General features: G+C 39.1%; 2 protein-coding genes across 2 annotated transcripts; one reads left to right on the top strand and one right to left on the bottom strand.

Annotated features, from left to right (window-relative positions):
• Nucleotides 1-27,879: 27,879 nt before the first annotated feature.
• On the bottom strand, nt 27,880-40,845 carry TRIML2 (tripartite motif family like 2). Its single transcript, XM_036086319.2, has 7 exons — nt 40,656-40,845; nt 40,304-40,399; nt 38,271-38,462; nt 37,016-37,156; nt 34,965-34,987; nt 34,684-34,784; nt 27,880-28,469 (listed from the first exon to the last, which is right to left on the bottom strand). Exons 1-7 carry the CDS (start codon nt 40,842-40,844, stop codon nt 27,880-27,882), a joined length of 1,332 nt encoding a protein of 443 aa, XP_035942212.2. The 5' UTR covers nt 40,845.
• Nucleotides 40,846-63,460: 22,615 nt separating this feature from the next.
• TRIML1 (tripartite motif family like 1) lies at nt 63,461-69,285 on the top strand. The gene is made up of 6 exons (XM_036086320.2): nt 63,461-63,886; nt 64,130-64,225; nt 65,220-65,450; nt 66,353-66,375; nt 66,558-66,655; nt 68,320-69,285. Exons 1-6 carry the CDS (start codon nt 63,461-63,463, stop codon nt 68,868-68,870), a joined length of 1,425 nt encoding a protein of 474 aa, XP_035942213.1. The 3' UTR covers nt 68,871-69,285.
• The last annotated feature ends 2,804 nt before the right edge of the window (nt 69,286-72,089 follow it).

Here is a 72,089-nt window from a genome sequence, read left to right as displayed (position 1 = left end):
AACTGAACAAGGAGAACAATCACATTAAATACAGTCCTAGTGTACAGTGTGTGGAGTATTATCTCAATAATTAAAAGCCTCTTGATACACCACAAAGCACAATCAAGTTAAGATACTTTAACTTAGCTAACTGATTGGCAAGAAATGTATGAAACAAACATTCCCTCGGTCATTTCTATTTTGACCTCATAATAATCTATATTTCTACTTTCCTTTCTTTCTGTCTTCCCTGGTAGCTTACTATTTAACTTCTAACATAATACTTTCTATTCTCAGAACACTTCCAGAATGTGCCTTTCTAAAGCACATGCCTCAGATGGCACAACTAGTGGCTGATTTTCCTTCATCTATCCCCTCCACCCTGCACAATGACCCCATTAATTATGTTATCCTTATAAAACTCACTTCCCGGCTTGCTTTATCCCTCAAGGCCTTGTTTTCTCTTTAATCCTTTTGTTGCCCCTCTATCTTCAATGGCTTCTCTTGTAGGTTTTACCCCAAAAGATGTATCTTCTTTCTGTGGGCCTGACCTTGGTCATCCCATAGTTACCTTGTGTGCAAGTGAAGTGCCAACCAAATCTCAAACCCCAACCTGTCTGCTTCCTCCCCGTCCTTTTTTCCCATTCTCAGCTATTTCTAGTAAGTCTTTTTTTTTTTTTTTTTTTTAAGATTTTGTTTATTTATTTGACAGAGCACAAGCAGGTGGAGCGGCAGGCAGAGGGAGAGAGAGAGGGAGCAGATGCGGGACTCGATCCCAGAACCCCGAGATCATGACCTGAGCCGAAGGCAGACGCTTAACCAAGTGAGCCACTCAGGCGCCCCTCTAATGATAAGTCTTGAAATCATCTAGAACTGAACATATCCCACACGGAGCCCTACGTTTTATTCTCCTTCTCATTCTGGTACATCCTACCAGAGTCAAGAGGACTCAAATCTTTAGGATCTCAATTGAGATCTTGCCCTTGAAACCTCTAAACCCTGTCTCTCTTAGCTCCTGCTTCACCTACACCATTTCCGTTCTTTATTCAGGTTCATAAAATCTGTTGAAAAATTCACTGTGATAATCCTTGAATTAATCCACCAAATTTGAGATTTTCATTCTCTAAATCTAGTATCCAAACTCTAGCCTCCTTTATCTGAGCCCTAACTTCTTGATTTAACTTTAAGGTTTGGCTTTCTAATTTTTTTAAATTTACAATAAAAATAATTTCAAATACACAGTTTTACTTGCATTTAAAATTGATATAAAAAACAAGTTTTTTTTAATGCTTGTGTTTAATTATAAAAACTAGAACAGTTTTAGATTTGAAAAAGAGCAAGGGCTGGGGTCCCCGGGTGGTGCAGTCAGTTAAGCCTCTAACTCTTAGTTTCAGCTCAGGTCACAGTCTCAGGGTGGTGAGATCAAGCCCCAGGTCAGGCTCTGTGCTCAGCGTGGAGTCTGCCTAAGTTTCTCTCTCCCTCTCCCTCTCCTGCCCTCCAGGCATGCACGTGCGTACTCTCACTCTCTCTCTCTAATAAATAAATAAATCTTTGAAAAAGAGCAAGGGCTAGAACAATTATTTTATGTATGTACATAGATGAAATAAAAAATGTTATTTATTTTAACCAAATTGATCGTATTTGTCCTATGAGCTTTAAATGTGTTTATAATACATACTTGTACAGTGTAAACTCCATGAGAGTATGTGCTTTATCTCCAGCAACTATCTAAGTGCCAAGCATTTAGTAGGTACTCGATAAATATTTGCTGACTCAATAATTACAAATGTCAACAGCTACAAGCAGGTATAAATTATAAGTAATTTTCCCTTCTATCTCCCCATATACTTAAGTTTCTATCCCCAGAGGCAATTGCCACTTTAGCATTTTCCCACTTTACTGGCTTTATATTTGCAATCCTCTTCCTGAAATGCTTTTTACCAGCATTTCCTTATATCTTAACTCCTTAATTCCATATGCACAGAATATCTCCAGGTGGCGGTGCAATGGAGAAACTGGTACCAGATCATTTCCAGGTAGACAAACTGGGTGAATGGAAACAGAGATTAGACTTCTCATTGCAATAATGTTCATACTTTTGGATTGTCTACAATGTTTATATGTAACCTGTGCAGGACCAGATGCACACCCTAACACACACTTGTTAATGATTGACATCCTTGTTTTTTAAGGTATAGCTTGAGTGTAATTTTGAACTGAAGGTTATTTATCTTTACTATAATTAACACTCATGAAAATTAACTATATATGCATAATATATCCTTTGAATTCTGCCAACATGCCTAGCACATTCCTTAATCAATGTAGGTACTCAAAAGCTGTTTAGTTCATTTAGCAAACATTTATTGAGCTGCTTTTCTGGGAAAGTATCTTAGTAATCACTGGCAATAGGATTTACAGTCACAATCCTTGCCCTTAGAGATCCCAGTTAATGACGAAGATAAACACAGAGATAAATAACTTTAACAGGTGCAATTGAGACATGCAAAGAAAGAAAATAATAAACACGAAGCGATTATCTATCTCAGCAGTTTCCAAAGATTGAGTCGAGTAGCCCCTTCTCATGATGATTTTAGTTGGTCACCAGAAACACTTTTTTATTAGATAATGATTTATTGCAAAAAATATATTACAAAAACCCATAATTTGTGGAGATTAATTTGGTATGAGGTTAGAGTAGACAGTTAATTTTAAGAAGTCAGTCACAGTAAAGAAAAATTAGGTAAATAAGAGTTTAGAGAGAACATAGCTCTTGTAACACTAGTGAAGCAGAGTTAAGGATGATGTTTGATGTTTGACAAATGTTGATCGATCACATGCCAACCAGAAACATGCTGCATTGATAATGATGATCATTATTAAATATCAGAATATCTTTCCTTTTTTGAGGATTTACTCTGTATCCAGAACTATGTACGTTATGGTATCCATCAATAGTCACAATATCCCAAAGACGTGTATTTTTCTTGAGGAAACAGAGACTAAGAGAAGTGAATTAAATGGCACACACAAGCAAAAGTGTATTCTTTAATTTCTGTACAATTGTACCTACTAGGTGCTGAGTATTGGAGGAAATAATAGTTAAGTTTACTGACCTAACCTCATAAATTTTGGATTTGAGTGGGGAAAACAAATACCAGGTTAATAAATGCCATTTATGAGAGATGCTATGAAAGGGGACTATGAGCACTTATGGCAGAACAGTTAGGGGCGGGAGGTAAGGACAGAGAAGACTTCCTTCAGCAGGTGATGTTAAATTTGGCTCTCACAAATGAAATAGGAGTTCCTGGGCACTACACAAAGAAAACTTCAGGGAAACTTCCTAAGGAAGGATATAAAGAACTCCAGAGTGGTTGGGTACAGAGAATTCCCCAGTCCCACAAATGGTGACAGAAGAGTGCCTATGTTTCCACAGCCCTGCCAAGAGTAATTGTCAAAGTTTCGGATTTTTGCCAGTCTCATGGGTAAGAAATGGTATGTCACATGGTATGTCAATAGAGTTAGGTTCCATTTCCCTTATTATGTACCTCTCTTCTTAAGTTTAAGAACGATTCACATTTCTTTTTCCATAAACATATTATTGGCATATTTTTCTATATATTAAGTAAATTCATCTTTTGTCTATGATGTGAGGTATGTATTTGTTTTCTAATTTGACACATACCTTTCATTTTTATTATTTTAATTTTTTGCTGATGAAGAAAGTTTCAATTATTTTTTAAGCCAAATCAATCTGTATTTTATGTTGTTTTTGAGCTTAGTGTCATATTGAGGAGTGTTATACAATCCAAGATTACAAACGTATTCTTCTGTGTCTTCTTTTGGTACTTCTATGACATCAGTTTTCAAGTGTAAATATGTGATCATTGGGATTTATTTTGACAGAAAGTGTGCAGTATGGACACAGTTAGATTTTTCTTGAATTATTTCCACTTGTTGCAACACCATTTGCTGAATAATCTTTTTTTTAAATTTTATTTTATTCCGTTATGTTAATCACCAGACATTACATCATTAGTTTTTGATGTAGTGTTCCATGATTCATTTTTTGTGCATAACACCCAGTGCTCCACGTAGTACATGCCCTCCTTAATACCCATCACCAGGCTAACCCATCCCCCCACCCCCCTCCCCTCTAAAACTCTCAGTTTGTTTCTCAGAGTTCAAATCAATTGGGAAAAGATAGGTTATTCACAGACTCTGAGAAACAACTGTGAATAATCTATCTTTTCCCAATTGATCTGAAGGTTGCCTTCATCCAATACTAGATTCGTGTATGTATTTGCGTCCTTTACTGGACTCTATTCTATTGCATTGATGAGTCTATATATTCATGCACTAGTAATGCCATGATTTAATTACTATTGTTTATATTGTTTTGTTATCTTGTAGGGCACTCACTTGCATAGAGTATTCATCTGTTTTAGAATTTTTCTAGTTTTTCTTATTTTAAAATTTTTTCATACACATTATAGAATTGGCTTTCTGCTTTAAAATTCTTTTAATTAAAATGTGTACTGAGAATTAGATGGAAGGAAATAAGGGAAGGAGCCATGGAACTATTTTAGGGAGAACATTCTAGGCCAAAGAGATACAATGTGTCAGGGCCTAGAGTGGAGTGTGTCTCATGTGTTTGAAGAAGGAGGAGACTGGTATTGCTGCAGCAGAGAGAATGAGGAGTTGAGTCAAGATCAGAGACAAGATCAGAGAGGTCATGGTGGTGGGGGTATGGAATGTGAGGGACAAAACCACACTGGTCCTTATAGATCATTATAAAGATTTTGGCTGCCGGTCTGAATAGGATGAAAAGTCCCCAGCAGATTTAGAACATATGAAGCAGAGAAGAGCAGAGAAGTAGCATACGCAAAATTTTTAAATTTTTGGTATCTGCTAAGTGTCCAGCTGTTCATGTCTAGGTATCTATCTGAAAGAGATTCAAACATACACAGGGAAAAAGAGAAAAAGAAAAGGCATTGTACAAAGATATTTATTGCGGCCCTGTTTGTTACAGTGAAAATCTGACAATTGAAATAGCACAATAGGGAAATGCTATTTATAAAAATTCCATGCTATAGACACACCATAGAACACTAAAAAGCCGTTACATGCACAAAGTAGGTTGGAAAGCACAGAAAAAAAAAAATGATAGAGCTATTATCTCAAGGGGAAAGTGTCATAATGAGGGGAGAGCAGGTTCGTCTTTTGGAGATGCTCATGGATGTGTTTGTGGATGAAGTGATGTGATATCTGGGATCTGGCTCAGAGTCCACCAGCAGGGCAGGAACAGGTATATAGGTGAAACAAGATTAGCAGTGAGCTGGCACTTACTGAGATTAAGTTGCTGGCATATGAGGATTAATTTCATTTTTCTCTCTACTTTGAATACGTTTGGAAAATTCCATAAAAGTAAAAAAAAAAAAGAATTTAAAAAGAATATCAACTCATTAAGGATTAAAACATCACTGAAGGGGCGCCTGGGTGGCTCAGTCAGTTAAGCGTCTGCCTTTGGCTCAGGTCATGATCCTGGAGACCAGAAGCCCCACATCGGGCTCCCTGCTCGGCGGGAAGTCTGCTTCTCCCCGTCCCTCTGCTGCTTCCCCTGCTTGTGCTCTCTCTCTCTCTCTCTCTCTCGCTCCCTCTCCCTCTCAAATAAATAAATAAAATCTTAAAAAAATAAATAAAATATCACTGAAGCATAAAAGTCAGGAAATTATTCCACAAAAGCCTTGGCTGTTTTTTGTACATTTAAGGCAGGTTCTTATTAGGAAGAGAGATTTGTAATAAATGTTTGGATATACTAGACAATCAGTGTTCTGTGGATTAAGTGAGATGATCCATGTAAATTGTTAGCCCAGGATTTGCAATACATATAAAGCTGGAAGGTTTTCTGGAAGTTGCTTTCATCACTCAAATATATTTCAGTAATCTTTTCCATCTATCTATTCATCTCCTGGTTAACAGTCACATAATGCTGACTTATTTGGCTCTTCCTCATTGACATTTTCCCCTCTAATAACTATGTTACAATGAATGTCTTCTAACATATTTGTGCACCTGTCCAATTATCTCCATGGGGTAAGTCCCAGAAGTGGATTTGCTGGATCTAAACCATGCATTTAAATAGATTTTTCCATGTTACCCTATAAAGAGATTGGACTCACATATATTATCTCCAAGTAATTATGAGAGTGTCTCTTCCCTATAACCTTGGCAAGAAGGTGCTATAAATATTTGTACATGTAAAAAAAAGATCATTGTCTTCTTAATGCCTGAATTTGTATTCCATGCATTATTAGTGAGGGGAGGGTAAATGCATATTTATTTGTCTACTTTTATTTCTGTCATTGTAAAATACCTTTTCATGTTTTTGTTTGTTTGTTTGTTTTACTTTTCTATTGGATTCTTTGTCTTTATTGATTTGTTGGAACTCTTTATATTAAGACTATTAATAATTTGTCATATGTGTTGCAAAACATTTTCCCTAGTTTGCCATTTGTCTTTATGTAGTTTTAAATATTTTAACCTTTATTTTATGAAATCCAGGATTTATGGCTTGCTTAGAAAAGCCTTTCCTATTCCTAAATTATAAAGCTATTTTTTTCTGTAGTCTCTCACACTCTTGGATTAATTTGTTTGCATTTGTATCTTTAATCCATCTGGAATTTGTTATTGAGTTTGAGGTAAGGATATGCACTTTATTCCTAAATACAGAGCCAAATGTTCTAAACTGTTTACTGAATAATTTATTGTTTATATCCAGCGGGGAGTTCCCATATCATTAGTATTATTTTCTGGATACTATTTATCAGCCCCTTTCACACATTTGTTATTCCACATATACTTTAGGACCATTTGTTGTGTTTCAAGAAGATCCTGAAAGGACTACATTTGAAATCACTTTAGGAATTCGGTGAGAATCGCCATTTGTGCGGCAGACTGTGTCTTCTCCATAAGTCTTTCATTTCTTGTTAATTCCTATATAATATATCATTTTGAGGGTTTCTTTTCTTTTTTTTAATATATATATTTTTAAGATTTTTATCTATTTGAGAGAGAGAGAGAGAGAGACAGAGAGCACAGGCAGGGTGGAGAGGGAAAAGGCTCCCTGCTCAGCAGGGAGCCCAATGCAGGGCTGGATCCTAGGAGCCTGGGATCATGACCCAAGCCAAAGGCAGATGTTCAACCGACTGAGACATCCAGGTGCCCCTTGAGGGTTTATTTTCTTTCAACGAGATTATTTTTGCCTTCCATTATTTTTGTTATTGCTAATATTGCATCTATAACATACTATGGATCTTTGCATGCAGACGTGTAGGCATACACGTACACACACACACACACATCATGAGATTAATAATAAAGTGCCAAGATGTGCGATGGATATGAACCTTTGGGTACATCATTGTATTTCCACACGTTTCAGGACTCTATGGCCCAACAATCACACTCCCAGATACATACCTAAGTGAAATCAATGCATGTGTCCACCGAAAAAAATGTGTATATGAACATTTATAGCAGTTTTGTTCACAACAGGTAAAAATTGGAAATAATCCAAATGTCTACCAATAGGAGAACAGATAAATTGTGATTTGTCTATACTATAGGGTATTACACTGCAAACCAACAATAATAAAATAACTACTGATACATGAAACAGCATGGAAAATCTCCTGAGCAATATGCCATCATTCTACTTATGTGAAGTTTGGGAACCGGCAAAACTAATCTTGTAATAAAAGTCAGGATAGTGGTTACTTTGGGGGAGGCTAGGCATTGTCTAAGAAGGTGGACTAATGACCTTGGGGTATGATGGAAATCTTTTGAATCTAAAAGTAACTGGTAATATCACTGGTACATAAATGTGTAAAAGATAATTGAGTTATACGCTTAAGATTTGTTCAGTGTACTCAACATAAATTTTACCTACATTTTTTAAAGTAAGCTGCCCTATCCAGGCAGTAAATTAAAAATCAAATTGAAAAAACAAAAAAAGAGAAAATAGTTGTCTGACCTGTCTCAAAAATCCACTCTTGACCATAAGACTCATTCTTAAGCCCCTATGCTTTGATCTGCTTTATCTGGATAGCCCCCAATATTCAATGCAGCACACTCCTGGAGGATCTTTCCTCCTACACCTGCTGCTCCTTATGTGTCCTATATTTCTCTTCATGATGTTTCTATCTCCCAGTCGCCCAAGTTAAAAGTTACAGCATCATGTTTTACGCCCTATAATAACTTAACATCATCTCATATAAATCTCTTTTCCCCTTTTTACTAACACTATCTTCAAATGGACTACAAAAATAGCGTCTGATGGGATATTCCCCACACAATCTCTGGTCCCAGTGTATTTTGCAAAATGCTCTCAGTTTAATTTTCTAGAACAGTGCTCTCTGCAATGATGGAAATATTCTATAGCTGCACCATCTAACGTGTTAGCCGCTCTCCCACCAGTACTGGGCTCTTGAAATGTGGCCAGTTTGGCTGAAAAACTAAATTTTTAATTTCATTTCACTTCAATTAATTTAACTGTACATAGCCAGATGTGGCTAGTGTCTAGTGGGTCGGATAGTGCGGTTCTGAAGACACAGCTCCACAGATGAGAATAGATTTTACAACTTCACTGACTCTAGGCCTGAGTAGTTCCCGAACTGGTATCAGTTCAATTGTTCGTCCTCATCAAAAACAAACAAGTCATTCAGGCTAATGGACTTCTCCAAGCTGGATTTGTTCTTTTAACATGGCTGGAGTCATTGAGTAGGGACGCTTTTTAATGCAAGAGCTCTTCTCAGGGGGCGCCTGGGTGGTTCAGTCGGTTAAGCATCTGCCTTTGGCTCAGGTCATGTTCCCAGGGTCCCAGGATCGAGCCCCACATCGGGCTTCCTGCTCAGTGGGGAGTCTGCTTCTCCTTCTCCTTCTCTCCCTCTGTGCTCTTTCTCTCTCTCAAATAAATAAATTAATTAAAAAAAAGAGCTCTTCTCACCACTGACCATAAATGCTAGATTATTTTTAAGTTGTCTGACCCTGTTCTACAGGTATGCCAAAAGGCTTCTACTTATCAGCCCCATCTAAAAAGCATTTTATTGGAGCCTTCATCCCAAATAACAGAACTATGTGTGACTGAAACCAGGCTGTATTGTCTATTATATGTACAGATAAGCAAAAATTATAAACTTAATTGGATCCAATCAAAACTTGGGTAATTCATTTATGGTAAACCGATAGGATATAACCATATAGCTATTAAGATGATTTAGATTTATACTGACACAGAAAGATATTTATATCAAATTATAATATAAAATCAGCAGGATATCAAACACTAAACATCCCAATCCTAATTTATTTTTAATATAAAAATATGTACATTCATAGAGGAATAAATTGAAAGGAAATACATTAAAATGCTAACAGCAGTGGTTTATCTCCAGGTGGTAGAATTTGTTGTAGTCAATCAAAATTTTCTAGGCTAATTGGTATTAACACTCTTTAAAAATGAAAACAGCATATTCAAATCCAGCAGGATATTTACAGGCCAGATGTAATTTCGGAGTTAGTAACCATTTTCTCCAAAATCCATACATAGCTACAATAACAGGCAAAGAGAGATCCCAAGGTTAGCTTTTTAAATTATTCAACAATGGGTCTCTACTGATGGAGATTCTGGAAAAGACTCCATATATGGCCCCAAACAATGTCAAGTGTAATTCTATGGTGGGAGCAGTATTCCTAGAAATGCTTACCAATTCCAAAATTTGGAAAAGTATTCAAAGATATAAATTGAAAAGAGGAAAGGAAAACTAATCATTGAAAAGGGGATTTAAAAGAAATAATGTCATAGTGGAGAGGATTTTTCTAAACATAGCACATAACCCGGATGCTATAGAAGATTCAGCTACATGGCAAAACCTACAAAAAGCAACATCAAAACAAACAACTGAGAAAAGTTTGCAACTAATATCACACAGGGGAAACTTCCTTAACACATAGAAATTTTCTATAAATCCAGAAAACAGAGAACAAAAATATACATGAGATAGAAATGCAAAATTCAAAATAGTCATTATTTTGGGAAAGGAGGAAAAGACAAATAGAGAGAAACTCATAGAAAGCTTCTAAGATATTTGAAATCTATTATTTTATTTCAACTAAGTGATGGGTTCACAAGTGTTTTATTCTTCTATAGTCACTCTGGTAGATGTGTGTGTGTGTGTGTGTGTGTGTGTGTGGTCTACCTATCTACACACATATATTCTGTATGCATGTTTCCAAACAAAATTAAATGTGTTAAATAAAATTTGATTACACTATGGGTCATAGTAACGGGAAAGAGGAAATTGTGAGTGAAAATGTATGTTGATATTTCTGTGGAGAACTATGACATACATAAGAATTATAAGGTACATACTTTTGACCCAATATTTCTAACTCAGGAAATTCACTCTAAATATATACTTGAACATGTATTATATGAAATTACATTATACAAGGCTATTTATTGTAATATCATGAGTTACAATAAAAATGTGAAAACAATTTAATGACAGGGAGCCTAGTACATAAAACACAGTAGTATATTTTTAATACACATGCAGCTGTAACAAAGAATAAAGAAAAAATAGATAGGTAGATAGACAGATAGACAGATAAAAGGAATTCCATGATATATTATTTTATGACAAACTACGTGGAAAAATATGCTATAATTAGTTTATTACAAAGAAATATATACATGCTTGTATATTTACAGACTCTCTGGAGAGGGATACTTGGTTGGATGAAAGAGCAGATGGAGGAAAGTGTGAGTATTATCTATTTAAAAACTACATTTTAAAAAGTTTCCACATATGGGCACCTGGGTGGCTCAGATGGTTAAGTGTCTGCTTTCGGCTCAGGTCATGATCCCAGGGTCCTGGGATCGAGTCCCGCATCGGGCTCCCTGCTCGGCAGGGAGCCTGCTTCTCCCTCTCCCGCTCCCCCTGCTTGTGCTCTCTCTCTTTATCAAATAAATGAATAAAATCTTTAAAAAATAAAAAAAAATAAAAAGTTTCCACATAGCTTTGTAATTAGTCATCAAAGCAAATTAAGCACATTATATAATTATACATAGTATGATTCCAGGTACACAAACTAAGACCTTAACAGAGGAAAGGGAATTGCAAGAAAGTACTCCATAGCAAATTGATTCTAGTTGCATTCGTGTGACAGCTCAGGGGCTGGTTCACATTTCTCCTTTTTCATAAGGACAGCTCACGGACACTTAACAACACAAACTTGCAGGGGTTTTTATGAGCTATCATAAGGAGTCGGTCCTGACAAATTTTGAAAAAAAGATAAAATATTAGTTTCTTCCTGCTGTGTAGGGAAAATTTTCAGTTACCCTCTCACACCATTTAACAAAGGCTGGAGTAACAGTTCATAGCATGTTGGTGAATTAACAAAAAGGTATCTCCTCAGCCTAACTGGAAACATACAGTTCTGTTCCAAACCCTCTCTGGGAGAACAGAAGAGATGCAGACTTACGCAAGCTTCTCCCGTGAATTGCTTTCTTCCTTGGAGAGAGAGAAGAGGTGAGAAGGAGGAGGTGTTAGAACTATTTTTCTAGTCAACACCTGGATCTAGGCTAGTTTGTGACACTGCCCCGTGAGAAGACCACAACACAGCCCCCCAAAGACTATACAAAAGTTATTTGATTTTGTCAAATCGAAACTAGAGCTTCAGTGTGTTTGTGTGTGAGTGGAGACAGAAGGTGATAAACCAAATGTAGCAAAATACAAAGTTATATAGATGTTCACTGGTATTCTTTTCAACTTTTCTATAGGATTTTTTGTTTGTTTTTTATAAAAAGTTGAGATAAAAAGGAAAGAAACACTGGGCTAGGAAGCCTTTCCTAACACTGAAAACTTAATATAGAAAGTTCTCTAGTCTCAGCCAGTTTCTCATATGGGAGGCCTAAGTGTGGAGGATCGGGGTGTGACTGAGTGGGTAGTATCAGCCTTTGGTTGCAGGGCTAGTGTTCTTATATGAAATACACTACTATGCCCTACCTTCACCTTTCTTCTAACACATTAATATCATCATGGTCTTTAAGAACTATCCTAACAACATATACCCTACATTAATTATTTATTGCAGTATAACAACATTACTATAAATTTCCTACCTGGAAACAGTTGTCTTCCCGCAGGTCGGGCACCGGGAATGGCTCAGCTTGGGGCTCTGCCATGCTATAATCAAGACGTCAGCCAGGGCTCAGTTACCTTCTGAAAGCTTTACTGGAAAAAGACTCACTTCCAAACTCTTGTGATTGTTGGAAGCATTTACTTCCTGGATGTGTTTGGACTGAGAAACTCCGTTTCGTGCTGTTGGCCAGAGGCTTCCCACGGTTCCTTGCCATACTGACCACCCCAAAGGCCAGTTGCTTCATCAAAGCCAGGCAAGGGAGAAAGCCTCTCAGAAAGACAAATGTTACAATCTTACCTCACGTAATGACAGATGCAACGTCTTGTCACCTTTGCTATATTCTATGGGTTAGAAGCAAATCCCAGGTCTTGCCTATACTCCAAGGGGGTGGATTACACACACATGAATACCAGGAGGTGGGGTCATGAGCCCCTTTACAGACTGTCTACCACATCACCTTAACAAGAGAAAGTCTTTTTTTTTTTTTAAGAATGTTCAAACTGCTCTTCCTTATAGTTTCAGAGCTCATGTGAATCAATTGTCATCATCTGTAAGACCCTCCCCCCTTTCCCATTTTATTTAAAATAAAAGACTTGAAGCCAAGTCTCTCCTAGACAATATCTGCATTATTTGTACTATTTGTTTCTAGTTTGGATATTTCCAAATAGAGGATATTAAATATTCTAGGAGAATCTTTTATCCTATTTTATACGGTTCTTATGTTTATATAATCGTCATAGAGGTCAACTTAAAAATATCTTTAGAAATTGGTGTAACTTTATAAATTATAATTTGGAGTTTTACATCATTCTCCATGGACCATATTTTTGCAGTGAGATCTGTAGTCCATAGTATTTTCTCTTATTACATTGCTTATGCTATAATCTTTTCTTTCTCCAAGAACAGATACTATTCCCAATGTCTTAATTTCAAAAACATTGTATACTTTTCCACTCCTTCCTGAAAGTGAAAAGATATCCACAGATACTAATATACAAATCAAATGGAAAGAGGTCCAAAACTTCCTTCAAGTCATTGATTATATTTGTAAAAGCATTTTATATTCTGAATAAATAGAGATAAACCTTAAGCGAAAGGGGTTTGCAGAAACTATAGCCCAATCTTTAGTCCAGGCATTTTTACTAAATGCCTCCCAGCTGCCAGGTACTGGGAAATTTTTGGGGACACAGACTGACTTTTTAGGAACACATCTTCGATAAGAAGACCATCCTTCTATATGATGTGGCCAATTATATGAAGATGCAACTTAGGGCTCTAGTTTTTCTGTGTAAACCTGTGCATCAGACAAAAAGATGAAACAATACAGACCTTCCTCTGAGGGAAACTCTTCCTCTTATTAGTCAGTCTCTGGTCCTCAAATCCCTTAAGATTATCCACAATATCCTCAATCTCCTGAAAATGAAATACGTGTCCTCTCTACGGCTTCGACCCTAGAAAATTGCCCAATCAGTATTGGGCTGTCAGTACTCCAATCAGCGGTTGGTACCCATCAAGCCAGGGCCTGGATGGGTTTCCCTGTCCGTGGCATCAAAGGAGGACCATCAGGGGATCTTTATTCTTTCCGTGCTTGGTATGTGCCAAGCACAAAGAGCTTTAGAGTTATCAACTCATTTAATACTTTCTAACAACCCAATGAGATATATATTATTATTCCCTATTTTATAGATGAGGAAATTGAGGTATAAGAGAGGTTATGTAATTCCTTCAAGTATTCATATCTAATGAAGAAGAGGCAGTAGACTTGGGACCAATCAGGCAATCTAACCCAGTATTCTTCTGCAGCTTTTGGTATGGATTCATTAGCCCCGATTCCTGAGAATGGAAATGGGACATGCAGAAGAGTGGGTGCCCGATTATGCCAATGACATAGCTTCGACTGCTCCAGAACTGTTCCTCCTTTAAGTGAAGAGAGTGACGCTTGGCTTTCTTTGTCAGACAGGCATTCTATCATTGAGAAGAATGCTCAGATTCAAATAAAAATTGGGTACAGCTGCTCTTGATTTTAAAGGCTTTCTACTTAAATCCTTCTCTGGTGCTTTCTTCACGGATTATCATGTAGAAGAAAAACAATTTGTCAAGAACCTTCTAAAGCCAAATCATGCCTGGGGTAAACCTTGAGAAAACTACTTTTTTCCCAACACTGGCCATACTAAAACCCCATTTTTCTGCAGTTATATGATAAAATCAGGAGGGTCCTTTTTTTGCTCCTCTTTTTTGATCCTAAGTAATGTCCAAAGGTCATTCTATCTCCTCAGACTGAAGTCATTCTTTTCATTAACTGGAATTTGCTTTAGGATACTTGCTAATTCTGCCCCTTTTGTTGGGACAATTCCAGGTGTTCCAAGAGTTAATAATAGGTCTCAGTGCCCTCAGGCCCTCCCTATCTCAGCTTCCCAGAGGTAAGGATTCCTGAATCCAAAGTTTCTCCCATGGGTCAACAACTAGTAGACCAACTTTTTTTTTTTTTTTTTTGTTAGAATTTTATTTGACTTCAAATAGAAATGCTGATCTGTATTTCTCTTGGAAGATCTGGCAGCAATGGACCCTTTGCTTCCAACTAGCGATATTTCTGTGGAATGGAAACCCTCTAGTTCACCCTAGTTAGCACTGCCCTGCTTCATTCCTTTCTTCTTTACACCTGTAGGATTTCAGTTCACTGGTCTAAATTTGTGCTACTCCGGGTGCTCTGCAGCTAAGCAGTATCAGCATTACCTGGAACTTTCGGAAATGCAGAATTTCAGGCCCATTTCCATATCTGCTGCATCAGAGTCTGCATTTTATCAAGAAGCCTAGAAGATTTCATTTCACATTAATGTGTGGGAGGCCCTGATCATTTCCTGTTTCACCTTTACTCACCAGCTACTAATGTGCAATTTTATATTCCAGCAATACCGAGGTTCTTGTAATTCTCCTACTCAAACCAGTAACTTTTCTTCTTGACTTTATGGTGCTTTTGTTTTGCCTAAATGGCCTTCTCCAAGCCACCCACATTGCCCTAGAAAACTCAGACTCATCTTTAAATTTCTGCTTAGAGGCCACTTGCCTCTAAGAGTTTTCAACAACCCATCCCCACCCCAACTATAATGAGGTAAGGCATTCCTCCTCTGTGTTCTGCTAATACCCTGTGTATGATTCTTCAGGACCATAGCTGTCTAGTTATGTGGTTGTCTATTGTGAACTTCTGGTGAGCTCAATGAGTGTTCTAATCACTTTTCTAGGTCTAGGTCCTATGAGTGGATTGAATGGTGGCCCTCAAATAGGGATATCTTCATGCTCTAATTCCCTAAACCTGTGACTGTGACCTTATCTGGTAAAAGGCACTTTGCCAGTGTAATCAAGTTAAGGAGTTTGAAGTGAGATCATCATGGGTTATCCTGTGGGCAGTAAATCCAGTAACAAGTGTCCTTGTAAGAGACACACAGAGGAGGAGAAGGCGTGTGAAGATGGAGGTGGAGATTGGAATGATGCAGCCAGAAGACAAGAGCACCTGGAGCCTCCAGGAGCTGGAACAAGCACGGGAGGATTCTTTCCTAGAACCTTCAGCAGGAATACAGCCCCAATACCATCTTGATTTCAGACTTATGGCCTCCAGAACTGTGAGAGAATACACTTCTATTGTGTTAAGCCAATCCGTTTGTAACCATCTGTTATAGCAGGGAGTCCTGGGAAACTAAGAAAGTGCCTCATCTATTTGATAATTTTCTAACTGCATAACAATTGCATAACAATACTGAGCTCCTACTAGCTACCAGGCATTTTTTTCCAGGTGCTTTTCAAATATTTGGAAAGATAAATTGCAGGACAGGTGGAAAGGAGGCTTGGGAAAAGGGTGTGCAGACGTCCAGCATAGAAGGTGCTCAGAGGAGAGTGTTTTATCACACGCCTTCTCATTTAAAGAACTGGACTATGGATGAAATTTTCTTAAGATTTATTTATTTATATTAGTGTGTGCACAAGCCAGTGGGGGGAGGGGCAGAGGGCGAGAAAGAGAATCCTGAAGCTGACTCCCTGCTGAGCTCAGAGCCTGCTCAGGGGGTCAATCCCAGGACCCTGAGATCATGACCAGAGCCGAAATCAAAAGCCACCCAGGTGCCCCCAAATGAAGTTTTTAATAATCAACTGGAGAAGATGATCCACCTGTAGGAGTTCATCAGCTTATTTCACCAGCCAGTCAGCTTGCTCAAAGGCCCATGAATCTGGAAGACAATAATATAGCCAATGAAAAAGAGGAACACTTAGAGGATGGATGGGTCGAAGAGTCAAAGAATACTCAAACCTAACTGAGTTTGGTTTCCAAATGCAGGAAAACTGAAGCACCTTTATGTTTTTCATAACTCCCCCCCCCATAACCTCAGAGGGCTTACAGGAAATGCTGTTCTTTATAGCAAATGAATATTTAAGTTAAATAATTCTTTGATTTTTTTCCCTGAAAAATTAATTATAGGCATTATAAAATCAAATACTTGGGTGAAGAGTGGCACCTATAGGCAGTGCTGTGCTGGTCAATGCTTAACAACCAGCTGAGGGGGAGCTGCACTCATTTGCACCATGGTGTGAGTCCGTTAAAGTCCGAATGTGATGTCGGCTGGCTGGCACAATTCCTGAGAATGTCACGGTCGGCTCTAGCAGGCTCTCGCACAGCAGTGAGCAGGGGGAACTTACACAGAAGAATTATAAGGGTTCGGATTAAAGAAGTCTACTGACTTGAAGTGGGGACAAACAGGGCTGGAAGAGGCTGAATAATGCTTTCAAACTCCCTGAGTAACACAAAGGAAGACAAAAAAAGGAGTTATCTCTAATGTGATCCGGTTTTTATGATAACTTTATCTTTCTGCACACTCAAGAGATACACCGAGAAACACATTGAGTTGTTTTATCTAATTCTGTCCATGACCCAGTTAAGGTAAGGCCAGTCTTCTGGAAACTATGAAAAACGGTGCCTAAGAAATGAGAACTGAAATCAGCATAATGTCCCACCCGTATGTTAAACATTACTAAGACCACAGGTAATGGAGCAACTGACTTTAAGCAATTTACTCCTGGAAGATGAGACTATGAGCCCCCGAAAATTACTTGATTAGCAAGAGCATCAGCATGCTCACCAATACTTGTTTAATAATCCCCTAGCCTCACGTTGATCCAATGCTGTGATGTCACAAACTAGGCTCTCTGCCTGGCAAAACCCACCTGACACAGGCCCTTAAAACCCTGTAAATATTCTTCACTCTTTTCCCCATTTGAGACCCTGCAAAGAAGCTGAAAGAATCTCAAAAACACATACCTCCCCTCTCCACCCCGCTTTGGATGCTGTCGTTTGGATGAATACCTAGAACTATAACCAGTGTCTGTGATCGATGAAAGACCCTGCTCAGGACAAAAGGCAACAGGTTGAGAAAGGAAGGGAGGGGAGAATGGATGGAGTATGGCCAAGGGTGGAGAGAACACGGACCAGTCTTCAGATGGTGGGGCTGTCAGATCAGTCTCAGATTCACCAGCCTTTCCTCCCTGTTTATGGGGGTTGTAGACAGTTGGGTGCTGCCCGTCACTCAGTGCGGTTATGGGAGAGGGACGGCATTTCCAGTGAGCTACACACTGGCAGGAAGAGCTCGCGCAGGAACAGAGGCAGGAACCCCTAGGAGGGTCACATGACATTCCCCAATTGTTTTCATCGGCAGTAGAGAAACCACTGGAGTAAGGCTGCCACGCAGAGCAAGGGCAGATATCTTGGTCTATCTTCCAGTCACTATTGACATTCTTTGTACGAGTCTCATGATAGATCCCAAAAGTGTAGTTTTACGCTGAATCATAGACACTTTATATGCAATGCTTAAATTACCATTCAGAAACAGACACAATTTGTAAAATATTTCCACTTCTAGAAATTCTGCAAACATTGGGATCTACCTGGTACAGAAAGTGTCAGAACACCTCGTAATCCTGAGGGGACAAGAAAAGCCAGTCAAGGGGCGCCTGGGCAGCTCAGTCGTTAAGCATCTGCCTTCGGCTCAGGTCATGATCCCAGGGTCCTGGGATTGAGCCTCACATCGGGCTCCCTGCTCAGCAGGAAGCCTGCTTCTCCCTCTCCCACTCCCCCTGCTTGTGTTCCCTCCCTCACTGTGTCTGTCTCTGTCAAATAAACAAATAAAATCTTAAAAAAAAAAAAAGAAAGAAAAGCCAGTCAAGCCCTAGATTTATTGTTCCCAATCTCCTATTATTCTGAGTGCCTGGCAGATCCCAGCATTCCCACAATTGTCAGTTTATTAATTTATGATATATTAATTGTTGCTATTAATATAAATAACATTAAGTAGTATCAGTTTGTCAAATATTAATTAAGAGTAATATGTTTATTAATTTTAAATATTTAAAACAATTCCCATCTGTCCAGGATTCAAAGCAGTGCTTACTACTTGTTTACAGCTGTCAAACTTGGAGACCATCAGCCTAAAAAGCACAAGTTTTTTGTTAGACCCAAGTTGAAGGAACCACGGCATTATTGGTGGAGACCAGAATCACTCACAAAATAACCAGGAGCCAAACAGCAGTCTCTGTACCAAATCCTAGCTGGAATGTCTCATGTGGTTTTTTTTTTTTCTTTAGGTATGTTCTTACAAGAATAATTTTCTGTATTAGACTTTTGTTTTATTAAGTTTCTCCTAAATGCCAACTTCTGCAATCCTGCAGCAGTGGAAGGTTATCTTTACCGAAGTTTCGCTTGCTTTGCCAGCATTCCAGCTTGTCTGAGGAACTCCCTGGGTCTTCACTGCCTTGCCTCCTTCTCTCTTATTGGCTTGTTTTTTTTCTCATTTCCCTCTTTAAATTGGTGAAATTGAGGTGTGCGTATTTTGCTTTTCTTTAGAATTATATAGATTTTCTAATGAGCTCCAAAGGTCTTGGTAACACCTCCGTTAGAATACTTTAATACTCTAACTGTCATGGAAATAATCTGATATTCCAGGTAAACTCTGAGATTAAATGTGTGGTTGTTTAAAGGAAATACAGTACACCATTTATTCTCCAGTGTTTTACATTTACTATTTTCACACTTGATCTTAGGCAAAAGGCCAAGAAGCGATTACATCTACTATTTTCAAATACCTTAGTTCGTAAGATCAAGAAGTGCCATAAGGGTTATAATGGGAAAAAAAATCAAAATGAAAACTATAGTTCCAAGCCCTCCACCTCCCTCCATTCCTGCTACGTAGACACAATCAACTCAATACTTACAGAATTTACAGACTTTTTAATATTTCCTTTTTAGGCATTATCAGTAGCTCCCTACCATAAGAACTCAGAATTTTTATTATTCCCCCACTCCTGCCAGATAAATTTCCCCTTCCCCATCATGCCAATAAAGCGATATACCAACATTTGATTAAATCACTTTTCAATGAACTTTATGACCCAAGAAATATCCTTCAGCTGAGCAAATGTAAATACTCTTCATTAATCAACATTATTTTCTATGGAGTTAACCATTGCCTCATTTTTCTGTATGTTTTCCTTCCTTATTTTTCAAATGTACCAATCACTAAATCATCCCTTAAACTTTCCTATGGAACTATCAAGCTCTTGATGGTCAGACATCTATCAAAATCAGTTCTATTTATCTTTTCCACATCTGTCTGTGAGTCTTTTGTTCTAATTTGGGCAAGCTGTTGCTGATCTTCTGGGAATTTTGTCCTTCATCATCATTTTGGTTAACTCCCTTACCTCTTTCCTGTGTTCCACTTACCACTTCTGAGATTCTTTTTTTCTTGGTACACTCCCTCACTGAACTGGAGCACATTCTATTCTGGCTTTGCAAGCAAAGGTATTTCTACACTAAATTGATAATTTGGCTAGGTATGGAATGTAAGTTGGAAGCATTTCTCCCCAGAACTGGGAAAGGCAAGAGTCCTTTAATTTCTATTAGTATCAATATTGAGAAGTCCAAAGCCATTCTGAAATTGGATTCTGTTGTGAGAGACCTATTCTCTCTCCTCCTGGAAGTTGTTAGACTCTTCTCTTTATCTTGATATTCAGAGAGATCCCTGAGAATGTTCTACGTTGGTGTGGATGTTTTCATTCATCATACTGGCATGTGAGGGACGCTTTCAATGTGAAAAGCCATCAATTTAAAATGGTTTGAAATTTTCCTCTCCTCCACTTTCTCAGTTCTCTTTGTAATTCCCATTGGTCAGATGATAAACTCTTTGGATTAGATTCATCTTTTTCAACTGTTTTTCATCTTTTTGCTTTCCTCTCTAGGACATTTCCATTGTTTTTCTTCTGTTTTACTGAATTTCATTACTGAAGTTTTTTATGTTGCAGTTTTTTTTTTGTTTTATTTGTACACAGTATTTCTAGAATACCTTTTCATTTCAATGAGAAAATTAATGGTTTTGAGGTTTTCCTCCAAATTCCAATACTATTGGTCTTTTTCTATCATATTCCAGATTTTTCTTAAATCATTTGTTGCTATTTTTTAAAAATATTTATTTATTTGAGAGAGCTAGAGAGAGAGCAAGCGGGAGTGGGGGAAGGGGCAGGAGAGGGAGAATCCCAAGCTGACTCCGCGCGGAGCCCCCTTCCAGGACCGATCCCACAGCCCAAGATCATGACCTGAGCACGTATCAAGAGTCAGGCGATTAACTGACTGAGCCACCCAGGCGCTCCTGTTCATTTTTATCTATGGAGTAGGGTACTTCAAAGGTGACTGGGAATCTATGTGAAACACCAAATATGAGGTCTTTCCTCTTAGTTTACTAGTCTGCCTTGGGGCAAAGGATAAACCTGACTGCCAGCATTCCTGAAGCCATCTAGTGGCCTGGGTTTCACTGTTCACTATGCAAGCTTTCACTTATTTTCTCTTTTCAGTAAGATAACTCACCATCAACCAACACATTAAAAGGTCATTTATTTTTTTTAAGATTTTATTCATTTATTTGAGAGGGAGAGAGAGAGAGAGAGAGTGAGAGCGCAAGGGAGGGGGGTGGGAGAGAAGCAGACTCCATGCTGAGCAGGGAGCCCAATGCAGGACTCGATCCCAGAACCCTGGGATCATGACCTGAGCCGAAGGCAGACGCTTAACCAACTGAGCCACCCAGGATCCCCAAAAGGCCATTTATTTTTAACAAGGCATCCATTCACCAGTATTTAATGAATAACTACTGTGAACATTCACAGTGTTTAAGGTGAGACAAAGGTAAATAAGACATCTTTTCTAAAGGGAAAATGCATTAAGTTGTATGCTATGAAAGTATGACTCTATTGTCAAAAAGAATAAGCCACTAACCTTCCGCTGGGGGAATAAATCTCATCATGTTCTCAACTAGCCAGTGGTCTTGTATATGTCTGTATGTATGCATATATGTATAGATACTTTTGACACCTAATGGTATGTAGTATCTTCTCTTGGACCTAGTTTTTAAAATGATAGAAGACTTTTAAACCTTGTGTAGAAACTCTAATTTAGAGAAAAAAGTAACCAAAGAGAGGAACTGCAAATGCTTCAAGACTGAGAAACCACTAGCCAAACAGGACTCTCAAGAACGCCTTGGATTTTGATACTCATGTGAAAGCCACAGGGGAGTTTCCCAGACCAACCATCATGAACCAACAGGGAAATGGCTCTTGGGATTTCTAGTTAGTACAAACTCTTAACCTATAATGATCCATTTTTATGAATAGTTGTAGCCTTCTCCTTAGCAGACACTTTTTGTGAACGTTGCCCCTAAGTCCAGAATTATTATATTCCATCTATCCAACAAGAATAAACTGTTGTGCATGTGTAAACAAAGACCTGTTCTTAATGACTGAAAAAATTTAATCCCTCCTCACCGTGGATTCTTTTATTTGAAGCAAGTCAAATAGGTCTCCATCTCCCCTCCCTGTAGTCATCCCAGGCTTTATGAGCTGGAAAGCTGGTCTACTCTTAGAGCAGAAAAAACCTGAGCTCTAATTTTTTAAGTCATATTCAGAGACATGCTTGGGAAAACCTAATGGTCACTGGATCATGATGGAAGGCTATCAGAAAACTCTTTCATTAGTAGCAATCCTATTGACAAAACCAAAGAAAAACAATTCATAGAGAGTTCCTGAGACAAAAATTATACTCCAAAGCTCCAATGTCAAGCTGTCTTCTTTGCCCATTGATGTCAGGGATCCTTGTTCTGTTCTCTCATGTAAAGTACCTGACATATAGTGATCGCTTGATATTGTTGATTGCATTGTTCACCAATCATTCAAAGCCCTTGCCATCATGGAGTTTACATTACAGAGAAAGAGGATAGATAAATTAAATATGAATCCAGGTAATTACAGATGCTATAAAGGAAATAATGTCAGAGGAAGAGTGAGAATGAGATAGAATGTTCAGGGAAGGTCTTCTTTGTGGAGCGTAGACTGAGGAAGACAAGAGTGGAAGGAATGCTTCAGAAGACCACCATAGTCATCTGAGTGAAAGACAAGAGTTTGGACTAGTGTGGTAAGAGGAAAGATAGCTTAAAAACAGAAAAGTTTGATTTGGGATATATATGGAAGGTAGAGTTAACAGCACTTGCTGATGGATTGAATATAGAATGGGAGCGAAACAACGAAATAAAGGAGTCAGTGAGGACTCCTGAGTAATTGGAAACAGAGCTTCATGAAGCTTACATTAAGCGTGGGAGGCCTAAGAGGTTGACACATTTGGGAACCTAGGGGTCCTGAGGGTGGGGAAGATACTCTTGATGAATATTCACATGTCTTTTTCATCAGTTTTTGAAAAGAAGCTTTGGTCCTAAAGAGGTGACGCATGTCACACACCTCCTCCAGTTCCTCAAATTACTCGAGACCTGGGAAACAAGTCTCTCTGCCTTTCCCTCTAAAACCAGCCATCTAACTCCACGATGGTGAAAAGGATAGTATTTTCTCAGAGAAAATTCACACTTAAGGTTCCTCGTCTCTTGAAGTTCTGAATTTCAACATCATACATAGGAATAGCTTTTAGGTTCAGAAATTTCACAGGCCAAAGAACAAGAGTTAAGGAGATTACAACAAGTACCCTTCGACCCTCAGATCCACCCCTTCTTCAAAGGAAAATCCACTAGTATCTCTCAAGTATCTGGAATGACCACATAGTTAGATCTGAAATAAGAAACACAATGTGGAGTATCTTTAGTTGACTACAGAGTTCATTAGAATAAACACAAAGCTCATTAAAATGCTCATTTAGAAAAAAAATATTCACCTAATTTGTAATCAATTTTTTAGTTAAAAATTTTACTATACAAATACATAATGTAGAATTATTTTCACAAAATGCATTTAACTCTCCATCAACTGCTTTTGAGAAATGTGAATTTCACCTTTACATTTTATCAGGCTTTGACTTCCCCTGCCTTCCCTCCCAGTCAATCCCATAGCAATCCCAGTTATCTGACTGAATACTTTTCCGGAAATACAATCTGTGTGGGTGGAACGATTAAACTGCCTGTTTATTTAAGAGTCTGTATTACTATTTGGTGATTTTTAGCATATTTCTGACTCTGTAAATTAAAAGAGTTAAAAGAACGAGATGATACATATAAATTGTTTGGAACCTTACCTTGCAGACAGCATATTATAAATTAAATTATCTTAATATGTAGTATTTAAATTTACTATCCTTTTTGTCATCCTACTACATTCATCTATTGCTGCAGAGAATTCCTTCTCCTGTGGGTATAAATTTCCAATCTGACACTAGGTTCTTTTCAGGGCAAATTTCCCATTCTCTCCTACACTTTCCAATTTGTAAAGACAACTAAAATGTAACCTTCTCCATCTTTTCACATTCCCTGTCTATGTGCTTTTTAACTTCCATTACCACTGATGGATGATATTTATCACACTGTAATCAGGAAACCAAGAAATCAGAACCTCAAATGACTGCCCCATGAATTCTTTATCTTCTCTTTATCCTTTTCTTACTTTATACAAGATCAAGAAAATTAACTGCAGTGAGGTCACTTACCTTTCCTTCTTTTAGCTTCAGATAGATTATTTCAAGCAGCTTGCCCTCTCAACTGAAGGTAGGAGTAGGTCTAGATTGGTAGCAGCTGTGAGCCTTCCCTTAATTCCTAACCCAGAAAGGTATCAGTAGTTCATCTATAAACAGCCTCATAGCTTGACTTTGCTACACATTTGTAGAGAACTATTTCCAAGTAATAAGTACAGTATGAAATTGGATTTTTAACTTAAATGCATCCTAGGCAAAAAACTTACCATATGCAAAATGCTTTAAGGGTAGACAATATCTCCTCAGTGTGGTGGGATGATCCTAGGCGTTTCAAACCACTGGTGGCTCCTGATGACCCAAGATATCCAAGACGTATGGTTTCTTAAAGCAACTTCTATTACAACAATTTTCCTAAAACAGCAGTCTGATTGGCAGTCCCAGTCACATGAACCACTCATACCTGCTCATCACTAGAGGCCATACAAAACTTACTCTCATCTGCAAACCAAAGAGTCTACCTCCCCAGTATTATCACCATGTCTTTACATTTTAAGACTCACAATTGCGAGCCACACAAAAGGCTATAGCCACTGACCAAACTAGCTGTTTTGTTTCTTGCCTCTACTAATTTTCTTCTTAATCTTGGTTGCATATTAACCACTCAGAGAGCTCTGGAAAAATGATGCCTGGGTTCCAACCCAAAATATGAATGTAAATGGTGTGTGTCAAGAGGGGTGGCTTAGATATTCGGATTTTTTAAAAAATCCTCAGGTGATTTTAGGATAAACCAAATTTGCAAACCTGCTACTGTACATGAAAAATAATTTCTATAAAACCAACTTGCTATGGGTTGAACTGCCATTGTCCCTACTCCCCCTATCATATGCACAAGATAAGATGCCCTAACTTCCTGTACCTAGGAATATGACCTTGTTTATAAATAGGGTCCTTAAGTTAAAATGGGCGCATACTGTAGGGTGGGCCCCTAAACCAATATAAATGGTTCCTTTATTAAAAAAAAAAAAAATCATGTGAAGAGACAGAGACATAGGGAGAATCCCAAGTGAAAATAGAGAAGGGGGTGATTTTCCCTGCTGAGCAGGGAGCTGGACGTGGGGCTTGATCCCAGGACCCTGAGATCATGACCTGAGTGAAGGCAGATGCCCAACTGACTGAGCCACCCAGGTGCCCCTCATCCCAGAGTGGCACTGAAAGGACATACTGCATTCTCTTGGATGCTACGTTTTGGAAATAGGTTTTTTTTTTTTTAAAGATTTTATTTATTTATTTGACAGAAAGAGCACAAGCAGGTGGAGCAGCAGAGCGAGAGGGAGAAGCAGGCTCCCCGCTGAGGAAGGGGCCCGATGCGGGACTCGATCCCAGGACCCCGGGATCACGACCTGAGCTGAAAGCAGACGCTCAACTGAGCCACCCAGGCGCCCCTGGAAATAGTTCTTAATAGTTAAGCTGCAAACGCAGGAGAAATTTGATATAAGATGAGGGTGGAGGGGCGCCTGGGTGGCTCAGTCGTTAAGCATCTGCCTTCGGCTCAGGTCATGATCCCAGGGTCCTGGGATGGAGCCCACATTGGGCTCCATGCTCCGCAGGAAGCCTGCTTCTCCCTCTCCCACTCCCCCTGCTTGTGTTCCCTCTCTCGCTGTGTCTCTCTCTGTCAAATAAATAAATAAAATCTTTAAAAAAAAAAAAAAAAGATGAGGGTGGAGATTTAGAATCATATAGACATTAAATTCTCAGGGCTATTTTCCCCCAAGACTTCTTGTGATTTGGTGTGAAGATGTGCAAAGACTTTTCCTAAGCTTACATCTTTTTTTTTTTTAAAGATTTTATTTATTTATTTGACAGAGATACAGCGAGAGAGGGAACACAAGCAGGGGGAGTGGGAGAGGGAGAAGCAGGTTTCCCGACAAGCAGGAGCCCGAAGCGGGGCTCGATCCCAGGACCCCAGGATCATGACCCGAGCCGAAGGCAGACGCTTAACGACTGAGCCACCCAGGCGCCCCTCCTAAGCTTACATCTTTACATACACAAAAATTATCCATATGATGTGGTAAAAGCAAATTTTGAGAATTCCAAATAGTCAATTAAAAATCTGTCCCAGGGGCACTTGGGTAGCTCAGTCAATTGAGCATCTGACTCTTTTGATTTCAGCTCAGGTCATGATCTCAGGGTCGTGGGATCCTGGCTCTGTTCTCAGCGCAGTCTGCTTGTCCCTCTTCCTCTGCTCCTCCCCCACTGGCACGCTCTCTCTCTCAAATAAATATTTCAAAAGAAAATCTGTCCCCCAAAATAGGTAAATAAGACTTTACACCTTCCCAGACCCCCACAAGTTGACTGAAGCCCTTTTGTAATATTTCCCTTTTCTTCCCTTTTACCCTGCATATCCTCAAGAACACAGCCTCCACAATATCTACAGAAACAAGTATGTTTCCGCCACTTCCTGTAGAAATTGGCTTGCATTTTTAGGAAATTTGAATAAATGGGGTGCCTGGGTGGCTCAGTCGTTCCTTCAGCTCAGGTCATGATCCCGGGGTCCTGGGATAGAGTCTCACATGGGGCTCCCTGCTCAGCAGGAGTCTGCTTCTCCCTCTCCCACATCCCCTGCTTGTGTGCTCGCTCTCTGTCAAATAAATAAATAAAAATTAAAAAAAAAATAACTGTATAGAATCTATAACTTTAAATTAAAAAAAAAGAAAATTTGAATAAAATTAGACCACTGACCTACCTAGTCATGTACAAGAACCTACTGCATAAGCAACAGGATTTGAGTCAGAGCTTGCTTTCTCATAGGATGATCCAGATTATCCTGGTTACTTGCTGGATATTAATAGCTGTGTGACTTTAGGAAAATTAAATCACCTCTGAGTCTCAGTTTCTACATAAGGAATAAGATTAATACATACTTCTAGGTTGTTAAAAATATTAAGGGAAATATAGTATGATAGACGTAAAAGTCCCCTTACAAATATTCTGTCATCATCTCAGCATTGTAGAACCACCTCTGAGCAAGGCTACAGGAAAAAACTTTTCAGTGGGTCATCAAACAGAGAAAGACCAGAGAAAATACAAGACACCATTACAGTATTACTTATATGTTTCAAAGCACTGAATTATCATGATTCTTTTAAGAAATCTACTTTTCCTTGTAAGAAAGTAGTAGAATACTTGAAAAAAATAATTTTAAAATATTCACATTTTCTGCACCACCACCTCCCCACCCAATAAAATACCCAGGGAAATTAAGTTCTCTGTTTGGAATGATGTTAGGAAGTCTTGACACTGTCCGAATAGGATCAGTCACAGGATGTCTTCATTTCATATGTCACTGTGATGATATTCTCAAATCTAAAGTCTTGATTATATCTAATTGTGTTTTCAGAAATCGCTAGAGTCCTTAACTTAGTCCTAGAGATTCCAGACTATATTACTTCTCTAAGTTCCCAATTTTATGCTGCATATGCATTTATTGTTCTAATTAGTGTAGGGTCCTTCCATCATTATCATTCATGACTCAGTTTCAATATAAGTTCTTTCTCGAAATAGGTGTTGAAAGCCACATGAATGCAAAAGCTCTGGGGTAATAAACTGGATTCCAACTCAATCAAGTGTTAGAAACTTTTATTGGATTACTTTATATAGATTCTTTTACAAAGTCAAGCTCTTTACTTTCTGGCCCCTTGTGGTCTTAGATTTCATGCCGAGGAAGACTGTGGGCTAACATTAACATCACAAGAAGAAACATGAGGAAAGCAAATGCTGAGCGAGTCTGAACTTGTGCCTCCACTTGGGATACAAAGAGAAAATATGGGCCTGACAGCTCCCCGGAAGGTGAGAGAAGAGAAATTATAAATGAGGGATCTATTTGTCAAATCATAAAAGGCTATCTGCCCATACTCGCGGTCTAGGAAGACTCCAACTTTGTGCATCTGCTCTCCTCTCAAGAAGACCCTTTTCAGAGGGGGAAAGACCCAGAATGTATAATCAGTTCCCATCATGGAACCTGTGAGTAAGAATTTATCTCCGGAAGCAGCGGGCAGGTCACGAGCGCTGCTGGCAGCATCTTCGGAAATCCCCAACTGCCACTTGGTTGCCTTTTCCACATCTACCTCCCAGTAGTGCCTCCCTGAGGTGAAACCCTCCACACCCAACACGGTGGCACCGAAAACGAATCTCCCCGGGCTGCCAGGAACGTCCTGCTGGACATTTCTGAGACTCACACTTCTCAGATCCTCAGATAAGACCAGACAGGGATGAGCTGTTTTAGGATCCAAAGTCACAGCTCCTGCGGGGAGAGAGAGATTCAGTTCGATTCGGTTAGAGTCAGCCATGCCACCACCAGAGACTGAGGACGTCTACCACGAAGAGACTTGCCAGTGAGTGGGTACAAGCTGCAGGCACAGATACGGAAGAGGCAATCTCAAAGTTCAGGAAAGGTGACCTCTGAGCTTTGTTTCAAGAACTGGACATCACAGAAGAAGAGGGCAGTGAGACAATGGAAGGAGATGCAAGCTGAGGAGGAAGGAGAGTAATGGACTTCACAGAGGTTCTGTCAGAGCAGAAAGGAATTTTGGCAGGCTGTAAAAATGGTATTCAATCCTCGTCACGTAACAGCTGGGAGCCAACTACTCTTCTAAAGACCTCCAAGCCTCGAACTCCAGGCTTCATTCCCCTAAAGACTCATTAGAATCTCCTAACAGAGCAGGGTTTTCCCTGTGACTAAACTGCTCTCCCCTTAAATATCACCAGAGTGTGACACAGATGCTTAGAAACTGTTGCCAGCAGGCTCTTGATATTGAGTAAATCAAAAGAACATATTAGCAGAGGCTGGAAAACCTGTGCGAATCCTCCAGAAAAAAATCAAGCTGCAAACAAGACAGCTCAATGTGATTTCTCATACTTGAATGAAAGTGACACTTGCCTTCGTATCTCAAACTGTTCCTTCTCGTATCTCTTTCTCCTCAACTGTTAAATATTGTGATTTCTCAGGGCTTAAGACTGGGTCTTCCTTTTTTACAGTTTGTACTCCTTTCTCCCTAGGTGACTTCACCTAGCCTTAGTTTTAAATATCTTCTGAATGTTCATGGCTTACTTCATAATTTTTTCTTAACCCATTAGAATTTTTTTTTTTTAAGATTTTATTTATTTATTCGGCAGAGAGAGAGCAGGAGAGCACAAGCAGTGGGAGCGGCAGAGGGAGAGGGAGAAGCAGGTTCCCTTCTCAAGCAGGGAGCCCGATGCGGGGCTTGATCCCAGGACCCTGGGATCATGACCTGAGCTGAAGGCAGTCACTTAACCACCCAGGTGCCCCATGGCTTACTTCATAAAGAAGCTGCCAAATACCAGTTAGAAATAATAGAGGCATTTCACACATACTATGCCCAAAATGGAACTTCAAAACTACCCCTTTCCAGTTCTACTTCAGTTAATAGCATACTTATTTCTTCACTTGCTAAACCATAAACCATAAAACCTGGAATAGTTCCTTATTTTTTACTTTAATATCTAATCCAGCAGAAAGTTTTGCTGCCAAATGAACTTACATTTCTGGACTTGAAGCCCAATTCATATCGTTATTAGGGTGGTCTTAAAAGCCATAAACCTTGAAATTTAAATTTAAGTTGTCCCAGGCTTTCAGTATTTCCAGAAGATGGGCAGAAACAAATGCAATTCTCTCTGGAATAATGCATGGATTCATTCTTGGACTCAATTTCTAAAAATAATATCCAAGGAAAAAAGCAAAGCTTACTGTTAAAAAATCAAACACACACTCACAAAGTAAGACAGCACTATTAAGTGAGACTAACAGAAATAAATCTGAAGAACTTTAGATATTGGAATTACTAGGCACAGAACTAAAATAGTTTTTGCTTACATGTTTGAAGAAAAAAGAAAAGCTTAAAAATACCTACAGGATATAGGAAGCTAAAAAGTAAGACCAAGTGGATTTGACAAAGAACAGAATAGATTATCTAGAAATGAAAATAAAATTAAAGTATCTATAGATGATTACAAGAAATTTACAGATCATCATGCCTCAATAACATAAATGCAAAAATTCTTTAAAGTATTAGCATATTGAATCCAGCAGTAAATAAAATGGATAAAACATCATTACCAAGAGTTTACTCTGGGAAGGCAAGTCTGGGCCAACATATGAAAAAATATATTTCACCATATTAATACATGAAGAAAAAATACAAATATTTTGGTAGATATACAAAAAGCATCTAATATTCAACATCTGTTCATGATAAAAAGTTTTAACAAATCAGGACTAGAGGGAGAACTTTCTTAACTTTATGAAAGGCAACTATAAAAAAAACCTACAGCTAACATCAAAGTTCAAGGTCAAAGACTTAATGCTTTCTTGTACCCTAAGATCAAGAAGGAGGCAAATGTTTCTCACTGCTCCTATTCAACATTATATTGGAGGTCCTAGAGCCAGTACAACAAGGTGAGAAAAATATAGAAAAGGCTTACATACTGGCAAGAAATAAAACTTCCTGTATTAATAGATTACCTGCCTATCTTTGTAGAAAATCGCAAAGAATCTATTAAAAAAGCCACTAGCTCTAATAAGTAAGTTTAGCATAGTCATAAATTACAATGTCAATATATACAAATTTATTTTTATATACCAGCAATAAACTAGAAATGAATGAAATTTCAATTAGAAATGCTATTAACACTAAAAAAAATAAAATGCTTAAGGATCCATCTAATATGTGCAATATGTTTGCTGAAAACTTCAAAACACTGATGAGTGAAATCAAATAAGACCAAAATAGAAATATATCATCTTATCCCAAATTAATCTATACATTCATTATAACACCAATCCAAGTCTCCATTTTTTTTTTTTTTTTTGTAGAAACCAATAAGCTGATTTTAAATTTTTTGTGAAAAAGCAAAGGATCTGGAGTAGCCAAAATTATTTTGAAAAGAACAGATTTGGAGAACTCACATGTCAATTTTAAGACTTCCTATGGAATAAAATTCAAGCCAGTGTGGTATTAGCAAAAGGATAAACACAATGATCAATGGACCTATTAGAGTCAACATAGACCGGCTTGTACATGCCAACTGATTTTCAACAAAGGTGCTAAGTAAATTTAATGAAGAATAGTGTTTTCACCAAATGATGCTGGAACAACTGGATATATACATGTACAAAAAAGGTGGGGGTGGGAGTTGTACCAGATCTTGAGTCATATACAAATATAACTCCAAAAGAATAACAGACCTAAATGTAAAAACTAAAACTTCTAGAAGAAAAAAATCTTTGAGTAGTAAAAGATTTGTTAGGATGGGACACAAAAACACAAACCATAAAAGAAAAAACTGATAAACTGAATTTCAAAATTTAAAACTTCTGCTCTTCAAAAGATACTATGAGGTAAATGAAAATATAAATCACAGATTAAAGAAATTGAAGATGACACAAAGAAATGGAAAGATATGCAATGCTCATGGATTGGATGAACAAATATTGTTAAAGTATCTATACTACTCAAGCAATCTCTTTCAAAATACCAATAGCATTTTTCAAAGAACTAGAACAAACAATCCTAAAATTTGTATGGAACCACAAAAGACCCCGAATGGCTAAAGCAATCTTGAGAAACAAAACTGGAGGGATCACAATTCCAGACTTCAAGTTATATTAAAAAGCTGTAGTAATCAAGAGAGTATGACACTGGTACAAAAACAGATACATAGATCAATGGAACAGAATAGAAAACCTAGAAATAAACCCACAACTATATGGTCAATTAATCTTCAACAAAGCAGGAAAGAATATGCAATGGGAAAAAGAAAATTGGACAGCTACATGCAAAAGAATGGAACTGGACCATTTTCTTTCATTATATAAAAAAAAAAAAACTCAAAATGGATCAAACACCTAAATGTGAGAACTCAAACCATAAAAATACTAGAAGAGAACACAGGTGACAATTGCTCTGACACAGGTCATAGCAACATTTTCTAGATAGGTCTCCTGAGGCAAGGGCAATTCAAGCAAAAATAAATTATTGGGACTGTATCAGAATAAAAGCGAAGGAAACAATCAACAAAACTAAAAGACAGCCTACAGAATGGGAGAAGATATTTACTAATGACATATATGATAAAGGGTTAGCATCCAAAATATCTAAAGAATTGATACAACTCAACACCCCAAAAAACAAACAAAAATCCAATTATAAAATGGGCAAAAGACATGGACAGACATTCTCAAAATTAGACATACAGATGGTCAACAGACCCATGAAAAGATGCTCAACGTCACTCATCATCGAGGAAATGCAAATCTAACTACAATGTGGTATCACCTCACAGCTGTCAGAATGGCTAAAATCAACAACACAAGAAACAACAGGTGTTGGTGAGGATGTAGAGAAAAAGGAACCCCCTTGCACTGTTGGTGGAAATACAGACTGGTGCAGCCACTCTGGAAAACAGTGTGGAGGTTCCTCAAAAAGTTAAAAATAGAATTACCCTACAATCTAATAATCACACTACTGGGCATTTACCCCCAAAATACAAAAACACTAATTCCAAGGGATACATGCACCCCAATGTTTACAGCAGCCAAGATATGGAAGCAGCCCAAGCGTCCATCGACTGATGGATGGATAAAAGTGGTGCGTACACGCGCGCGCACACACACACACACTGGAATATTTCTCAGCCATACAAAAGGATGAAATCTTGCCATTTGCAACAACATAGTTGGAAAGAGAAAGCATAGTGCTAAATGAAATAAGTCAGTCAGAGAAAGACAAATACCGTATGATTTCACTCATATGTTTAAGAAACAAAACAAAGAAAAAAAGAGACAAACCAAACAGACTCTTAACTGTAGAGAACAAACTGATGGCTACCAGAGGGGAGGTAGGTGTGGGGGGGGATGGGTGAAATAGGTGAAGGGGACTGAGTACACTTATCATAATAAGCACTGAGTAATGCATAGAATTGTTGAATCACTATATTGTATATCTGAAACTAATATAATACGGTATGGTGACAATATGAGGATTAAAATTTTAAAAATTAATAAAAAGTATAAATCACAGAGTGAAAGAAATATTTACAAAACATGTCTGATAAAGGACTGGTAATTGGAATATATAAAGAAATCCCAACACTAAATAATATACAACACAATTTTAAAAATACTGAAAACGTTCATAGATATACTTCAAAGAGATTACAAATAAACACATGAAAATATGCTCAATATCACTAGTTATTTCAGAAATGTAAATTAAAGTTTAAAGTGATATATAACTACATATGTATTAAGTCTGCTTTACTTATTTTTAATAAGTTACCCTTTTAATATTTTTTTAAAGATTTTTTTTTTTTTTTATTTAAGAGAGAGAGAGAGAACGCGAGCATGGGGAGAGGTAGAGGGAGAGGGAGAAGCAGACTCGCTGCTGATCAGGGAGCCCAACATGGGGCTCAATCCCAGGACTCCGAGATTATGACCCGAGCCGAAGGCAGACACTTAACCAAATGAGCCACCCAGGCGCCCCAGTCTTAAAAACAAAAAAAAAAGGTGACAGTACGAAATGTTAGTGAGGATGTGGAGTAACTGAATCTCATACATTACCAGTGGGAATGCAAAATGACACAGTTTGGAAAACAAATTTTACAACCCCTTTCCTAGATATGCAACCAAGACAAATGAAGTCATGTTCGCATTAAACTCTGTAAGCAAATATTTATAGCACAGATTTGGAAACAACTCCATTGGCCTTGGAATTACAAGAGAATAAACTGTGGTATATTCACACAGTGGAGTACCCCACAAAAACAAAAAGGAATAAACTACTGATACACACAACAAACTTGGATGTGCCTCAAATGCTTTATGCTAAGTGAAAAAAGCCAGACATAAAAGGCCACATACTGTATGGATCCACTGACAGGACATTCCAGAAAAGGTAGAACTATGGGGTAGGAGATATAAATCTTTCATTATATATGTTGACATTTTTTATTTATTTTTTTTAAAGATTTATTTATTTATTTGAGACAGAGAGAGACAGAGAGAGAGAGGGCATGGGGGGGGGGAGGGTGAGAATCCTCAAGCAGACTCCCTGCTGATTGTGGGGCCCAATGCAGGTTCGATCCCAGGATCCTGAGATCATGACCTGAGCCAAAATCAAAAGTTGGACGCTTACCCGACTAAGCTACCCAGGTGCCCCAACGTTTTTTCCCTAGAAGTTTAAATTTTTTTTTTTTTTTCTGTCAAACTCTGCTTATGATCACGTTTCAGGCTTGGGAAAGTGGGAAAGGATATGCAAAAGAGAGCCTTTCAACATAAGATCATACAGTTATTTTCTTGATAGGTTCTCCAATATGTACAGCATATTAAACTCTCCAATCTTTTTAAATCCTTAAGCTCTCTGGAATCTTTTATCTAGGATGTTCACTTGACTCTCAGATACAAAATCAAGTGCCCTGTAATTGTGGATGTGTCAACTTACTTTGGAGAATGTTGAGCATTCTGCTCATTCCTGTTACTTGGCACAGACTCAGGTCTGTGATTTGGGCGGGCTCCAGACACTGAAGCAGTAGTGACTCGCTCCTATAAAACAAAGGACAATCTCAGTTATCTGTGCAGACCCAAGGCCCCGACCAATCCAGAGGATGGATGTCAATACATGACCTCCTGATCCTTACTTACCCCAATATCTCTAGTCCTGTGTGCTCCCGTTTCAGACCCTGAATCCCACCCCAATGTTTCCATTCCAAAATGAAAACTTACCTTTCCACAGAATATCTTGCATTCTACAGGGTGAAAAAGAGAGAAGGTTACTCTTTGAGCCACACCTCTGGTATGTGAGCCACGCCTCTTCCGAGCCGTGCCCCTGAAAATTATCTTCTAATATGAAACTTGGTTTGTATGTAATTTCCCCAGCTTTGTGGTGCTAAATCTCAGATATCAGATTTTAACATTGAATAGTAAAAGTCAGAAAAATGCTTGAAATCATTGTTATATTCCCAAGGGAAATGTTTGTGTTTTTGTTTTCTTAGTTTTATTACAGTTGGGGATTATATAGTCATTTTATATGGAATTTGGAACCTGCTGAATCAGATGATGTCTTGGCAAGATTTATATTTAATCTTGATGTCTTTTTTTTCTTTTGTTGAATAAATTTGACATGTAACAGTAAGTTTAAGGTGTATAGTGTGTTATTTTGATACACTTGTATATTGTAATGATTGCCGATGTAGCAGTATTTATCACATCATACAATTATAATACCATATCGTTTTATATATTCATTATACCATGCATTAGATCTCTATGGTTTATTACTATTCATTACAAGTTTGTACCCTGAAACACTATCACTCTTATCAATGCCCCACACCCCTACACCCCATTCCCCCAATAAGCACCATTTTACTTTTTTTTAAACAGGTTTAACTTTTTTAGATTCCACATATAAGTGACATCATGCAATAGGTGTCTTTCCGATTTATCTTGCTTAAAGCATCATGTGCTCAAGGTCTATCCATGTTGTCAAAGATGGGAGGATATTTTCCTTTCTCATGACTGAATAATATTCCATTAAGTAGATGTACTAAATTTTTTTGTTCATTCATCTGTTAATGGGCATTTGGGTTGTTTCCAAACATGGGAGTGCGTGTATCCCTTTGAAATCCTGTTTTCATTTCCTTTGAGTATATGCCCAGAAGTGGAATTGCTGGACCATATAGTAAATCTATTCTTAATTTTTTGAGACACCTCCATATTGTTTTCCATAGGGGTTGGACCAATCTACATTCCCACCAACAATGTTGAAGTGCTCCCTTTTCGCCATATCTTCACCAGCACCCATCCTCTCTTATTGATAGCCATTCTAACAGCTGAGAGGGTGTATCTCACTGTGGTTTTGATTTGCATTTCCCAAGGGCCGTATTTCCCATACCTCGCCTCAGCCGTCTTATCCAGAATGGTCATAATTCAAACTCTGCCCATTTACTTTTTTTTCTTACACTGGGTAACAAGAGTTGAGCAGGTGAAGGAGACTGCTAATAAACTGGGGACAGTGGACGGAGCTAGGTCAGAAGCTGAGCATAACTGAGTCACACCTACCTTACCTGTCTGGAACTAGGTTTGGCCCTAGAATAGAACCTAATGGTTTACGTGTAAGGGCTTCTCAAATAAGAGCACTCACTTTGCAGATATAAGCCTGGTGGCCGAAGGATATGGACAGAGTCTTAAAAAGATAATAATTTACTTGTTGAAAGGTAATGCATGTTACAAGATTTAAAATATGCAATACTGTATAAAAAAATCTCACTCTTGTTTTTCCAAGGTTACCGCTCAATGTTTGTGTTTATTTTGCCAAAGGCAGTCTGTGAATGTTAATGAGCATATGTCTATACATAAATACATATTCACTAAAACCAAGCAAAAAGCAGTTCTGCATGTTTTCCCTTTAACTAAATATTCTGAAAATTACTTCTACCACTATAGAGTTGTTTCATTCTATTTTTCTGGTTGCAGAATATTCTACTGTATTGATGTGTATCATAATTTGACTAATCCATTATTTACTCTATCAAGGGACCTCTCAATTCAAACTAATTATTGATAGCCTCAAGGTAAGAATTCATATCATGAAGTAGCTCTCCACTATATCAAGATTTTAGACAATTCATAATGCTTTTGGTGACTGGAAAATGACCTACACAGCCTTCATGTATGTTTGAAAATCATCAAATATTCTCCAACTGACCCCTAATGAGTACTGTCCACTTCTCCTTTCTCAAATACTGTAATGAAGATCATTTCTGGAATCTTACCTGGAGCAACGCTAAGGTGTATTCCCCACACTTCTTCTCTAGCTCTGCAATGATCCTTTGGAGGCTGCAGATCTGTTCAGAAAGCCTGACTTCACTCTCCTTCAGTTTATTCATGTTCTCTTTCCCCAAATCCTTCAGTCTCTGCAGAAGCATCTCCTTATTACTATTTAACAAGTGGTAATTTCTTTTATTCACTAATTCAACCGTTTCTTAAACCCACTTTACTGCCTGCCACTCCAGAAATACATATAATTAGATAAGGCCCAATACCCCTGTGCGGTAAGGAAGACACCTCAATTGAAATTTGATATTCTGACACAATATATTTATGTTGATGTGGAAGGTGTGCATGTAGTCCACTTATTCAGATAACAACCTGACCCTAAAACAGATCACGTTATTTTGCTGTGCCATTTTGTTCAGAAAGTTTCCTATTTCCTTCATTAAATTAAGATTTGAATCTAATAATTTAATCAAAAAGAAATAATCAAGCCACTGACATTTTTTATCCTTGCAAAGATGTTCCACGTAGACACAAAAGCACATGCTGTTGTTTTTTTCTTAAAGAACACATATGATACATATTATATGCTATTGCTGATATCACAGCTTGTTTTTTTCTTAATAAATAATATGTTCTTGGAGAGCATTCCTTATCCATACACATAAAGCTGTTATTTTTCCTAAATGCTGAAGAGCATTTCATTGTAAGTACATAATACAATTTATTCTGAGAATCCTTTATTGATGGATATAGGTTGTATTTAATCTCTTGCTATCATAAACACTGCAGCATTAATAATAATGCCTAATAGTTACCGATGGCATAATACGTACAACACTGTTTAAAGAGCTTTATATAGATTATCACAATCCTCACAACAGTATTATAAACTAGGGGCATTATCCCCATTTTAATAGCTAAGGAAACTGAGTCACAGGTTAAACAACATGTACAGGTTAAACTAGTAAATAGCAGAGGCCAGATAGGAACCTCATCAATCTGGCTTCAAAGACTACCTCTAAACCATGGATTTATACTGGAATAATTTTACGGCATTCCCTTATCCTTATATCTTTTTGTAGGCATATAAGTATATTTATAAGATAAATGATCAGAAATAGAACTGCTGGGTGAATATACACATTCTTTTAATACATTCGTGGTTGTCACTGGATGTCCCATTTTAGAATTGGCATAATGTTCAGCTCTCATTTTCCAAACACTGTGAGCACGCAGTTTTCCACATCTCACCTGTAGCGTTTCCTGGGACTTCTCCTTCAGCTCTGTGCCAAATTCCATCAGTTGATTCAGACCGTCTTCCCTCACGTTCAGGTTGAATATGCACCCTTGCAGGCTCTGGGACTTCATCTCCTCTTCAACCATCAACTGGAACCTTATCCTATATTCAGACTCAATCATCTCTTTAAAATCCTGCTCTTCGCCCTTCATCATAGATATAAATGTGATAGACTTCAAGTTAAATGCCACGGATAAATATTTATGGTGACTTTCCAGCTCTAACTCTAATATAAAGACAAGGAAATATAAAGTACAGGGGAAGAAATAAAAGGCATAAATACAAAGGACAAAGAAAGTTTTGAGACAAGATCAACTAACATCACCATAATCTTAGAACGTGAAATGCAGATGAAGAAATGTTAAATTGACTTAGAAAACTGAGAAATCTAAGATCACCGTGACAAAGAGAAGGAGATGAAGAAAACTGGAAGGTGGGGCAAATGGCTTTTGCTGATGCTTTGGATAGGAAGTGTAAGGAAACAGGAATGAAAGGGTGACTCCAAGGTTTTTAGAGAAAGCAACTGGAACAGAAAAAGATAAACAAGAAAGGGATAGATCCCAGAGGTGGGGAGTGTATCAGCAGCTCAGTTTTGGATATCCTGATTTTGAGTTGTCACTCAGTTGTTGACATCCAAGGAGAGATGCTGAGTAGGAAGATGGACATGAAAGTCTACCACTTGGAAGTCTGAGCTAGAGATGTACATTGGGAGTAGGCAGCTTAATGGTATTTCATCTCATGAGACCCCACGGAATTGAGATTTATCAAGAACCTGACCACTGCTCATGACCTCAACAGTCCTCTGGCAGGTTTCCCCACCTCTGCTCTCACCCTCCTACTGTCTAGTCTTAGCCTCAGAAGCCAGAGTGCTTCTGTGAAAATGGAAATTTGATCAAGCTACCCCTGTTCAAAACTTTCCACTGGTTTCCCTATTTCATTTAAAGTCAGCTGCCCTGTATGACTTGGCCCCTTTATCTTCTGACCTTACCTACCAGCTTCCACTGCCTTCCCAACCCCAAAGGAGTACATACCAGATTCTTTCCAAGACTGCATAACTCAGTTCCTCACCAGCTTGAGTTTTTTTCAAATGCCACATTCTAAACAAAGTCACTTTATTTCAAAGTACATCTCATTATGCTTTCCTTTTTTCTTTTTTTAAGAATGTATAGCATTTACCATGTACCATTCACTTTGTTTTGTTCACCTTCAGTCGCACAAGGGCAGAAATTTTTTTTCCCTCTCTCCTGCTGCTAAATCCCCAGCACCTAATATAGTCCTTAGCAAACAGTGGGACCCCAATATCTGTTGAATATATGGTACTTAAGGCTGAAAAAATGGGGATCAGTTGAAAAATTCTTGGAGAACCAGTCAATTCTCTTCCTCTACCATCCTCAAGTGGCCATTTATTCTCTTTAAAAATTGAAAGGGAGAAGACCCAGAATCTGGGATACCTGGCACAGAATAGTTAAATATGAAGAGAAGGTGTGAAATCAGAAGTGAAATGTGGGCATAACAGATGACAAGCCCTCGTTTCGAACAGTAATTCTCAAACTGCCTTTTAAATGGTTTCAGGATTTATATGGCCACCAACGGTACACGAGATGCTCATTCTCCCATGGCATTGGTATAAATCCTGTTACCAATCTTTTTTTATCTGTCAATAAGGCTTGCAAATGACATTTCACAGATTTAAGAGTTAATCTGTATTTCTCTTACCATAAACAAAGTTCAGGATCTTTTTAAATGTTTAAAGGATGGCTGCATTTTCTTTTCTGTGAAATCTCTTTTCTTCGATCATTTTTCTATTGAATTTCTAGCCTTTTGCTTATTGACTTCTAAGAACTCTTCATTCGTAAAGAAATTAACACTTTTCCTACCTATGGATTTCAAAGATTTTTCCTGCTTTGTTATTTATCTTCTGACTTCATGTTATTTGCTATGCAACATCACAGGTAATTCCCTGCTCAGACTGGAGATCAGCACTGACCTGAATCATCACCATTCTTTCTTGCTCATCAGCCAATATGCTTTTAGCTACTTCAAGTTTCTCCTTCAATGTGCTCAATATCTCCTGGAACAACTTCTGCAGAGAAACAGATCACAGAATTCTAGGTAAAGTCATTGCTTTAGAACAGTTAGATTTTCAATCTCAGACAACTGAACGGCCCATAGCCCTACGTTGGCTTAGCCTTGAAGTTTGTCTAAATACGGTACTTATCTAGTATTCTTTGCTAAACACTGCCTGAGGGAATGGTGTTGGCGGATCAGGAGCTCTGTCCCCCAAATAAGAAGAGGAGGCAGCCAGGTTCTGAGGGCTCTGGGAGGGGCAGGAGGCTCACCCTGTAATTGCCCGCAGCCTCCTGGACTCCGCACACCACGTGACTCTCGTGCTCCTCCGAGTGGAAGCACTGGCCGCAAAGCAGGCTTTGGTCTTCATCACAGAACAGCTGCAGTGGTTCCCGGTGCTCCTCACAGCAGGCATCTTCTGGGATGTTTTGCTCTAACTGGGAGCTGAGCCTTTTGGACATCCCTGCAGGCGTCCCCCGGGGACGGTCCTGCCGTGGACTACTCCCCTGCACGCTGAGCCGAAGAGAGTCAGGGCGATTTGGGGCCGTCACACTTGCCGACCTCACTGTGCAACCCACAGCCGAGGATCAGAGCAGGTCGGCGCATTCGGGACTCCTCGAACCAGCAGGTCTTCCTCAGCCACGCGCTTGGGGGAGAAGACACAAGGAGTTACACCAAGGTCCTCAGATTGGAGGGGCTCTCAAGTTTTCTCAGAATCTAGAGCAATTGGCTGAGAATTAGTTATAAGTGAGCACACAGCACACCATTTTCCTGTAAGGTATTAAGAAAAAAAAAAGGCAGCAAAAGAGAAAAGAAAGAAAGAAAAGGTACTTACTGAAAGGCATGGCGCATTTATAAGCATTGGAGGAACATCCGGGACTAGAGTGAGGCAAAGCCTGGCTTTAGGCATTTAAGGAAGCACTCCCTGTCCCAGGGATTGCACAAACCATAATGTGCCGGCTGCTGCCAGTGCCTCCTTAAGAGGGAGCGGCACGTGGGTGCCAACTTTAAGGAGGCGCCCATTTTGAGGCCCTTCTTAAGTCCGCATGCGCCTAAGAGTGAGGCACCTCAAGTTTTGTGTGCAAAGCCCAGCTCGTGTCGTCTGAGAGCTGGCTAATTAAGATATCGGTTAAAAAAATATAAAGGCAACCCCCAAAATAACAACTTTCCAAAAATACTGAAGGGAAACTGGATTTTATTATTATTATTATTATTAAGGAAACAGAACAAGGCACCTATAATCTCCTGCATCCCCATCCAGACAATTCTGATTACCTTCAAGCAACAATTCTACGTCTTCTCCAGAAACATTTTATTACCCTAAAAGGGGTTACCCACAGAATTTGGGAACCTTTTCCCCGATGAAGAATTGTCTTGCCTTGGTTCTTTTCTAACCCCATCTCCAGCCATGGGGACACACCACACATACGGTGGTCACACCATGGCACAAAGTATTGATTTCTTAAAAAAAAAAATCCTCTGTCTTATTTACATTTGTTCCCACTGCGTCTCATTAAACAGCTCTTCAGACAATGTCTCTTGAAACAAATCAACCTGACAAACCCCAGAACCACTAAACTTCTATCTGTGGATTTACTAGCTTGTCTCCCCACCCCCACCATGCTCTCACTACCACTGAAACCTGGCAATCAACTAGACCTCCTGTCCTTTCATTAGTTCTTATTTTTAAGATATGCAAAATATTTTTATAATTCTGAAGTTGATTAATTGTGTATATATATGATAACTTTGTTATTTGTTAGGATAAGTATTAAAGCAGCAGTTTTCAACCTGTGGTTCCCAAGACTCGATTTACCTTTTTTACTGTGTTGACATTTGCACCGATAACAAACTGTTGGCATCTTAAAATTAATCAAGGAAGTAGCACCAACTGTTGTGATAATTGTATTTTTTCTTTTTAAAGTTTTTATTTATTTATTTATTTCAGACAGAGAGAGAGAGAGAGCCCACAAGCCTGGGGGGAGGGGCAGATGGAGAAGCAGACTCCCTGCTGAGCAGGGAGCCTGATGCGGGATTCGATCCCACAACCCAGGATCATGACCTGAGCCAAAGCCAGAGGCTTAACTGACTGAGCCACCCAGGCGCCCCTGTATTATATTTTTCCATTTCTACATACTTGCATACTCCCAGGTAAATTTTTTTTTTTTTTTTTTTTTTACTTGAGTATTCTTAATTTCTTGATGAAGCAAAATATAATTCAACTTTTGAGTACAGGATTTAATTACTATTCTGGGTGACAAAATGGAAATTATGCATAAAGCACTTATGCTACATATGGGAATACAGTGGTTGTCTCAAGAAAAAACACTTTCTATAACTGAGTTACAAGCCATACTAGCCACATTTTTTTCGTTGAAAAGAAGAAATGAGACAAATGTGGTTATTCAGATGTAGCATTTTGCAAGATATTTTCTCAAACACTAACAGAGTGACTCTGTCATTTCAAGGAAACCAACTGAGTGTCTTAGTTGTCAATGATAAAATTCTAGCTTTGGAAAACTTGTATCCGCTATTGTAAGCCTGACAGCTTCCCAAGACTTTGACAGCTTCTTTTCTGACAAAATTGGTGGTGATATTAACAAATGTGACTTGGATATTGTATATTGAAATACATCAACATTTGGAGAGTCTGAAAACTCAGTGAACCAATAATTTCTGAAAGACCAATGCATGATGTTATAAGATTATGCAAGGGTAAAATGTGGATGCAAAGTATAAGACAGACCAATGGATTTTAACATAACAGAAAACATTACTGGTGATTTCAGGAAGAAGAGTCACAATTATCTGAAAAAAGCTATTAGAATGTGCTCTCCTTTTCCAACAATGTACTTGTGTGAGGACAGATGCTTTTCATACATTTCAAGTAAAATAGCATTGCAACAGATGGAATGCTGGAGCAGATACGATAGGTAATAGCTGTCTGATGAACCAGAAATTAAAGAGATTTGCAAAATTGTAAAACCATGCCACTCTTTTCAGTAACTGCCAGAGAGGATTCCTCATAAAAATGTTATGTTTACTTTTAATAAGTTAACATATTTTTTAAAACTCAGTTTTAATTTCTAATGCAGTGACTACAGATAGGACACACAAAATGCTTTTTGGGGCTTCATCAATAATTTGGGTGCAAAGTAGTCCTGAGACCAAAGTTCAGGACCCTGATCTCAGAAGGCATATTCCTTAGAAATGGGATTCCTGATAAAAATACACCTATAATTTTGGTACATTTTGCTGGATTCCCAACCACAAGGTTGCACAATTTTGCATTCCAAGCAACATATGAGAAAGGGTGTCAAACTTTCTGCCCACTTGGTGAGAAATGGTATCTTTATATATTTTCAGTTTACATTTTTTAAAAGATTTATTTTAGAGAGAAAGTGTGCATTGAGTGCGAGCAAGCAGGGGGAAAGGGGCAGGAGGAGAGGGAGAGAGAATCTCAAGCAGACTCCGCGCTTTCCGCTGCGTGGGGCTCAATCTCACTACCCCTGAGATAAGGACCAGAGCCAAAATCAAGTTTTGACTGCTTAACTGCCCATGCCACCCAGGCACCCCTACATTTTATTTTCATATGCCAAAGACCCATTTTCATTTCTTTTTCTGTGAACCATATGTTTTAGCCTTTTACCTGTTTTCTTTTACTAGGTTTTTGTGGTCTTTTTCCTTAATTTTAAGAGATATTTATACATTGAAAAGATCGTTCCCTTGTTAATACACAAATTGCAAATATTTTCTACTTGCCATCCACTTTGAATTTGTTCCAATTTCTGTTTTACTGCTTGGGTTCCTCAACTTCCTTGTAGTTTCCCTTGTTTTGCTTCCCTGAACAAGGCCTAGACCACTCGACTGAAAAGATCAGTCACCAGGTGAACACGTTTACAATCCAGCAGCCACTCCCAGCTTTATTTTACTTGACTTCTCGGCAACATTAACAAGTTGACCAAGACCCTCCCCTTGGAATGTTTCCTTCTCTTTGCTATCAAGATCATGGATCTGATATCCCTCCTACTTTACTGGTCTGCTTCTCAGCATCCTTCTTTTGAGCTCATATCCTCTTGAGCCTCTAAGTTTTGGGGTGCTCTAGTTCCAGTGTCTCCCCAAATAATCACATATCCAAAAACTTAAGTACCACTTTCCAATTTAATCTTCTACCTCGACACAATACTTCAAACTCATTTGCAATTAAACGTCTAGTAAGCACCCCAAATTAGCATATCTAAAACACTATCCAGGATTTCAACAAATACCTTCCTTTCCCCAGCTCACTTTAAAATTCATTCATTTAGAACATCTCAAGTAGTTTATGTTCAGCCCTGTCCCCACTCACACCTCCATCTCCTCAGCTCAACCAGAGTACTATTTTAAACCTAAATCAAGGTTTCTAACAACTTTCCATTGCACTTAGGATATAATCCAAATGATAAACCAAATTCTCTATGGTCTTCCTGCCTACAGATAATCTCACTTCTAGCTTCCCCCAACCATTGTCCATTCCAGTTATGATGATAAATTCATCTGTGCTGTTTAACTTGGCAATGCTTTTCTCTCATATTTTTGCATTTCTAGTTCCTTTTATCTTCCCTTCAGTTCTCAGCTCAAATGTCACTTCAGAGAGGCCCTTTTAGAAATACCTAATTGGAAATACCCTCCCACCATTCATATCCTCTCATTTTCTTTGTATCTAATTTTAAGTATGAACGAATGTTGTTTGTTGGCCACTCCACATCCACACTATAGAGTTCCTTAGATGTATCTGTACCTGACATACTAGATGCTCAATAAATATTTTTAAGAAATGTTTTAAATCAAATCAGCACAAAGTTAAAGGGAAATCAGAGGACAGTGAGAAGAGAGATTAGATATTTTTACAGAAAACAAGAGAAAGGAAAGTTGAATAATTTGTCTTCCTAGAATGTTGACTATGTGCTAAACTGTTACCAACACTTATCTCATTTTTCTTAATTTCATTTTTTTCTCTGACCTGGCTTTCTCATTTATTTTTTTATATGGTTACATTCCATATATACAGTAAAGCTTCCATAAACATTAAGATCAAGTCTAGATATTTAAAGAAAACCGTGACTAAGGAAATGGTCTTCAGAGAAAGCTCACCCTTCTTTGTAATCCTGAGTATTTCCCTTCAGGGAAAAAGCCTGAATAGTGGTAACTGAAGCACCTTTATCTGTTAGCTGCTCCTTGGTCCTCCACTCCGTCACCAGGTAGGAAACCTGTGACATTTCAAATTCTATTCATTTAACAAATCTAGGATACTGGTTATCAAACTTCAGTGAGCATTAGCATCATTCGAGTTTATGGAATCAGATTTCTGGGCTCCACCCCCAGTCTGATTTGGTAGATCTGGGTGGAGTCTTAATTTATATTTTAATGAGCTTCTAGAAAGTGCGGAATAGCCAGTGACCTTAGTTTAATGTCTTTGGGTGGGTCAATATTTTGTTCTATCTCCGAGGTCTTAAATAGTGCCTATTACATAGTAGCCCGTTATTTTTTTTAAATTAACTATATATATAATTAACTATATAGTTTTTTAAATTATATATATATTTATATAATTATATAAGAAATCCTTCTACAAGCCATTACCCCAGAATCTCATTGTGTTTTCTCCTTAGCCATACCATTTTTTTAAAAAGATTAAGTTTTAATTCCTGTACTGATAAAAATATTCCATGAATTCTATAAACCATTGCATAATTGCTGTAGTGTAAAAATATCTAAACAAGTGTTAACTTGAAACAATTCACTACAAGGAAATGATTATGCATTACAAATCCTACCTTCTGGGTTAAGAAAGTTCTATTCCAGTAACATTCTCATCTAAATACTCAGAACACACATAGATCGAGGCTTCCACAAATTAATCCACATGAAGCATCCACACTGAGCAGAGGTCTCCTGGAACCCCAGTTACACAGACCGGGGGCCGGTGGACTGAACCGAGCACCCCCCACCCCCACCCCCAGCGCTGCGGTCGCCCACCTGCGGGACAGAAAAACCCCGAGAAGACCTGTGAGGCCCGTGGATGGGAAAGGCTCCCTCAGAACTTAGTCATACCATTTAATCTTAAATCATTAAACATTTTCATTAGAGTATAATACCTGAATTCATTGTTAGTTTTCAACATTTACTGAAGGAAGTGATCATGGCATTAGTTGTGGATAGAAAAGTCAAGAGTAAAAATAACAGCTTGAGGGATGTGTCACAGATGGGAGGTTGGGGGACAATCCTATTCATAGTTCATTGTTGGCCTCAGTGGAGAGGAAATCTGCACAGCTTCCCAAGTTTCACAAATTTGCCTCTGCAAGATTTTCACTACATCAGTCAATTCCCTGCTAATCAAACAACAGTGATTTTTTTTTTTTTTAACTGCTGACAAGACAATGAGAAATTCCACACTTGCTATCTGATTTTCCAAAACCTGGCTCCACCCTATGGAATTTTAAGTACATCTTTTTCCTTTATCTCAACACTCCTACTCACTCCCTCTTCTAAATCCAGATTCCCCAGGCTCCTTCAGAGAGACCACACTCATTTTTGCGTGCCCCTCCGCTCCTCAGCCAGAACAACTCCCTTTTTTCTTCAATCCTCCTTTCTAAGCCTTGATGCAACCAACTTCTGTGAAGCTTTTATCAATTACTCTGTCATTTATTCTCATGTTCCCAAGCTTCATACTTCATAAGATTTCATTTTGACAGGAACCCTTCACAATCTTTGCATCAAAAGGTAAAACATCAAGCAAAAATACTCTACTACAGTAGTCTCTTAGAGCCTTAGATTTTAAGCAATTAGTAAATTATTAATTGTAGATGATTAAATATTTTAACTTAAAATAATTCTAGTAATTGTGCTATATAGTGTGCTAAACAATTTTTATATGTTTATATATCACAGTCCTGTGAGACAGGTGGTAGCAGAATACATTTTACAGCTGATAAAGCTGATGATTTAGAGGTTACGTACTCAGTAACAGAAAATTACAGATCCAGGGTTTGAGTCACAGACTGTGTGATGCGAAATTTCATGATACTTCATTACCTTTATAAAGCATTAATACAGTACTTCGCCAGTTTAAAAGAGACCATGCCTAAAGTTTGCATTACAGCTTATCACAAGATTCTTTTATAGGCCTAGAGTAACATTATAGAGAGCACAGATCATTTAAAGTGTTAACTTTTTACATAGGCACGCTCTTGATTAAAAACTTTTTTTTCTCCTTTGTCAGAGAACAAAATGAGTCGTCGTCCTTGTAGCTTATTTTATGAGCAGACCTATCACATTTGTTAGCCACTCGTCCCCTCCCCGGAGGTATCATTTGCTCAGCTTCTGGGGAGGACAAATACGGCTGGTGCCAGACAAGATATTATTTGTTACTTCTGGGCTTGTTCTGCGGCAGTAGACCCACCTCATCCCATTTCAGAAAGGAGTGGGGATGTGGCTCATGATCAGCCACCCTGTTGTTGTTCTTCAGGAAGGACTAGCTGCTCTCTGGCTTCTTTTCCAAGGCATTTTTATCAACAGCAAGGGCTTAGCACTCATTGGCCCGCTCCCCACAACTCCCAAGAGGTCCAGAATTTTATGCTCAACTATTTCCTTAAAGCATATTCATGGCCGACTGCTGTGATGGTACAGTTGCCTTTCTGTGGTAGATCAATGCTTATCTAAACCCAACCTATCAGTTTTTTACTCTTTGGAAAGGAAGCTAATCCTCCTAGGTAAGATGAAGAGGTCAACTTTACCTCATCTAGTCCAACACAGGGACCAGCCCTCTCTGTTTTAACCACAGAATATCTTCAACAAAACACATGGGCTCCTGGTAGCTGGGGTCAGAGCAAAGGAAGGTCAGATTTTTGCCAAAGGCCACACATTAAGAAGAGTGTCATGTCTAACTGATGAAGTTAGACTAAAGTGGATTTTGGTTCCAGCTCTGCCACTTATTTGCCATGACCTTCAGCAAGCCACTGAATATCGAACATCATCTGCAGAACGAGAACCATTATGACCATCTTTTGTTTACATGGGAGCATTATGAGAAGTTGTATGAAACACAGGAGCCAGGTGGTAACAAGAAATTTCTCTCTGCAGGAATATCCTTTCCGTCCTTGAGCCAAGACTATCACCTTCCTAAAAAGGGACTGTGCAACTGAGGTGGGAGAGGAGGTACAGAGGAGTTACAGGGAAATGAGAAATAGAGCATTTTTATGCCCCTTTAATTTCTTTTAATACACATAAGAGTAGTAACTAATTTATATTGAGGCACATATTGTTTTTATTAATGAGATGTTTATCCTAGAACTTCAAGACCACTGGTCTGTATCATGTCCCTACTCAGGAAGGAAATACTTTTTTCAGTCATATCTCCATCATCAAGATGTTAAGCTGTGCTTGCACACTGTCACTACAAATTATGCATCCTTAATGCCTTCTTATGCCTTCACAGAAAACAAGGACTCAAAAAGCCTGTTCCACACCTTAAAGTCATCTGACAACTAGGACATCTTTCAGGACCTGGAAGTATACTTGCTGACATCAAATGCTATAAGGGATTGCTCAAACTATTGGCTTTGAGCAAAAGGCAACCTTATAAATAGACTTGACCAGAGCCTGGTTCCAATGTGAACATAACAACAGGAGTTCTAGCAGCGATCTTGGGTCAAATATTCCATAGGGAAAAGCTATACATGTCAGAGAAATAAGAAATAGAGGAGTCTAGGTCCTTGAATCCATACTGCCTTTCCAGATAGCAGATGAGGAAAAGAACTTCTCATCTAGCTTATTTAATCTGCCATTAGTTCTTTACTGGTACTCAAGTGTGACAGGATTTCTTCTCCTTTAGTGTCCCCAGTTCTTGGCCATGCAGCTTCGAAGAATGAAGAGGTAGACCAGACGAAGGATGGTGGGAAACAAAGTTTATTGAGTGATACAAAGTTTTTTGAGCCATCGGACAAACCTCCTGAAGAGGGAGGGGACCAGAGATGGTAGTTGCAGAGTTTCTAAGTCTAGCGGTTTTTTATGTGCGTGTCGGTGTGCTGTTTTAATCTGATTAACCCTCCATGAGCCTGTCATCCAATCAGGTTTTTATCATCTATCCATCACGTGGGAAAGGGTGGAGGGCTCCTTCCAGGGTGGTGTAAAATCCTTTTAAGGGTGGTTTCCTCTTAGGGTGGGGGGGGCACCCTTGTCCCTCCCTGCCTGCCTTCCAACTATCCTTCATCAATACCTGAGGGTTCCTCTAATACATTGATTGTCCCAGAGTTAAGGTCTGGAAGACCCAACACAAATGGCTTGATATGGGACATACAGTAATCATTCTGGTTATCTTTATTTTTGTTTTCTTTTAGGGGAAGTGCTGGGGGATAGGAGATGAAGCTAGGGAGGAGAGACCTTTATATAAGAACTACAAGAAATTATATGTGAAAACTGCCATTTATGCCCAGCATTTCAGGCTAGTATGAAGAATTATTTTCCTCTGGTATGAAAGACCATGTCTTACAGTCAGCTCCAGGGGCAAGATACAGGACTTTAGTATTTGTCTTTGCCAGGGAGGGATGCTAGGAAGGAGCTTAAGGCAGGAAAAGTGGTAAAGAACTCATACTATCTGTGCTTTCTAAACCACTTGGCTTTAAGAACAACAACAAAAAAAGACTAGAATATATTGGTAAGCAGCAAATCCAAAAAATTCTCTGAAACACTGGCAGTTCCTAAAAAGAGAGGGTAGGAAAAGAAAACAGTATTTATATCAAGGCTCTGTGTGTCAGGAACAGTTCCGTTTGATCTTAGTTCTATGTGGATAAGCCTTGGTCTTTACTGATTGCTCCAAACTTGGAGATGTAGTGAAATGATAGAACTACCTATGTTCTTGTTAAGATAGCTCAATTTCACCATTGCTGAACCTCACCTGAAAATCCTCATCCATTCTAACTATCTTTGTGGTCAAGACTCAAAACCACCTTGGGAAAGTTAGTAATCTTAAAATGGTGTCTGTGAACAAAGATGAAGTTACTGTGTTTCCTTACTCCCTTCCCTCACTGGGCTCCCTCAATAAATCCTGCCTGAAACAAAATACAAAATGGACATTGTGGTAGGCAGAACTCTGAATAGGCCCCTAACATTCTCACTCACTCCCCCCACACCTTCTTCCAGTTTTTCAAACACTAATCTGGGTACTGGCATGAAGGGATTTTTACACACATAACTGAGGTCCCAAATCAGTAGACCTTGAAAAGGAGCTTACCTTAAATGGGACAGAATTAATCAAGTGAGCCGCTAAAGAGGGCTGGGCTCTTGGTGGAGAGAAAGATTCTACATGAGGGATGGGTGGCTTAGGGGATGGATGGGGCACATGTGGCATTGATCTGGGAATTGCCTCTAGGAACTGAGAGCCATCCTCACCTGATAAGAAAATGGGTCCTCAGTCCTACAACAGCAAGGAACTGAATTCTGCCTATAATCTAAATGTGCTTGGACAGGATCTTGAACTTCAGGTGAGAGAACATCCCTGCCAGCACCTTAATTCTAGCCTGGTGAGATCCTGGGAGAGAACCCAGCCACGACATGCCGCATCTCTGACCTACAGAATAAGGAGCTTATAATTGGGGGTTTTCAAACTGCTTAATTTGTGGTAATTTGTTACACAGCAGTGTAAGACTAATATAGACACCGGTGAACTGCCACTTGATGCCCAAGAGGAGAAATAGGGTTAGAAATGGATTTTTCAAGCAACTTCTACAGCTTATGTTGGATACGGAGAACATATTAAGGATTCTGTTTTAACAGGGTTTTGTTAGATCGCAATGAGAGCCTCAAAAACAAACCTGGAATAGCTTTGACACAGACTTTTACCACCTGGAAAAAGAATTCTCAGTTGGGATTTTTTTTTTTTTTTCATGATCAATAAAATTTATACTTCCCCTAGAGGGGAAGCAACCTCCCTCCCCCTGAACCAAAAGGTCGGAGGACATAATTTCTTATTTTCTAAGGATTTGCCCTACTTTGTTCACCTAAGAGTTACCTGAATGTCTTAACACGTTCAGTAAAATGAGTGAATTGCTATTGGTTTCAGCAGCTTCTTCTTCCTCTGACCAGATTCTGCAGAACCATCTCTTATAGAGAAGTCTCCTACAGATATTAAGATTCTTATAAATTTTTTTTTTTTTTGTAACAACTTTAACTTCTCACCCATTTATAAAAAGGTTTGTTGTTAGACTGTTAGTGAACTGTGAAATTCCATGCTGGTTGAAGTTAGTGGCATGTTTCAGTCTTATGTAACAAGTACATATTCTTAGCAATGGTTGTCTAGTTTAAGAAGTGAAATCCTTCAAAGGGAGTCTTACAAAGAACAGTAACATACATATGAAAGTTGAACTTCTCATTCAGCCATTTTTTTTTAAATCCAACTATTTAATTATCTGCTTCCATACACACGGAACTGTTACAGTACAATGGTGTAAGAAAACATTTTCTTACTGTCATAGGTTAATTTGTCTAGCCTGTACATTGCTATTAGTTTATTGAATCATTACAATTAAAAAATAATGACTGAGTACCTTCTCCTAGCAAAGTTAGGTTGGGACACACAGCTCATGAAGCACCCATAGCAAAAGCCTTTCTTCCAGTGCATCATGGACAAGACTTTGAAAAAACACTGACATAAGGAAATTACAGTCTAATGCAAGAGATAGACAATTAAAAAAATAAATAAATAAACTGCAACACAAAGGCCATAAAGGAGAGGAACAAAGGACCAGGAGGCTTCTATTGGAGAGGAGGAATGTGGTTATCCAAGGAAGTCTGGAAATGCTGCCCCAAGGAAGCCGAAGCTAAGAAGGTAGGAAATAGGGGAGGTGCAGGATAGCCAGGATTCCCTGTAGCCCACTGAGGTAGCTTTCGTTCATCTCTTGGACTCATTTTTAAGGTATGGTTGTTGGGCAAACAGTTCAGCAAAAGCTTGATATCTTCTTTAAAGTGACTGGTGGTTTGAAGGGAAAGCTATCATCAAGTACAAAACCAAACACATTCTTTGTGTTTTTTCCCCCTATCATCTAAATGTGCTTGGTCTTCACCTCCCAAAACCTTTTATTAGAGTTTCACATGGTGTTGCCTAAGGGTTTTCCACATGCGCTTTTCTATAGAACACAGGCTGGGGGTAAAGTGTGCCTCCAAGGAATTTAGACTGTTCGGTTTTAAAAATACCAAACTTGCAAACTCAAGAATGTCTACTTTTTAGTTTAGTCTTGTTATATAATTCTAGCAAACTTTACCACACAAAAGGCCTTGGGTTTGGTCCCATTTGTAGGGCTAAACCATTTCATGTAGTCAGGCTATAGTTACAGTTGAATCTAGTCAGTATCTTTGACTACTTCAATGGTTTGACCTAAAACCTCCCTTGGCATGACATTCTTGTGATAAGTTAAGCTTATAAAAATAGTGAACCTGAAGTTGGTAAGTATTACAGTTCTTTGCATATATTTAGATCTCTACTTAGAATCCAAATCTAGTGACTCAGTTGTAGGTTGTAATTGGAATTACGTGGCTACTACGACAAGCCACATTCTCCTATATATTATGAAGAACACGGAGTAGATTTCACATGTTCAATACAAAAGTCTTAAGAGTCTGGTTATAGTTCTTTTTTCAGTTAAGAAGGTGCTAATCCACCAAGGAATACTTAGTTTCTTGAATAAATGAAGTTACACTGGGCTGGGAACTTCAGTTGGGTATGAGTGTACAGGTACCCACAGGGTTCCATTAGGGTCACCTAGGAACCAGAGATCACACCATAACTGATAAATCCCATCCTAGGTACATTTTTATTCATTTCTAGCAGTTCCTTTGCAGCCTGCTTCAAGTGGCAAAATAGATAATCACACCAGGATACTTACTGGGATCTTGTTAGAGACCCTGGCAGCACTCTCAAGTTTACTACTTAGTGACCCGATAGCCCCTCCAGCTTTCTATTCCTAAGCCTAAGACACACCTTTCCCTCTTTCTTCCTTGACTCTTTAAGTGTCCTTTTCATTTAAATCTAGCTTGATCTTGATGGAATGCTGTATTTTCTATATACAGGCATTTGTTATGTGACATTTTCCTAAAAAAAAAAAAAAAACAAAACACAACCCCTCACTCTGTCAAATCATACACTAATAGTGCTTTTTAAAGTGTTGGAGCAGGAGGCTCAATCCCTGTGCAACTTGAGCCAGATGCTTATAAAAATATTAACAATCTTAAAAAAAAAAGTCATGGTGGGCGCCTGGGTGGCTCAGTTGGTTAAGCCACTGCCTTCAGCTCAGGTCATGATCCTGGAGTCCCGGGATCGAGTCCCGCATCGGGCTCCCTGCTCAGCGGGGAGCCTGCTTTGCCCTCTGACCCTCCCCCCTCTCATGCTCTATCTCATTCTCTCTGTCAAATAAATAAATAAAATCTTTAAAAAAAAAAAGTCATGGAATAGATTAAAATACATGATGAACAACAACAAAAAAAATCTCAACAGCTTTTTCAAGGAGTAAAATTATTTGACAGGCTTTGGGAAGGCTTGAGGTTGAAGGAGGTAGGGAGGCAAGGACGAAATGCACACAGGAACAACCCAATAAACATCTCTAAGATAGTATCTGGTTAAAACTGAGCCAGGGAGAGTATAAGGTGAATGGCCATCATGGCAGTGGACAGGTTACCACACTGGTGGTTGCTGCATTTGCCTGTGTCCGTGTGCTGGGCCTTCAGCGGATTTTACTTGGAGCCAAACTTCAATATGCTGGCAGAACCCTGTTTGAACCAAAGTGATTTTCTTGTTACAATGCTCTTATTTTGCATTGTAGAGCATGTAATTTCTAGCCCGTAGCCTGACAGTCAATTGCTAAATCTACTGTAATTCCAAGGATGTCTGATAGCTAGTTTAACTTTGAATTTCACCTGTCTTCAATGATCATTCCATCGAGGCCAGCCTTTAGTACCGTTCAGGTCCTCGCATTTGAGCAAACTGGTCTTTGATGCTCTAAGTAAAGGTGGACCTACGGCTTAAAATGGAGCTGCAGACTTGTTCACTGAAGACTCCTCCTCGATTGTGTGTCCAGTCTGATTCAGCAGAGTCTAGGTACACTTACCTGCTCATTTCTCTTTTCTAAGGGACATGCTCTCTTGTCAGGATTTCTTGGACCTCATTCTGAAAGAAAATTTCACTCTTCACTCCTCTTAGAGGTTGCTACGCTAGAACTATACAAACATAAGTTATGGCAGACTTAGGCAGGAGTTAAAGGGTGAAAATGACTCCTAGTCAAAAAGCATCCTTTGGGGCTCCCAAACCTCCATGACTGACAGCTCAGGGAGAGGAGAAGAATTTAAATGCATATCACATTAAAAACCCAGAGTAGTAAGATTGAGACTGAACCTCTCGAATTTTGAAAGGCAAGACAATCTTACCTTGAAGATTCCTGTTGCCCTCTCAATGGTAAACACAGTGAGACTCATGTTCCCAAGAGAGGAAACAAATCTCATGAAGGAGCATCAGATCTACCACACAGACCCGCTTCAGTTTCTCTTGATTAGGATCACATATGAGTCTTTGTGAGTCTTTAAGACTACTTCACGAGGACTTTGTTATCTTAGCCATCATCCCTAGCTGCAGGGTACACCCCCAATCTCTCACCTTGTACATATCCTTGACCTTGAGGCAGGTACAATGGGGGCTTTCCTTCCAGTTTCTTAAGAGACACCCATAGCAAGACTTGTGTCCACATTTGATTGCAAGTGGTTCAAATAGCGTAAGCAGATAAACAAGTCAGCTCTTTCAGGAGATCTGGTCGATTGGAGGCAGCCATTGTCCTTTTCATCGGGGCAGAGAAAGATTAAGAAGGGGAAACAAAAATCACTCATTCCAATCAACTCTTTGGCAGGAGCACGGATTTGTCTTCCGCATCCGCTCACGATCACATTCTTTCATCTTCTCAGTCACTCACGGCTGTTTTTTAATTGCTACTCTTACCCCACTGAGAAGTTGTCTAGGACTTTAAATGTCCTGCTTTAGACTTCTCTCAGATGCTCTTCACCATCTACATTCATCCTGGGGACTCACCTGTAGCTGCCCTGGGACCTCATCTATGCAGCATAGTTTTGTTAAAGTTGTGGTTCTCACACTTCGTTGCATAGAATTACCTGGAGAGCTGTAACCACTGTGACACCTTCGTCTGTGGCTTCCAAACTTGAGAATCCAAACATCAGAATCACCTGGACATCTTAAGGCACAGCAGTGTTGCCTGCCTCCCCACCCACCCCAGAGTCACAGCTCCTTAGAGGAGCTCTTAGTTCTTACACATGCAGTAATTTTCCCCAATGACACTTACACAGCGTCTGGTAAGTGGCATGAGTTCCTATAGTTCATGAGCTCCTATGTCTAGGACCCACATTCTTCAAAGTTCTTTCCAACTATATTGGCACTCTAGCCCCATATTTTTTCATTGGGGCCTCAAAGGCCAAGAAAGGGCTAGGAGAGTGAAGGCGGCACCAATTTTGTTCCTTCTCAAGAGATCCCATTAGCTCTTTTAAAAAGCTATGTCTCCGTCCATCATAAGGGATACAGTCAATACTGTAATAACTTCGTATGGTGACCGATAAAATAAGTAAGAAGCTGTGTCATCATAAACTTACATACCTCAAAGTAAGCGCCAACTTCTGGGATTGCAAACAACACATCAACTTGTGAGGAGCGCCACCTGGCAGGCTCTGGCGCCAATTAGATAGATGGGGGAGGCTAGGAGACTCTCAGGCTAGCCACCTTTAGTGCCGGGCGGGACTGGATCCTTGTGCAATCAGCAAACCTGTTCTTGGTCACAGTTGTAAACACTTGGAGTTTAATATTTGTGGCTCATTCAATCCTGTGGAAATGGCAGCCTTGCTCTGTGGGTACTAGCATGGACTCTGAAGTCAGGCCACCTCTGTGGATCTAGGGCAAAGTTCATAAACAGTTTGTTTTCTCATCTGTAAATGGTGCTAGAATACCGACGTCATAGGGCTGCAGGAGGATTAAAGAAGTAAATATATGAGAATAGTGCCTTGTATTTGTCAGTCTCATGGGTTTTTTTCCCCCATAAAAATACTGGTTTATGATGAGAGATTAAGAGTCTTACAAACAAACGTTAAGATTTTCTTAAGAGAAAAGTAGACTTCCTGCTAAAAGGATGGGAATCCACATGTACAGGCATAAGCAGCAGTTTCCTACCTATAAAATACTAGTTTAATACGGGATGGTTGTTTGTATTTATGTAATCTACTGGGTATATAGTACATCACCAGGTATGTGAAGATGTTTCATAATTCCTGCAGAATTAAGTGACAGACATCTCATAAACGGTGTCCTATGATAGGAGTAGGACAAAAACAAGCGACTTTTGTACTCTTAAGTTTTTATTTTTAATTAATTTTATTTTTTAAGATTTTATTTATTTATTCATGAGAGACAGAGAGAGGCAGAGGGAGAAGCAGGCTCCCCACAGAGCAGGAAGCCTGAGGCGGGACTCGATCTCAGGACCCTGGACTCATAACCTGAGCAGAAGGCAGACCCTTAATGGAATGAGCCACCCAGCCATCCCTTAAATTTTTTTTTTAAAGAAAAATCTAGTCTTATCCTTTATGGATAGTAATCCTGTTCACGTGGTAGCTCAAATTATCTGTAATAATATCAAGCCCCATAATCCTTATTAAAAAGGAGAAAGAAGTTAGACTCTCTTAGTAGTCCATCTTCACTTTAGACTATGTCTTTTTATTCTTATTTGTCAATATGTGCTTGAATGGCTTCTAAAAAGTTTTCTGTTCCTATCCCAACTCCTACAATTTCTCTTTGGCTTCACTTATCTCTTTAAGAGACAAGGACATAAACCACCCAGGATGAAGCCCGGAACAAGTACCTTTCCAACAGTTCACTTTTCATAAAGCGAAGGGATGAACAAGAAAGGGTCTGCTCTTGAGAAAAACAAACAAAAACACCTCACCTTAAAATCTTGTCTGTTTGTGGTCAAAACTCTGGAAGCGAACTCCCGACCTGCGTGAGTCAGCAGGCCTGATGGCTGGGTTGCAGCTTTTCACCAAATCACGAAGCTTACAGCACCAGCAAGCCTTCCCCATGGAGGGGTAGTCCAGGTGTTGCTGGTAAGACCAACCTGCTACCTATAAAATATCAGAAAGGTGACCATTGCCAAGCTGAATTATTTTTTAAAAAATATTCCTGAGACAAAAAGAATGTCACAGTCTAGACTTCCTGTTATTGTAATATTTTGACCCACTGTTAGAGTGTATTTTATTCTTCAAATTTACCAAGAGTTTTCTCACTTCTAAATAGCAGCTCTCCCTTCTTTTGAAAGGTACTGAAGCCTTTAAATCAAATGCTGTTTCTCCCAAGAAGTTCTCCCTGATTGTTCCAGCAAAAATGAAATATTCCCTCCACTAAAATGCCAAAATTTTGGTAAATTTAAATACTACCATGTGTGTTTCAAGCACACATCTTTTAATGCTTTGCAAGTTTTCTTTTTTGCACATGTATCTCCTGTTCCCAAAGAAGAGAAATAATTTTTAGTCATATTTATATCACTTCCTGAGCCCTGAGCTCATTGTCTATATATAATAGAGGTTCAATACCTATTAGTTACATAAAAACTATGTTGAAATCATAAAGCCACTACATTTTATTATATCACAGCTGAAACCAATCCTCTGAGATATTTTTATCCCTCAACCTGAAGAAAATCACCTCATTAATTGGCTTACTGCAAGTCACACCTCACATTTCTTTGCTCCTACCCTATTCCCCAAAATTTCTTTACTGCCAAAATGTTGAAAACACATTAAGAAGTAAGAAAAAAAAAAAGAGAGAAACTATACTTTCATAAAAAAATTTATAAAATAAAGAAGTAAAAGTAATGCCTTCCAATTCTCCAATTCCACTGCCGCAGTATCTTTCCATATGTTTTCTTTCCTTTTAAGTTTTATTTTATTGTCTAAGAACTCTTAACATGAGATCTACCTTCTTTACAAAACTTTAAGTGTACCATATAATATTGTTAATTATAGGCACAGTGTTGTTCAAGAGATCTCTGGAACTTCTTTACTTTGCATAACTGAGACTTTATGTCCCTTGATTAACATCTCCCCATTTCTGCCTTTTCCTGGCCCCTGACAACCATCATTTTCATTTCTGATTCTGAGGCTATTTTTTCTATTTTTATTTTTTTAAGATTTTTAATTTTCTTTAAGTAATCTCCACACCCAATGTGGTGCTAGAACCCCGTGGTCAAGAGTCGCACGCTCCACTGACTGAGCCAGCCAGGCGCCCCTGAGTCTATTTTAAATTAAGATACTGCGCCTAAGTGAAACATCCAGTGTTTGTCCTTTCGTGACTGGCTTATTTCACGTAGTATGATGTCCTTACGGTTCGTCCAATGTTGTCACTTACGACAGGATTTTCTTCTTTCCAAAGGCTGAATAATATTCCCAGTGTCTATATGCCACAGTTTTCGTTATCCTTTCATATATAAACGGACATTTAGGTTGTTTCCACATCTTAGCTTTTGTGAATAAGGCTGCAGTGAGCACTGGAGTGCCAATACCCTTCAGTTGTAATTCTTTTGGATGAATACCCAGACGCAGGATGGCTGGATCCTATGGTAGTTCTATTATTAATTTTTGAGACCTCTCCATCTTATTTTCCACGGCAGCCTCACCATTTTGTGTTCCCACCAACAGTGTACAATGGTACCAACTTTTCCACATCCTCACAACGCCTGTCTTTTTTTTCTTTTTCTTTTTTCTCTTTTTTGTATAATGGCCATCCTGACAAGTGTGAGGTGATAACTCATTGTGGTTTTGATTTATGCTTCCCTGATGATTAGTGATATTGAACATATACCTATTGGTCTTTTGTGTATCTTTTTCAGGGAAATGTTTATTCACGTCTTTAGCCCTTATTTTTTATTGGGTAATTAGTTTTTTGTTGTTCTGTTTTGTTTTGCTGTTGATTTATAGGACTTCCTTATGTATTTTGGAACTTAACCTTTTCTGATACATGGTTTGTAAATATATTCTCCTATTCCAATGGTTGCCTTTTCACTCTGTTGTTTCCCATGTAGTGCAGAAGCTTTTTAGTTTGATGTAGTCCCACTTGTCTATTATTGCTCTTGTTGCCTGTGCTTTTTGTGTCATATCCATGAAATCCATACCTTTTTTTTTTTTTAGAGAGAGAGTGTGTGTTCAGGTGCAAGCAGTGGGGGAGGGGAAGAGGAACAGAGAGGATCTTAAGCAGGCTTCAAGCCCAGGGTGGACCCCAATGTGGGGCTTGATCTCACAACCCTGAGATCATGACCTGAGCTGAAATCAAGTTGGATGCTGAACTGACTGAGCCACCCAGGAACCCCAAGATCCATACTCTTTCTTTGCCTTCATGTACACAGATACATTTTCAATATCTATAGCATGACCTCATTTTTATAGGAAAAAAATGCATATATAACCTATTTTTTAAGTATTTATGCTTAAACTATCTGTGGGAGCAAAAATGTATTTTCCCATTAATATCATGTAATGGATATCATATCATGTCAGTGTATATATATATTGATCTGTTATTTCAAAAATGGCTATATAGTAATAAGAAAAGCTATATTTTTTAAAGAAGAACCATTATTTTTAAGTATATATTCATGTAAGTCCTCTTTGTAATTTATGATTAGGTATTTTATGCATGTGTTCCAAATTTTCTTTCCCAGATTGTAATTAAAAAATAAAGTTATTTTATTTACTTTGCTGTATAAAAGTGTTTAATTTCTATTTAAATTTATTAATCTTTAGTGGTGTCTAAGCTCTGAAGTGTGCTTTAAAAAGCCTTTTCTAAGCAGTCTATTTTAAATTTCTATGTTACCAATTATCTCCTCTTATGATGTGCTTCATTTTTTGGACACAATAATTGACCACATATTTAACAAATATGCTCCTTACTTGCTAAATAGATGTGGGGTACTCTAGAACAAAAACACATTCAAAAATAAAATAATATAAATAAATAAGGTAAAAAAGCAATCAAAGGGAAATAATAGGAGTATAAATTCATGACTAGAGTGGGGAAAATACACACATACACAAACACACACACACACATCTGGAATACACATTGGTATAAGTTGTTAGGTAGAGATCCAACTTTGTCTTTTTTTTTTTTTTCAGATGGCTACCCCACTTGTCCCAAACCAGTTGTTGGATACCCTATCTTTTCCACACTGATATGAAATGACAGACATATTTTTAAAACCAGGCTTTCAAGCAATATGTTTTTCAAATAAGTCCCCATCTAGTCCACTGCCTTCACTGATAAAGATACTCTCACTATATCTTTAAGATTCATCTTTTCTGTGTGCTCCAACCCTAATAGCATGTGGACGACAATTGTGACTTTGGAGGCCTTAGGGTATTCCTACTGTCACCTCTCTCAGCAGGAGACAGGTCAGAGAAGAAACTCTTTGAGCTGTTGATCTCAGAAATCATGTCTGGCCGTGCAGTGCCCTGAGGATTGGTGTAATGTATTTTGGGATGGCTGGCCCACCCTTTATCTAGGAGTTATGGATGAATTTCTTCATCTATGAATTAAGCTCAGTCAATGTGTTGTGAGAGATGATAAAGAAATCTGCATCCCCAATAATGAGTGTGGCCAGTGATTTGAGATAGCAGTCACAACATCACACATTTCCTTCTGAAACATTTGAGCAATATTCATTTTATTGAGATATCTGGAAAATTTCAACCATTCACAAGTCAACAGGTGGGATGCAACGTAGTATGTGGACAAAAGAGAATGACTGGGAGGTAGGAGGAGGCCCAGTTTCCTAGTCCTGACCTGACTCATGTAATAAGCAAGTAATCAGGGGACCAACTCAACGTATCTCAATTTTCTTCACCATCTATAGAAAGTATTTGGACTATATAATTTCTTGGTTTCCAGCTAGATAAAAGACTGTGGTTCTCTTAAGCATAGGTTCCTCTATTTTTTCATTTACAACTTATTTACAAAGTCGAGCCCTTGCTATGTGCAAAGAATTCTTCTAGTCACTGATGAATAAGATATGGTTATTGTATTAAGGAGTTTATGAAAGGAGTTTCCTTGGAAGAGGGGTGTGGGATGGAACAGATCAGTATGACCTGAACTTAGAACATGCCAGTTTCCCCATTCCAAATTGGAATACCAGATCTGTGATGCACCATATCCCTATTGTAAGGCTTATTCTAATGATCCCGGTCAGTGTTAAAGTCTCCTTCTAGGTTTGTGTGGGAATAACACACTGAATGTAGGTGGTAGTTCATAAATCCTTTTTCCAGTGGAGGCAGTTAGTGTTATTACCGCTTTTTTTTTTTTTTTTTTGCAAGACCCTTACTTAAGACTAATTCCTAAACAATATTGTGAAGCTGTACCTCAGTTACTAGGCTAGAAGTAATCCAAGCAGTAGAGGTTTCATGACCCCAAACTGGTGCTACTTCTGTTTCTATCTAAATTAGTATAACTCTACTGTGTTTTGTTGTTATTGTTTGTTTTTTGTAAATTCTCATCTCAGTAATTCACAAATGCTACACAAAGGACATAGGATTAAAACATTTGGATCAATAACTTCAGAAAGATGAGTTTTGACTAGGAGGAAGGAACATGGAAAAAAACCATTTCAGTCCAGAAGACCTCTTTTTACAATACAAAAGTTCAAGATAAGAAAACACCCAACACCCTGTTGGAGATAAGTGGGAAATAAGAATCAGTGGGAACCACGAAAGTCAGAAAGGAATCAACGAAATAGTGCGGGTAATGGAGACCCAAGGATGGTTGTCAGTGCTGGAGTGTAATAGGCTACGAACAGAAATAAGGTATGAGGAACTTAATGGGAGGGTGAAACGAGCGCGACTCCCAGGAAGAGCTTTTCAGTTTGTACTTTCTGGTAGACAGTCAGCGGTGGTAGACCATGACAAGTACTGCTTCATGAGCACATGGCAATGCAAACTCACAGGTTAAGGCACTCATAATCTCAGTGGTCATTGTACACAGTCTCTATACTATACATTTATTTTTTCATAGGTCTAAAAATGTCTGCACATTGGATTTCTGTTCAGTAAGAACTGACAGGGGGTTTAAGAAGGCCTAGTTTCAAAGAGTGAAAATAACTGAACAAAATTATATTTTTATAAAAGTACAATTTTTTTCCCATCCAGTCCATAGTGTTGTGGACTCTTGAGGCAACTTCCAACAAGAATGATGTTTTATATGCTTTCTACGGTAGCAGAGAGGTGAGTATCATGGTCTGTAGGGCAGAGCAATAAATATAACTCTGGTAATCCTTTGTACGTTTAAAGTCAGGGAATATTTCAAGGGACTCATTCTCATTTTGTTGGGATGAAGAAAATTAAATAAAAGCACAAAGTACCTGATTAAGGAGCAAAAAGATTTTAGGATTTGGTCAAGCACATAAAAGGGCCTAATGAGAGAAGGAATATATGTTACAATTTTCTGCCTTCAGTTGCTCAGCTAGATTCAATTAGTGGAGTTTTCTAAAAGATTTGGACCATATTTCCAATTCAGATATTATTAGAGATCATCATAACTTAAATCTCTGTACCGGCTTACATCAAATTACCTAACCTTCCAACCTAAAATCAATGTACTTAAATGTTTTCCTGGTGCTATGTATTTACACACACACACACACACACACACACACACACAATAGCCCACTCTTGAAAGGAGAACTGTGTTAGGAGCAAGTATCCTCAGTATCCAGCATGTGGCTTGCACAGTGAGAGATTCCTGAAAAGTTTGGGGTTGATGATGAACCCAGTGTACAAGGGTTCCACATTAAGTCATAATTGGCTTTGTGTTGGGAGAGTATGTGTCAATTGGTGAAATCAGGCACAGAGGAGAGTAAGAGTTTCTCATATCAACAGCATAGCAACTGATCACCCACGTGTTACTCAAAACAATAGAACGTCAGGGAGGATTTTTCTAATCCCAGAATAGAGGCGTGATCTTGCCTTGATGTCTTTCTTGGAGAAAACGTCTACAGCAGATCTGATGGAGAATCTGAGGGAAGAACTGACCTGTTTCATCTGCTTGGATTATTTCACCAGCCCCGTGACCACTGAGTGTGGGCACAGCTTTTGTCTAGTGTGTCTCCTGAGGAGCTGGGAGGAACACAACACTCCTTTATCTTGTCCTGAATGCTGGAGGACCTTGGAGAGCCCACACTTCCAGCCCAATGAGCGTTTGGGGAGGCTGGCTGGCATCGGCAAGCAGCTCCGATCCCAGGTGCTGCAGAGTGAGGGCGAACAAGACAGCTATGGGAGAATGCTGGCAGGCACTAAGGTGTTCTCTGAGGATAAGCAGGGTATAAACATTTTCTCAACTCAATGTCATGGAATAAACAGATCGTATCCCTCAAGTGAGGCTGAGGAGCGTCACAAAGTAAGATTGGCTGCTCAATATAAATCTCAGAATACAAATCCTGTTCCATCACTTATTCCCATAATATTCTCTATTGGTGACAATTATGGGTACTGGTCTCCAGACACCAGACCACAAACTTGGTGTGGATACTGCTTCACACTTTGTGTTAGATCCCACTCATCTTGTTTTTATTGGTCCTTGAGGCTTCTTCACAAACTGATGCTCTGCTCATTTGCCACAGAGAATTTGTTTCTATTGCAGGAGAAACTCCAGGAAATCCTAAATCTTTTGCATAAAAAGAGAAAGGAAACCCAGGTTATATTAACCCATGAGAAGGAGAGAGTAATACTGTGCAAGGTCAGTATCTGTCTTACTTCTTGTAGATGATTCTATGAGAGGGACTAAAGGGATACTTAGTGAAATACCGGGGGAAAAAGACAAAAATTTTCTAATCACAGTCCTACAATATGCAATGTCCTTATTTTGGACTGCTTCCTTCTGCTTGTCCACCTGGGAATCCCAAGACTCAGTTAAAACAATTCTCCCATCCCCAGGCCTGCTTATTTATTTATTTTTTTTCCTTCTTGGTCCACCCGTACAACTTGATGGCTACCTCTATTATGGCTCTGATTATAATTTTTTAAAGTTACAAATTATAGACAACATAGGATGAAAATCCATAGAAAAGGAATATCTCAAACGCTTTGGGGAAAAAAGAGAGTGCAAATAAAAAAAATAAAGACAAAGGGAAATTAAGGCCAAATAATAGTCTGGGTTAGTACACCTGAACAAATACTTGAGTTAGTCACAGATTTGAAGTCGAGGGGTCTAACAAAGAGCTAACTGTTTAGTTAGACATTCAAAAAATATGTGTGTGTATCTGATTCTCCCAATACACTGAGTTCTTAAATGGGAGTATTTGTGATGTGCATCTCTATTTCTGGATGTGATCCAATGTCTACTTTCATTGGATATTTATTAAATAAATGAACACATGCTTTTTTCATATTTTTGTCCTTTATTTATTTATTTTTTATCGTGGAATGGATCACCACCTGTCATAGTTTATTTTTGTTTTTTTTTGTTTTTTCCCACTAGAATGACACCTTCTGGGAGTAGAAATTTTGGTTTTGTTTACTACTGTATACATACATACCTTCTAAAATATCACACTATCCACCCAATTACTTAATACAATATATGTTGTGTGTCATGGCAGAACTCTAGGACTTTGTAAGGATTAAGAATCTACATAGGCATTTCTGCTGCTAACTTTATTATGTCATTCCTGTTTGTGTATGTGTGCACGCATGCACGTGTGTGTACGCGTGTGCGCGTGTGTTGGTGGCAGGAAGAGACAAAGGCCTGTAAACAGGTTGTTGTGTCAGAATATGGAAAAATGCACCAGTTTTTGAAGGAGGAGGAACAGCTACAGCTCCAGTTACTGGAAAAGGAGGAAAGAGAGAACATGAAGAAACTAAGGGACAATGAGATCGAGCTGACCCAACAAATAAGAAGCCTGAGCAAAATGATTGAACAGATAGAGTCCACGTGTCAGAGCTCCATTATAGAATCGTTTGAGGTGAGAATATTGGGAAAAATCAATGGAATAACAACAACAACAACATGTAGTAACCCATACTTTTTCAAGACACGCAAAGTAAGTTTTTCTTTATTTCCCTGAGAAACTAAGTTCCGGTCCCCAAATAGTTTTCCTTAAGAATTAATGTTCTATAGTATAAATAAAGTCTTGAAGAGACAGAGAAAAAAAAACCCAGTGGAATACCTAGCCAAACCAAGCCTGATGATGACTCTAATTTCTGCTCTGTCTGCAACTTCAGCTTCGTCAGTTATTTTCAGTCGAAGGAGCATGTCCTAGGTGTTGCTGCCACCTTACATTTCATCTTCACAAAGACCCGATGAAGTTAATTGCTGTTATATGCACTACAGGTTTGCTGTCTACGATGCGGGTTTATAGTGGCACTCGTTTAATAATTCAGACCGACGGCAGTTAGGAAATTTGCCTGTCAAACAGCTAATGGGTGATCGTATTCTGTACGGAGCCCATACTCTTCACCGTCTTTGCTCTGCCGCCTTCCTGGGCTACTGCTTTCTCTGGGGCCTTTGTCAACACGCGCTGTGGGAGCTGGATGCAACCACAGTTCTTCCTCCTCCTCGACGGGCTCCACAGAATGCTATTCTTTGGCTTAGTGATTTTCCAGCAACCCACTTCCCCTGCGCACAGGTTTAGCCTAGTCATTGTGAGAACCCTCTCCTATTCATAGGAGAGCCCCCCCACCCCCGCCTCGCCCCCAGAGGATGCTAGGGATGTTTTTCCAGCACATGCTCGCCCACGCAAGGCGTTCTAGAGCCACAGAAAGTGGATTCTGTGAGATTTCCAAGGATTAGATTCTGTCTCTGGATTCTGGCTTTGCTAGAGATTGAAGTGCACTGATACTAACCCTCTTTCCTTTATACCCTCAGGATGTGAAAGGCACACTGGAAAGGTAGGTGTGCATTCTGTGTCGGGCTGATACAGGGGTGTAAGTTACAGGGCTGCACTACTGTGGAGATCAGGTTGTGAGAGTGGGGATGAGGGTGTCCAGCTGTTGGGGCCAAACGAGCATGTTGGGGCAGGTCAGGCAGTCTGTGCAGGGGACACAGAGTGATGGTCTCTGCCCTCTTGCAGGACTGAGCCACTCTTGCTTCAGTGTCCCGAGGCCACCACCACGGAACTGACTCTCTGCCGCATCACTGGAATGAGGGAGATGCTAAAAAAATTCAGCAGTAAGTCAGCCTGATGTGTCAAACCTCCAGGGATCTGTGGAGTTAACTTTGGGGTATACTAAGGAATGCAAAACTGAGTTCTTAGGCAGTTTCCTGTGACAGAGACTATTCACTATCTGGGTGCCAAGGCTCTCAGCAAAGGCACCCTGAGTCAGCACGAAACATCAGGGAGGGCTGGGGCCACAGACCCTCTCTACTCTGGAGCAGACAGAAGCAGACTCGATTGATGGCTCATCTGCCTTTGTTTTCTGTCTAAGGAGTCCTGGCACTTCCTTTGTTTGTTTTTATGGTTCTGTTTTGTCCATTTCTTCCCCTTGCTTATACACACACACCTCCTCAGGGGTTTCTGCCTTTCTACCTCTGTTCTTGTCAGCATAAAGCTACTTAAACTTTTTAGTCCTAATGAGGCAAAATTCAAACTATCCTTTTATTTTTAAAAAAAAATTTTAAAGATTGTGGCACCTGGGTGGCTCAGTCGTTAAGAGTCTGCCTTCGGCTCATGATGCCAGGGTCCTGGGATCGAGCCCCACATCGGGCTCCCTGCTCAGCGGGAAGCCTGCTTCTCCCTCTCCCACTCCCCCTGTTTGTGTTCCCTCTCTCGCTGTATCTCTCTGTCAAATAAATGAATAAAATCTTAAAAACAAAATCTTTAAAAAAAAATTTTAAAGATTTGTTTATTTATTTGAGAGAGAGAGAGACAGAGAAGTGGAGGGGGGAGGGGTAGAGGGAGAGGGAGAGAATCTCAAGCTGGCTCCACGCCCAGTGCAAAGCCAGATGAGGGGTTTGATCTTCAAGATGCTGAGATCATGACCTGAGCCTAAACCAAGAGTCAGATGCTTAACTGACTCTGCCACCCAGGTGCCCCTCAAACTATCCTTTTAGAATGCTCTAGGTCTTTAGGCTGGCTGAGACCAAGACAGGTTAGCCTTAGTTTTCAACTTTTACCTTGTTGACAATTTGACCTTCACAGGAAGGTCTAATGAGCTTTGGATTCAGTAGATATTTGATAAGTGTCTACTATGTGCCCCGCACCATGTTTTTTCAGTTCTAGGCTTTCTTACAGTGATGAATAACACAGGCTTGCCTTTGCTTTTATAGAACTTTCAGTGGAATTGAAGAGACAGACATTCATCTCAAATAATGACTGATGATTAGGATTTGATCTATAAATAAAAGTATGAAATTGTGTGGTAGGGGCACTTAGTCTTATCTTGGGGGTCAGTGAGGGTTGGAGGCCTCCTCTGTGACCTCCGCTCAGAAGAACTCCAGCTGAGGAACCACAACCCACCTTGGCTCAAGTGAATACAAATGACAGAGTGCACCCTGTGTGGATAAATAGCTCTGAGTTTTAAACTTATGCTGTAAACAGAACAACTTACATTCCATTGTATCACAGATTCCTCTCCCCCCTCTCAGGCAGGCTAAATGTCACCATCCCCATGACTCACACCTGCGTCTTTTTAGAAATTTACTCCTGGTGTTGGTGAAATAGTGCAAGAAGGGCTCAGAGATTCTGTTCTGAGCAAAACAAAAATCCTCACCACACTCACCTAAATTATATTTTTAAAAATAGGATTGGAAACTAAGAATTTAATTTAAATTCCACATATATAAGAGGGTTTTCAGGAATGTAAGGGAGGTTTCATTCTTTTCTCCTCTTGCAGCAGACATAACTCTGGATCCAGCTACAGCCAATGCTTATCTTGTCTTGTCTGAGGATCTGAAGAGCGTGAGACACGGAGGAATCCGACAGCACTTACCTGACAACCCAGAGCGATTTGACCAGTCTGCAACTGTGCTCGGCGCTCAGATCTTCACCTGTGGGAGACATTACTGGGAGGTGGAGGTGGGCAACAAGACTGAGTGGGAGGTGGGCATTTGCAAGGACTCAGTGAGCAGAAAAGGCAATCTCCCAAAGCCACCGGGGGACCTCTTCTCACTCATAGGCTTAAAAATTGGAGATGATTATAGTCTTTGGGTCTCATCACCTTTGAAAGGTCAACATGTCAGAGAGCCTGTGCATAAGGTTGGTGTTTTCTTAGACTATGAGTCTGGACATATAGCATTCTACAACGTGACAGATGAGTCCCTCATCTACAGCTTCCCTCCAGCCTCTTTCCAAGAGGCTCTCAGGCCTATCTTCTCCCCTTGCCTCCCAAATGAAGGGACAAACACAGGCCCACTTACCATCTGCTCACTGAACAGTTTTGTCTGAGGAAGATGCCCCCGAGCCTTCACTAAGGATGAGGTCTAAGACCAACAGAAGATTATGATTAATGCATTGACACTATTAACATCGGGTGATCTGAAAGGAAAGCCACTCCCCCCCCACCAAAGAGTTTCCATTAACTTGAGCCACAATCAACAGCCAAATTGGACAACCAACTTTCAACACCATAGAAGGCTGATCATATCCTGTCTTTAATCAAATTCATTATTTAGACTGCCCCACATATGTACTGGTCACTAAAACTGTAGAGATAGAATGCACCCTTATTATCCCCGACCCCACTGTCATAGGCCAGTTTTATAAATATATGTCTTGTTTTTGAGTGTATTTATTTATTTGACTCTAAAGAAGAACTCTGCTATTTGAATGTGTCTTTGTTCTATGTGCAGAGCTTTGCATACTGGGGCAATCCTAACTCCTCTGGGGCTGGGGCTGGGGCTAGTTTGGGGGCGGGGAGATGCATGGGTCTCTTTTCAGGGTTGGTGAGGACTCATGACTCAGCCTCCACTGAAAAGTTGCTTTTCTTCCCATCCCATGGGGTCTGGAGTATCTGTACTCAGGAAGGCTTACGTGTTCAGAATGCTGCAAATATAGGTGTGGATATCATCATATCATTCATGTTACCATACCCACAAGAGGCTGGAACCTTCTGTGAATATGTTCAAAGATCACAGAGCAAAGTCTCTTTTCAATAAATGTATCAAGGCTGTGGGTGCCAAATGACTTCACTGAATTTTTTATAGGTTATTTTCTGTGCTTTTGCTACTTGCTAAGAGCAGAAGGCTTTTAATCACTGGAAGGTGAAATCAAATCTACTCTCCATCCCAAGGTGCTAGGGTTTGTGAAGAAGTTTTGTAGGCCGACCTTCTTTTGGCTGGTCTCAGATAACCTTCTGCTGGAGGTCTGCACTTATGCTCCCCATTCTTAGTGCTCCGTGCCTGCAGGGTTTTGTTTTTGTTTTTGTTTTGTTTTGTTTTTTTCCTCCGCAGGTTTGTTTGTTTGTTTTAATTCTTCCTTCTTGCTCACATTGCAGAAGGGCACCCATCACAGAGGGTACCCCTTACTGTCTCTTCCCACTCACAGAAGTCACTGTCCATGTTTTCAGTCTCAGACAAGAAAACTGATAGGAGTCACAACTCCAAGATTATTAAGAAAAATGTTATCACAGATTTAGGTCTTTAAATGAGAGACTAAGCCGGGGGAAGATTGATAATTGAATCTGTTAATAAGCATAGAAAATCACAGGGAGGGAGGTAAGTAAACGAGGGAGGATAGCTAACTGGCTTTATTTTAGGGTTGGTGTTCACCCTTCTCATTAACCTAGATCTGCTTTCTCTTTCAGACTTATGCATCTTCATCTTGTGCTCTCATAGGCAGGGGAGCAGATCTGAACTAGACTTTGGGTCCCAAATCATGGCCTCTTCTGTTCTCTGTATTCACTGTTTGCATTTTCACCCTGAAATCACATATACTTAGAATCAGAGAACTGCAGAGGGGAACCAATCACACTCTCTTGGAACAATTTGTAGCTGTTCCCCATTTTTTTTAATTTATTAAATTTGATTCTTGATTTATCACCTCAAAAAGCTAAGAAACAAATCATGAACAGCAAACACCAAATATATTTGGACTGTGTCTTTCTCAATTGCAAAAAAACCCACATTGATTTTTTAAAATTTTAATAAATGAATAGACAGGTCATACATTTTAACTTAATGTGCATTATATTAAATTGTGGTGTAACTGAGGTGATAGCTTCTTTTTTTCCCCTTTGTCCTAAAGGGGTTGGTATTATCGAGGAAACCAGCCAATTTTTTTCCTCTGGCAAAGTCATCCCATGCGGATCATTGTCTGTATGGGCCTGCCTCCGATCAGGTGTGTGGAGAAGATTGAATCTATACTATTTTTACCCTGCTGAGTTTGCGTAAACCACCACGGAAAAGTTGCAAGAAAATTTTCACCCAAGGCTCCCTGACATAAACCCTAAGTCAAGCAGATGTGGTGGTGGGGATGGGAGGGAGAGTAGCTGGAATCAGCAATTGAGAGGTGCACTCCCTTGCTTGGCAAACTCACCCCTTGCATTGTTCCAGGGCCTGGTCTCTCTGCCTCTGCCTTTGAACACTTGACAAAGACATTTTCTCAAATACGAATGGTGTCCCACATGGGACCTGCCACCATTACTCAAGCTATCCCCTTTCCCTCCTCTTAATGCCTTGTCTCCTTCCCAAATCTGTCTTCTACCCCTTCCTTAGTGGAAGATTTCCCCAGGACATAGCAAGTCACAGCCTCTTGTAGTACCCATTACAACATGGAATCCAGAATCCTGGCCATTCCCCTCTCTACCTATTGGCCAGAGGAGAGGGGGTATGTTGACTCCTGAGGGCAGAGGACGTCAAGAGTGATCTCCCACACAGGATTGCAATTTGATTTTTTTCATTTTTAAAAAAATTGTCTTTGCTTGTTCTAGAGTACTTTAAAATAAAATATTATGGGGTACGTGGGTGGCTTAGTCAGTTGAGTGACTGACTCTTGATCTCAGGGTCCTGAGTTCAGTCCCCACGTTGGGATCCACACTGGGTATGGAGCCTAGATAAAAATAGTAATAAAAATAAAATAACAAAAATAAAGTAAAATATTATACCTCTTTCGCCCTGAAATCTAATTAACCAATAAAACTCCATTAACTCTTCAAATGAGGACTTATCTACCCTCCTGCCCTAATTACCTCTTCCCCCAACAATGTAACTTTGACCTGTTATGCTTCCAGTACTTACTTCGGCACCTCATATTACTTTGGATTACTTTACAAGGCCCTCTTAGTGATATAACTGAGCAATGTGCCCAATCAACCTTTCTCTATTCTTGAATTTCTCCTTGTGCATATAACTTAAAGGTGTGGGAACAGATTAATAGTAGGTCCCAGTAGGAAAATTCAAGAATGATAAGATGTACAGGGATATAATATTAAAAATTGCATATGATCTCACTACACAGAGATTACCAATGCTTATATTATGGTGTGTGTCTTTCTAGTCTTTTTCTATGCATATGTATTTTAAGCAACATGAAAATTAATATCTTAATTTTATATTTTGAGCTTCTATTTCTTCAAAATATGACTTTTTATCCCTAAATATATAAGCATGTATTTTCTAAGAATTAACCCATTTTGTTAAATTACATTTATTTTTACATTCAACATTC

Source organism: Halichoerus grypus, chromosome 3, assembly GCF_964656455.1.
Source record: "Halichoerus grypus chromosome 3, mHalGry1.hap1.1, whole genome shotgun sequence".
Classification (NCBI taxonomy): Eukaryota; Metazoa; Chordata; class Mammalia; order Carnivora; family Phocidae; genus Halichoerus; species Halichoerus grypus.
The sequence above is the reverse complement of the archived record's forward strand: the minus strand, read 5'-3'. Positions and strand labels throughout refer to the sequence as shown.

Bases quoted from the DNA above. Each gene is read 5' to 3' on its own strand.
- TRIML2 (XM_036086319.2), bottom strand. From the start codon at position 40,844: ATGTCCAAAAGGCTCAGCTCCCAGTTAGAGCAAAACATCCCAGAAGAT. The intron at 40,400-40,655 runs GTGAGCCTCCTG...GTTTCTCTGCAG, and splicing joins AGGCTGCGGGCAATTACAGG to AAGTTGTTCCAGGAGATATT. The intron at 34,988-37,015 runs GTAAGATTCCAG...TTCACCCTGTAG, and splicing joins ACACCTTAGCGTTGCTCCAG to AATGCAAGATATTCTGTGGA.
- TRIML1 (XM_036086320.2), top strand. From the start codon at position 63,461: ATGTCTTTCTTGGAGAAAACGTCTACAGCAGATCTGATGGAGAATCTG. The intron at 65,451-66,352 runs GTGAGAATATTG...TTATACCCTCAG, and splicing joins CCATTATAGAATCGTTTGAG to GATGTGAAAGGCACACTGGA. The intron at 66,656-68,319 runs GTAAGTCAGCCT...CTCCTCTTGCAG, and splicing joins GATGCTAAAAAAATTCAGCA to CAGACATAACTCTGGATCCA.